The sequence below is a fragment of the Equus quagga genome, chromosome 17 (assembly GCF_021613505.1).
Source record: "Equus quagga isolate Etosha38 chromosome 17, UCLA_HA_Equagga_1.0, whole genome shotgun sequence".
Taxonomy (NCBI): Eukaryota; Metazoa; Chordata; class Mammalia; order Perissodactyla; family Equidae; genus Equus; species Equus quagga.
The window spans coordinates 46,351,142-46,422,653 of NC_060283.1; the positions used below are offsets into that span (position 1 = coordinate 46,351,142).

General features: G+C 43.8%; 2 protein-coding genes across 5 annotated transcripts in view; one reads left to right on the forward strand and one right to left on the reverse strand.

Moving 5' to 3' along the window:
* The first annotated feature begins 1,597 nt into the window (after window positions 1-1,597).
* On the forward strand, window positions 1,598-59,919 carry SERPINE2 (serpin family E member 2). 3 transcript variants are annotated; one of them, XM_046644361.1, is made up of 9 exons: window positions 1,598-1,806; window positions 36,067-36,347; window positions 39,299-39,526; window positions 44,859-45,056; window positions 51,873-52,071; window positions 53,729-53,829; window positions 55,727-55,813; window positions 58,215-58,298; window positions 59,275-59,919. In XM_046644361.1, the coding sequence occupies exons 2-9, from the start codon at window positions 36,089-36,091 to the stop codon at window positions 59,310-59,312; spliced, it is 1,194 nt and encodes a 397-aa protein (XP_046500317.1). In that variant the 5' UTR covers window positions 1,598-1,806; window positions 36,067-36,088; the 3' UTR covers window positions 59,313-59,919. The 3 variants fall into 3 exon arrangements, with proteins under 3 accessions (XP_046500317.1, XP_046500319.1, XP_046500316.1); XM_046644363.1 differs by lacking the exon at window positions 1,598-1,806 and adding an exon at window positions 1,850-2,182; XM_046644360.1 differs by lacking the exon at window positions 1,598-1,806 and adding an exon at window positions 32,186-32,275.
* Window positions 59,920-66,700: 6,781 nt separating this feature from the next.
* Window positions 66,701-71,512, reverse strand: part of MRPL44 (mitochondrial ribosomal protein L44) — an 8,008-nt gene continuing 3,196 nt past the window's right edge. Inside the window, exons 3-5 of one of the 2 annotated variants that reach the window (XR_006885707.1) lie at window positions 68,599-68,777; window positions 67,493-67,803; window positions 66,701-66,758 (exon numbers count right to left, since the gene is read on the reverse strand). Coding sequence is in view for 1 of the 2 variants with exons in the window: in XM_046642828.1 (XP_046498784.1) it covers window positions 67,632-67,803; window positions 68,599-68,777 (351 nt within the window). In the remaining variant the exon portion in view is untranslated. Of the gene's footprint in view, window positions 66,759-67,260; window positions 67,804-68,598; window positions 68,778-71,512 lie in introns of those variants that run through there. The other variant, XM_046642828.1, reaches the window with a different exon arrangement.

A 71,512-nucleotide genomic window follows, 5' to 3' on the forward strand; every position in this document is an offset into this window, starting at 1 on the left:
CTAGATCAAGCCACAACACTGTCCCCGGAGCAGTACTTACCAAGTCAATACGACACTTGGCACTAGTTCACCCACCCGTCAACACATATTTATTGAGCAAGAAGTGTGTGTAGTGTCTTGCCTTTGGGGACTAGGGACGGGGTGGATTGGAAACCACATTGAACTGGTTTCTCTTCTCTGCTTTCTGGGGACACAACAAAGAAGGGTGAAAGAAAACTAGCTAAGAAACAAGCAAAAAAAAAAAAAATTTCAGATCATGTTGAGGCCTATGAAGAAAGTAATAGGTTGGAGAAAGGAGAAAGTGACTTTAGCTCAATTGATCTGGGAAGGTTTCCTAGAGAAGGTGACATCTGAATTGTGACCCAAAGTATAAGGAGGCAGTCATGAAAGGGTCCTGGGGGAGAAAGGCATTTCAGGCAGAGGGAACAACAGGAAAAAGGATTTACATACTGCCCTGTAACTGAATACGAATATTAGGCATGACTGTAAAATAATGAAACAGGTTTTCTTTTTGCAAACTGTGTTTCCTTTTAATTTTAGAGCCAAACCTCCCATAGCTTGTTTCCCTATAAGAGAGGCTGTGAATACCCTTGGCCTGGCCCAGATCTTATACTTTTAAAAGCGGCCTCCTCACCTCAACACACACAGTATCTAGCATGGCCGCCTACATGCCAATTGTAGATCATCCACGTTGCTCTAATCAGCAGAAAGCACCCCTATTTCAAGGCTATGTCTTTGAGATTTACCACATTTCCTTATCACAGTTGGGGCCATGGGCCCGCAGGCGAGCGTTCTGCACTAAGGCCAACATAAATTTTGTCATTAAAGTTGGGTCCCCAGAAACCTAAGTGGACATAAAGGAGGACTGAACGGGAGATCCCTGTAATACAGTGGGGAGCCGGATGGTAATCTGTTGCCGGCCTCTGGGGTCTGCGCCTTTCTGTTGCGCACAGGGTCCCAGCAGCTGTGGTTACCCATTGGGCAGGGCTGTATTCCCAGGACTCTGCGGGTACCTCATGCTGTCACCGCAGTCAGGAATCCAGTTTTCTGGGTTCCCTCGTCTGCCATCTGCCTACTGCGACCAGCTCCCGCTCCTCTGTCCCCGAGGCCGGGAGAAGTCGGCTCTGGGGAGCCCTGCGAAGCGCCTCGAAGGGTGATCTGCCTGCCGCTCTCCGGCCGCGAGCTGGCATCGTTATCCCCATCACTCGGACCGGTGGGCACCGTCCCGAGGCGCCCCCCGTCTGTCTCAGAGGGCGACCAAGACGACTTGTCCTGCAGCCCTGAGACGCGCCGCGAGCCCTCGCGTCCCTCCCCCTCCCACACACCCCGGATCCCGGCGACCCACGTGCAGCCCGACCGCCGCTGGCGCCGCACCTCGGGGTCGCCGCTTCTCCCGGCGCTTTCTGGACGCAGCCCCACGACGGGGACCCCTTTGGGGCGGCCCCCGCGAGGCTGCAACGGGACTCGGGGCGTCCCGGAGCGCCGGCGCGGGGACGCTGCGGCCGGCTGGCACACAAAGGAGGCGGCGGGAAGGCGGGGCCGGGCGGGCCGGGGGCGGGGGCGGCAGGAAGGGGCGGGGGCGGGCGGGCGGTGATAAAGCCCCCGCCGCCGCGGCCGCCCAGCTCGCGCCGCGGGGTGACGGGCTGCTCGGCGTCTGCAGCCGCCACCGCCTGTTTGCTCCCGGACCCTCCTCGCCGCCGCCGCCGCCGCCCTCCCTCCGCCGACTCCCCGCCCCGCCGACACCCGGCTCCGGCTCGGGCCGCGCCGCCCTCCGCGGCCGCCACCTGGGATCGCGAGCGAGGGGCGGTGAGTACGGGCTGCGCGCCCCGCGGCCGAGACGGGCGCCCGGGGGCGGGGGGCGCGCCGGGCTCTGCCCCTGCGCCGGGGACGGTCCCGGGGCTCCGCGCCGCGACCTTGCGCCCGGCCTGCAGGCTGCGGGGCGGCGGGGCCCGGGCGCCGACGTCGAGGCGGAGGAACTTTCTCGCCGCCCTCGGCTGCCTCGGCCAAGGCTGCGTGCGCGCCCGGTGCCCGCGGGGACCCCGAGCAGGACGCGGGCAGGGCGAGGAGGGGCCGCGCCGGCCGTGGCGCCCAGGTGTGCCCGCAGCTGGGAGTCCTGGCGCCGGCGTGGCTTCTGCCGGTCCATCCTGGCTGGCGCCCGTGACCCTGAACCTGAGGTACCCAGGTACTCGCGGGCGTCCCCTACCCGGTACTTTGGGTGTGCGCCGCCAGGATAGGGAAAGACAAACGGACTCTTACTTGTTACCAGCGGCTGAGCAGGGTGGGGGTGACCAGTGGTTTGCGGGAGAGCCTTTAAATTGGCTTCTGGCACCCGATTTAACCCTTCTGGAGCAGGTCTTTGCGATTTTCATCATCTGTAGAAATGGGAATTGCGGTGCTGATTAGTGACTGAGGCAAGGTGAAATACTCAGAAATTCTGGGCGCAATTAGGTATTTAATTTGGCCAAAAACGGAGCGGGGAGGGAAGGCTTCTGTTACATAAGACAGCACTCCACCTTCAGGTATGATGGAAGATGCTATTGAAGGTTTTCTTGTTTTGATGAACGAAAAAGAATCTTCGTGTGTGTCTCTTGAGAAATCGAAGCTGCTGTGCCTTGCTTTGACTACTTTGCAGAGAACATTCTTGTATTTAGCATCCACATAAAAAGGTGTTTGAAGGTTTGACTTCCTCTTTCAATGCAGGAAGCGGTTTACCTCTCTGAACTGTTCAGGAATAATTTACGTGCTAATTTTGCACTTTGGAGATTTTATATCAAAAGTTGAACGCATAACTGGAAGAAATGTAAGCATTGCTAATTTCTCTATCTAAAGCGCGCTTCCAAAGTTGAAGATAATTTTAACGCTGTCTGCATATCTAAATCAGTAATTATGTGCAGTTTGCAATATTTCAGCAAAAATTTTCTTCAGCTATGCAAATGAAGGTGTTAGCCTAAATAATCTAAGGTTTCTTTCAACTCCCAAGTTTTGATTCTTTAGTAAAATCATGTTTGAAAATATTGCACAGTGCAGGGCAATTATTGAAGGTCATAAAGATGTCATCTATCTTTTATTCTAAAAAAAAATGAATCTATGCAGAAAATCTCTGCCTCCCGTGAACTTCACATATTAGTGCAATTTTAAAAGGACGAAAGTGACTCAATCTCCAAAGGACATTAATTTTCAGTTCCACATGTGGGTGACTAGATACTAGCCAGAGATTGTTTGAGGTGTTAGAGTTGGAAATGAGGTGGTGGCCCAGCCAGCTCCTGGCTACACCTCTGTGTGGCCATTCTTTGTCAGCCAGTCATTCTCCCACAGCATGAGGGTCTTTGGCTCATGGGCTTTCTCTCCTTCTCTAGTCCCAAAGTCCATGTGGGAGAAGCTCTCAATTCCCACTTCCTTGACCATATCAAATCTAGCGACCTGCACCCACTCTAGAGACTGAGTCCTGTTAAATACATCCAAGTCTTGCCCTCACCCAGGGATGCTCAATTTCTGAAATCAGAAATGTCAGCATCTCAGTGTCTCTGAACCACAGGTCCCTTCCTTGCAGGTTGCAAGCTGGTACTCCCATTGCAACCTCTTTTTTGACACAGAAGATCTCTTCCCTTCCCTCCTTCGAGTTTGGCAGGTGACTTCATGGTCCACTCTACCGAGAAAGTGGAGGCCACTGGATTGAAGTCTCTCCATGTCTTACCCTGTTTCCTTCCTACTTTTCTGAATTTACCCAGGTATCCAGGAAATCTTCTTAAGCATCTACTGTGTCTTGGTGCCTTGCTAGGCCCTGATGTGTGGTGCACATCCCGGGTCTTTGCTCTCTTGGAGCTCTTGTTCCTGTGGGAGGAAACAGACAAGAAGCAAATATAATTATGATATGAGGAAATGTGTGACAAAAAGTGAACAGGGGAGAATAACAGAAGAATCAAGTTGGGCGGGGAACTTAGAGACGGTTCGAGAGAAGGCCTCCCTGGGGCAGTGCCCGATGTCTCCAGTGGTGCCCAGGATCCTCCTAAGGAATTTTACTCCCTTCTCTCACTTTTATCTTCAGTCTCTCCCTGTGAACTCTTTTCTTTTTTAACAATATTTTTTAAATGCCTTAACCTCCCGTGTGCCTGCATCCCCATCTCGTCTCCAGTGACCACAGGTCTCCCCTGGCTTCTTAAACGGCTTAACGCTCCCACTCTCCCTTTCCTTCTGAGCTCTGTGAGCTGGCCAGTCTCTCCACAGTAGGAGACCCATGATTCCTGAACCGAGTGATCCCACGGATGCTCTCTGGACCCCTCTGTGGCATCAAATGCAGATCCTTTCTTCCTTTCTGATGCCTTTTCCTTCCCTAGCTGCCATCTTCTTCTGATTTCCTTCTGCCCCCCTGGAATCTCCAGCCCATCTCCTGGGCTTACGCAGGGCTCTGTTCTTACCCTCTTCTGCTCTTTGGGTGAACCATGTGCCACAGCTTCAACTATCACCAGTACAAAGTGAGTCCTGGATTGGCATTTGGTAATTGCTACTTACCTAAGGTCTAGTGGCTTACCCATGGCCTTTAGGCAGAAAACCTACGATACATCCCAAACTGATTTTAGTTCTCACCATCCACCCCATACCCATTTCATCCTTAGCCCACATTTGTCCCTTCTTTTTTTGGTGGTGGCTCCATCCTTCACCAGGTGTTAAGGCAGGGACCTCATAGTAATGCTAGACTCTGGGACATTCCCCACCTCCAGACACTTGCTAAGTCCTGTCGCTTCTCTGTGCTGTGAAATCCCATAAACCTCCGCTCTAGTCACGCTGGCCCTGCTCTGCTTTTGAGTCCAAAAGTGGCAAAATGGTGGCCAGTGTGCCATTTCCAACTGGCAGATGTGTTGTTTGGCCTGAACGAAGTATACAAAAATTGGGGCTGGCCCCGTGGCCGAGTGGTTGGGTTCGTGCGCTCCACTGCGGCGGCCCAGGGTTTCACAACATGCTTTTGAACTTGCCTAAGGTGGGTGGTTAACACCTAATTCTAGTCTTACCTCACCTGTGTTGAGATGTAGTCCCTGCTGTTTACAAACTATTTGTATAGACCTCATCACCCCGCCACTTTCTCACAGCTACCATGGGAGGAGATGGGACAGGGCGGATTTCCACATCCAAACAGCAGGGGGACGTCTATAAATATGGAAGTTCAGGCTGCCCCAGGAGCCCTGAGCCCCTGGAACATGGTGGGCCCCATTTCACACATGGTGCCCAGAGTCATACAGTGTGTTCCCAAGGTCACTCTGGCCTTTGGACAGAACAGATCCAGAACCCCTCAGCACTCGGCCAGGGAGCTTTCCACAATGCTCCACTCTCCTCCCCAGGAACTCCCTAGGCTGCTGGCCATTTGTAATGAGACTAGTCTAAGTTTTCTTCAGCCTCCTCCCACCTCCCTGCCTTGTGCCCTTCCCAAAACTTTATTTTCTTGCAAAATTGAGCTTCCTGCAGACTCCTCACACCATGGTGCTGCCTGTGCCTCCTTCCCTTTGCTCCTGCTGGACCTCTGCCTGGAATTCTTTCTCCATCTTCTGTATTCATTGTCTGGCTAACTTCCCCCATTTCAACACTCAGGTCTAGTGTCACCTCTTCGAAAAATTCTTACCTGACAATCACCCTTGACAATCCCTACCCCAATCGTCTGTGGCACGTGTGTGGTGTGCACACACACATGCACCTTCCCCGTGGATGCCTCTCTGATGGCAGTTAGAGTTACAGCAACATGCTTTCCCCGCTAGAGTCTAAGCACCATGAAGATGTGTCTGTGTTTTAGTTTCATTTGCACCAGCAGTGGTGCGTGACCCAGAAGCATTTAATGGATGTCTGAACTAAACCATATTCATATTTTTCACAAGTTTACTGCACACTATGAAAGAGTGCTTGTGTTTCGTGCTTAAAGGGGAGCTGTCCTCCTGGATCCCTACCCCTGGTTCCGGTACTTCTGCGTTTAATGTATATCTTCACATTTTAAAGGAATCTTTAATCAACCCTGTCTTTTGAGATAGAATATTCCTTAGAAAACAGCAGAAGTCTAATACAGAAGTGCTTCTGTGTGTGTGTTCACTCTGGTTACCCTCATCTGAACTCTTCTTGGCTTGGTTCTGTCTTCCTTGAGGTCCATTGGCTGGGCTGCACTCCACATTGCATGCTTTGTATAAGGTAGGCGAATGCTTTCTGGTTTATTTCCATCAATGATAGTGATGCATGGATTCTTGCTGGCCTCTTTTCTTTTTTTTTATTGCCGTGATGGTTTTTCGGCTAATGTCTTCAGCCAAGTTTGGTGGAAAGAACCGTGGGTTGGGAGAGAGTCTGGGCTGTGCCACCAAGCATTTGTATAGGTGACCATCTAGAACTTAATTTCCTTGTCTATACAATGAGTGTGTTGAAATAATGACCTCAAAGGTGTCTTATTAAAAAAAAAAAAAACAACTGCTTGGCTTATTTTCCTTTCTGATCCAGCTTTCTCATAAATATCAGATCTAAATGAAATTTTTAAAAATGTTTTGTCTTCATCTACGTGATATTCTTATCTCTCTCTTTCTCTCTCTTTCAAACCTGTGAAATCATTCAGCTTGGCTCTTTAGTACTCAGAAATAGCATTGAGGGCCAACAGGAAGATTTAGTTGATATTCCCACTTGGAGGCTTTTTTAAAAAAATGTTAAATAAATTGGGTCCCATATACTTGGATCTTCTTGGTAAAGCACTGTCTCCACCCATAAATGTGCCCATCTTCTCTTTCCAAAACCTCATGAGTGGATTGCATGTCTGATCTGAAAATCAATGTTGGGTTTTAAAAAAAAAACCCTCAGGTGTGGAATGGAGTCAAATGCAATAAACTATAGGTTATTGCTTATCTATGAGCTCACAATTTGTCTAAGAACACTGAAAGCTTAGTGCGATTTTATTTCTCCTTTGAGAAATGCCGCCTTTTACCCAACGGGCTGAGTCTATTTATACAGTCAATGATTCTCCCCTTATTCTGCTGTTAGATTTCTGGGTCTGGATGTAAGCCCAGTCCAGAGAAGTTGGCGTTCCTTCTGGGGCTCTTTTTGTGCATAGGGATGGCCACCGAGCCTAAGCAAGCCTCTATTTGTAATTCCATTCCTGTATTTTGACAAACGTTCCCTATTTAATCCTTGAATTCCTTCAAAGGTTGGAGTGGGCGCCCTAGTTCAAGATCAGATCAGGAACACCCCATGCTCTTGCTTCAGTTTGACCTCAGATTTTGCCCTTTGCTTCAGAAGATAATTCGAGAATTAGAATCCACTGTGCCTTTCTGTTTTTATCAGTTAATTCTTGGGAGAAAGATAATGTGGAGGAGATTTTAATGTAAAGGGAAAAAAAAATCCTATGAAAAGGCAGAAAGAATTTCTTGTAGTGGCTGCAAATCTTGGTAAATGTACGTTGGTGTTGTACCTCCCACTCCCCCACAGCGAGAACTCTGGTAACCTGGGGAATTTCTCTGAAGAGCGTACCAAAAATAGCATCAGCACTTTCTCCCCCCTACTTTCCCCCTCCATTTAATGCTAACTAATATAGCTATAGAAAAAATAACCACTTGTTTTTAGGCTAAGTTTTTAATGGACAAAATCTTGAAAGAGGGTGTGGGTTGGTAAGAATTTACCACCACATATGAAGCCCACTCAAAAATGAATAAGGTGACTGCAAATGAAAACAGATTTTTCTTTTTTTCTTTTGAGAAAATTCTGTATAAATAGCGGCAGTGCCTCCTTCCTCTACTAAATTTTTTCACCAATTCTTTAAATAAGGAATCCACTTAGGAAGAAATGATTTTTTTTTTTCCTTTTTCTCCCCAAAGCCCCCGGTACATAGTTGTGTATTCTTCGTTGTGGGTCCTTCTAGTTGTGGCATGTGGGACGCTGCCTCAGCGTGGTCTGATGAACAGTGCCATGTCCATGCCCAGGATTTGAACCAACGAAACACTGGGCCGCCTGCTGCAGAGCATGCGAACTTAACCACTCGGCCACGGGGCCAGCCCCAGGAAGAAATGATTTTTATTGAGGATTTGGTCACTGTTCGGACTATATGAGCTATTAACTACTGCATTATCTTTTGGTTACAAGTGCAGAAACCTGCAGCAGAATAACAGGCAAAAACATGGGATGCAAAGGGGATCTTGGCATATAGTGCTGACCCTGGGGCATGGCCCTAGAGGTAACTGGAACCAGAAACTCAGGGCCTTGGGGCTCTCTTCTCTCCCTCCATGTCTCTGGTCTCTCCTCCTCTCTGCAGGCCCTTTGTTCTCTCAGGGACCATGACTGCGGGAGGCTCCAGGCTTACCTCCTTACAGCTTCACCATCAAAGAGGAAAGAGGGGCTTCCTGCCAGTTCCAGGGGGAAAAACCCTAGGGAGGCACTCTGATTGGCTCAGTTTGGGTCATGTGCCTTTCCTTGGACCAATGGCTGTGGTGCATGGAATGAGATATTCTGATTGGCCAGAGTGTGAATCACATGTTCAAGCCTGTGGTCAGGAAGGGAGGGAGTCTTGAGAGGGATGTGCTGGGCAGGCAAGTTACCCCAACTGCCATTAGTATTTGCTTTCCGTTGACAGAGGCCCTGTGTTGTGTCCATGAGCCTCATGCTTTCCTGTAGGACAGATACTCAACTCATATCATTCCGCCCGGACAGTCGAGAAAGAAAAAGGTGGAGTAACGGAGGTGTCCAGTCACACATCCAACCTGTATGTCTCAGTGCCAGAGCCTGAACTCAGGTCTGTAAATGTGTGAACTGTGGGCTGATACCATGAATTTTTAAAGATCTATGTCTCGTCAATATTTATAACTTCTCAAAAAGAAATTCCTGTCCAAGGAGACAGCTTCTTTCAAAAGACCATCCTCTCACTTTGCTGCATAGTATCTTTCAGTAACAAAACCAAAACACACGAGGTGGAAAGAAGCTCATATTTTGGTGTTATGTTTGAAGTAGTGTTTTTATGCCTTTTGGTCCCCCAGTTCATTCCTTACACACTTATTTTCTTTCTGGGCCTCTGATCTAAAATTAGTGCTGACCTTTCGATTGGAAAGGTAGAGCACATTTACCCAGAGTCTAAGGGCACGCCTTAGGCTGAACTGGATAAACTCAACATCACCAAAGAACAAGTGTGACGTGATTTTTAAAAGATCCCTGATTGAAGCCCACAATGTGTGGGGACTAGCTCAGAACACTGTATGAGATTTCACTTTTCTTCTTATAGTTTTTATAGTTCTTTTTTTTTATAGTTACTTTTATTTCAAAATTTGTCGCATCTAAATAGTATATATTATACTCCTCCCCCTCCTCCTCCTCCTCCTCTTCCTTAGTGTAGTGTAGTAATTACGAGTATGGAGGATTTTGAGGCCAACGGGCTTTGGTCTGAATCTAGATTCTGTCCGTTACTAGCTGGAGGCCAGGAGGCCATAGCCAATTTATTGAAGTTCTCCAAGCCTCACTTTCTTCATCTGTGAGCTGGGCATGAAGGTAACCACATCTTAAGTGTGAGGGTGAAGTGGAGACTATAGTTTAGGTGCTGAGCACAGGGGCTAGAATGGAGCTGACTTTCAGGGCACGAGGTGGCAGTGGGGTTCCCTTTGTCACAGTGGTCCAGGCGGGCATTGACCTCCTCCAGGACTCATGTTTTCATTGGATCTTTGGATGAGGGACTCGCGCTGTGTGTTCACTTGCTTGGATTCCCAGACTCCTTTCCTGTAACACTTTCGGTGGGCAGGACTCCCAGTGATAGCTGGTCATCTGTCCTTCCACAGGCTCCCGGCTCTTTCAGGACTGGCCGTGGAGCAAAGGATGGCTGATGCGTGAAATCAACTCCCTCTTATTCCACCTGTGTGAGCAAATGTAAACAGCTTTGCTACCAGGAGGTCTTTCCAGGGCACATTGCAGGCTAGCCCTGTCAGGCTGGATGCCCTTTTCCCCCTCATCTGTTAGTTATGAAGAATGAATAAATGTCTATGCAGTAGGCAACATAATCTATTTGGTTTAATATTTTGGTCTTGGCAGGTGTAGCATCCAGAGTCTTCTCATTTTGTTCTTGTTTTTCAGACTGTGAAATAGTCATTCTGCTATAGCCACTGATGTCCAGATACCCAGAAATAACCATCTTAAACACATGCTAAATGTATTTAAAATGTGTGGTCATTTAATTGTGATTTGATTCCCTCACTATACAAAAGAGTTCTCTGAATGTTGGATTAACCTCAGCAAACGTTTCCAGATAGGAAATGTATTTTCTGCTACCATTACTATGATTTTTTAGGATTTTACTGGCAAACATTCCTTTGGGATTTTATACAGCACTCAGTGTATGCCCACTGCTCGGGTAATGGGATGGGGCAGACCAGGGAGAATTCTGTGTGATGACAATTAGAACGAGAGCATTCTTTCTAAAGGTCTGGATTTTCTCTTTGGAATTAATTTACTGATAGACTCCTATCATCTTATGCCAAACCTGTGTTCATTTCTTAGTGACATGTTAATGAAAATAGCCATTTGGAGGATTGGCCAGAGATACCCAAGTGTTCCTAGTAAGCCTGTTTTGTGCAGCAAGGTGGTAAATCATGAATATCAAAGTGCTAATCACACTAATGTGAATTCATCCAGCAGGCACTGAAAACATCACTGTTGCCATGCATGTATATCACTTATTAGCCTAAAATTTCTTTGAGTAGGATAAGTATATTTTTTTAACATGGACAATGGCAAAATTATGCTTTTGTCTTACTCTCAACCATGTCTTCTAGTTATGTGTGTGTCCTATCCACCCTGTTAGGAAGGTTCAGGGATTTTGTGGTCTCTCTTATCCCTCTGGGCTCCTTCCATAGCACCTGCCCAAAAAATGCTTGAAAGGGGAGAAAGAAATGAGAGATCATGGAGCATCAGTGTGTCAGGTACGGTTAGGCACATTTTATATACGCTCTTGTTGAATCTTAAGAGCCCTTGTAAGGCAGAGCTTAGTCCTACTTTACAGGGAAGAAAACTGAGGTTCAGGTGTGCAGAGCACCCTTCTGAGATTCCCATCAGGAATATTCTCTCCAGATCTGCGTGTCAACGGTAGAAATTTTTGATTCTGAAACATGTTTTCAGTGAATGACTGAGGCTAGACAGTGGTGGCTGAGCAAGAGTGAGGGCACCCACAGACGAGAGGTTGGAACATTGCTGCACAGAGGATGAATTTGGGGGTCAAGTGAATCTAGGTTGAAACCCCAGCTCTACACTTAGTTTTTTATGGGCACAAAATCCTTCTCTCTCTGCTCCATTTACAAAGCTAGAATGGAGATGGTGAGGATGTTCTCTTTCTTGCAGAGAACGATAGTGTTGTTCCCGTTTTATAGACAGGGAAATAGGAAGTACAGCGACTTAAGTCCCTTGGCAAGGTCAGGGCTGTGGCGGGTTGAGAACTCACCTCTCTGCTCCTGTCACTTGTCACCTCTCCAGATGCCAAGTCTGGGTACATTTTGGTGACAGAACTGCCATCACCTGTCACCCACCCTTGATTGGCCCCCACATGAGTACCCCACTGACTTGGGGGCTATTACCAGCCATTCCTTAGAGCCCCTTGGCTCATTCATGTCTCCTTTTCTCTATGTTGTTTATTCCCATGTTCTCAAAGAAGATTATTCCCAGAGGGTAGAGATTCCCCAAGTCTCACTCTTGAGGAATCTGCCCCACACAGGACTTCAAAAGAAAGTGGCAGCCCTATTGTATTTGGGTGGCATTCAGTTTAAGAGCTAGTATTTGAGCACTTACTCTGTAATAAGTGCTTTGAGGGACACAGAAGTATCCACAAAACAGGTTGACCTTTGAGGATCTTCTATATTTAGGTAGAAAAGGGACATCCATGATATTTTAACAATTCGGAGTAGTCTAGAATGGTGGCATATCGCACTGGGGGAGGCACCAAGGAGGTGTATAGTCTACAGAGGATTTAAACACAGCTGTGAAATTGCCTCAGAATTGGTTTGCTTTTTATCATCATCGTGCACCATGGTGATAAACTTCTTCCGTCAGAGCGGATCCATCGCGCTGACCCTCAGTACTGCCCTGGGTCAGTAGTCTGTGGATGAGGTATTCAGGAGGCCATGCTGGAGTGGTTGGTGTGGACTGAATCATTGGGAAGAATGCATAAAAGTCCTTTCCCCTCCCTTTTGGTTTGAAAGGGCTCCAGGAGAACAGTGTGTGACCCTAATGACGGGAGCAGTCACTGGCGCCAGCACAAGCTGCAATGGGTTCATGGGCCATGAACCCTTTGCGTACATTGCTCCCCTCCATCCTCTTGGCAGCCTTGAAAGGCTGGGAGCCCAAGATTGTTCCGTAGATGAGGAACCCAGAGTCTTCACAAGGTGCAGGGATGTGGGTAAGTGATGGACCATCTCCAGGACTCAGTTTCCTCCCATGGGCTTCCATGCCCAGCTTTCCAGGAGTCCAGTTGGCTCAGCAGAGCTAATGCTAAAGCCCTTGACACATGGAATTTTCTCAAATGACAGTCTCTCCCAATGGTAGCGTGTGCGACAGGGGAGTCTGCACAATGTGAGGTGTTGGCTCGTGGCTGATAAACACGAAAGTCCAGATAGCCCTCGTGGGTCATGCAGTCCTTTTTTTTGTTTTCTTTCATGTTACTCTCCACAAAACCCTTCTTACCCTACATTTTATTGAATCACTATTTATTGATTTGTACCGAGAATAATAAGAATTGGCCTTTGGCTAAATACAAGGAGATAAGTCCTTTACTGGAGAGAGGTCAGATCTCTTAAAAAAGAAGATGAAGGGTTTAGTGGACGACTTTGAGAGGGTGTGAAACATTACTCACATGTGACTTTTACTTTCATTAAACATTCATGACTACAAGACACTGGAGCTTACAAAACTGCATCGAGGCCTGCTCTCTCTGGGTCTGGGTTGGGCACGAAGACCAAAATGGTGCCTGAGCGATGCCCCAATAAGTCATTAAAAGGCACTAAAATGTAGAATTTTCTCTGTGAAAAAGAGAGTGTCCTACTTTAAAAACTGTTGAATTTCATGAATATGAAGTGAAGAATTTCCCCAAAATTGTCACTCAGAGAAAGAGGGAGTTGCTGTATACCAGGGTCCTTACAGAATCTTCCACTTTACAAAGGTACTGATAAGTTTATCAGGACCAAAAGCAGTAGATGAATGAGACTCTCGAGTGACTGGTTGAGAACAGATGGGGAAGGCACATTAGCCTGAAATCCTCTGTATCAATACTTATTATGAATGTTTATAGAGGTTTTATGATGAAAAAGAGTTAAAAAAGAAAAAAGCATAGGAATTGAATACAGATTTAGTAATTATGCCTGAGGTCATGACTTCACAAGTGCCATATGTTAAATGTCGTATCAGTTAAGGGGATGCTAGTTGCTATAATGAGTAAGTCCAAATGTGTACCATGGCTCCAACATGATGGAAGGTTATTTTCCACTTGCATAAAGCCCAAAATGGTGTGTCTGTCTCAAACCTGGAGATTCAGGGACCCACCCTCTTTCCATTTTATGGCTCTGCTTTAGTTAACAGGCGGTTTCCAAGGGCATGGTGCTTGTCAGCCTCAAGCTGGTGGAAGCAGAAAGATCATGGAGGATTGCGTTTGGCAGGTTTTGATGGGCCAGGCCTGAGAGTGGTGTCCATCACTTCTATTCCTATTTCATTGACTACATGTCAGTCTTATGGTCACTCTGCCCTACAGCAGAGGCTAGGAAATGTAGTCCAGCTCTGTGTTTGGGAAGAAGAGGAAATGGATTTGCTGAGGAGGTGGCTACTGCCTGTCAAATGAAATTTTATCAAGTCTATTAAGGGTCACTTTAAAAAGTAACACAGTCAGCAATATGCTGTGGGGATGGTGAATATATTTTTACCCATGAGGACAACGTCCTGATGCTCTTTGAAAGGCTTCTTATGGCCTAGGATAGATTTTTCAGTGACAGCGTTGCACATAGATTTGAGAAGTGCTGTATCATAGGCATCATGGAAGAAAAGGAGATGATGTGCTTGGGAAAATTGTTAGACAACTCAGAAAGTGATGACAGGCATGTAGAGGATGTCTGGGAAAACTCGGAATTCAATTGCTTCCTAGAAGGTGGGAATGGAGAGCAAAGTACTATTTCTAAATCATAATGTATGTGATTTCACGTATTTGTCGTAAAGTTTATTTAGTCCGGTTGACCAAAACTTGGGTGGCAGGGGAGCAGAGATTGGGATCTTCTCATTGGGAAAAGAGGAGGGCTGTATTTGAGAGATACCAGATATCCGAGCACATGTGGTCATTGGAACTTAAAGAAAGGATTTTGTCCCGGACAAGGGCTGCCTCTTAGAGTGTGGGAGAGGGTCGTCAGTTATGCTGAAAAGATCATTGTGCATCTGGGAGCAAAAGGAGAGGCGAAAGCTTGGGAAGGGGACCAGTGTCAATCCTGAGCTCTGACTGAGGGAATGAAAAGGGACCTGCAGGGAGTGGACAAGGGAGAGGCGGGCGACAGGAGCATCGCTGCCCTCTCTCTGGGGAAGCCTCTGGCAATGTCCGTCTCATGGCGGTGGGCATATTCACGTGGTCTCACCTCTTGCTGTGTGACATGGGCAGATGACATCAACCTCTCTGCGTCTCTTTTAACTCAACTGTATCCTGAAGGGCTCATGTGAGATTCAGTGAGATGGCATGTTCACAGGGCTGTGCACACAGTAGGAGCTTTATAAATGCCCCCTCACCCCCATCTCCTGTGCAGCTACTCACCAGCTCCATTGTTGGTGAACGTCGTCTCCGTAACTGGCCGTGAGAGACTGGGGAAATGTCCTCCCCCTGTGAAATGTGACTTCATGATAAAAAGAGGCTGGGTGTCCCCCATCTCTGAAGATCCCTCGGTGCAGTATCATGTAGCAGAGGTCAGACAAAGGTCAACTTTCATTAAGCCATTGATTCCAGAAGTCCTTGTTCTTCTGCCTTAGCTCTGGATATGGGGAACTATAAAGGCTGGTCCTATGAGGAAAAGTTCCGTGGTGCCTGAGTTGTCACATCATTTTGCCAGGACAGTGTCTCATGCAATCTTCATAGCAACCTTCTGAGGTCAGGGTGGGGGAGAGAGGTTGTCATTGATTTTATAGATGAGGAAACTGAGTCACAGAGCAAGTGCGTGATCTGTCTGATGCAGGCAGGCCTGGACTAGCCGACAGGCCTATTCCACAATTATGTTAAAGTGAACAGCTCCCCTCCCCTCATCAGGTCCCTTCAGAAGGCACCAGTGGGGACATCAGCAAAAGTTAAGTCAGGCTAAAGAAAGAACCTCAATATTTAGGTGGCTAAAGCCAAGTTTGGAACATTCTTCCTGTGAATTCGGATGGTTTCTAAGCTTTGCAGACCTTTGCTGGTTAGATGGTTGCTTGCTGGGGAAATAAAAACATATAAATATAGAGTGGTCAGCTTTTAAAATGTCCCTTTGGGGTTTTATTTGTTTACAAACTCTTTGTACTGAAAGAAGCGAGCAAAGGATTGGAGATAAAAGCCAACGAGCCCTTCTTGAAGTGGAAGTTTTTAACTGTCTTCTCTTTCCCATCCCTCCTTCCCTCTTCCTACTTTAGAAGTATTTCCAAATCCGTGCCTATAGATACATGTATTTTTATTTACTTGTTTAATTTCTTTTGGAAGATGTCTCTCTCATATAATTTCCCCCCAGAAATTAAAATGAGGGAATCTGGGACCCATGACCTCCTAAACTCACTCCCAGCTTCCTCTGCGTAGCTGTCTTACTCGTTGTCATGCATGCCAAGAACTTACGCCGAAGGATGTGGGTGGACTGGACCTGTTTGGGTGTCTTGCACCAAGCCTGAGTAGAGAGGGACTTACTGATGAGAACTGGAATGAGAAACTGAGATTGAAGAGATGAAAGTTTGCCCAGGCATCACGGGATCACTTCTGTGGACGGCAAAACTTAGTTCAAAGCATCCCCTGGTCATCTAGGGAAAAATGGAATATAATGGGTGTGTCCACGCTAGAATCCATTTTTTAAACCAGTCTTTAATGTATTTGGAGGGAGGGTAGGAAAGATGTTGCTTCCTTGTCTGTTTTCCCAAACCATTCATTCCTGAACTGCGTGAAGGAACCTACTTGGAGACGCGCGTGTGCGAGGAAGCTGATTGAATTACACTGTACTCTTCCTTTCCCTTCATCCTTCTCAGATTCTGTAACACAAGCTCAGCACTTTCCTATCTTCCCTCTGTTTGCCTTGGGGAAAAAAGATTGTTAGTGAATACTCAGTGTTGCCAAGAGGAGAAGAAAAACACTTGATGGGTCATCATGCATTTTATTTACATGATGTCAGAGAAGCTGACTGCTTAGGTGGGCTCTCCTGCGATGGCATCACTGTGGGGGCTCCACAGCATGAACCACAGAAGAAACACTAGATTTTGTCGAGACCCCCAGGGCTGTTGCAGGTCAGAGAGACTAACAGTTCCCAAACTCATAAGAGATGGAAGCATGAAAAGATGGTCCTCTGGCCAATTAGCATGTGCCCCATATTGATAAAATTGTCATGGGAAGCCCACTTGTTATGGGAAGGTTAGTTGATAGGTACGATAGGAAAGCACGTGACATAGTTGATGGTTCTAGTCATAGAACTCAACCTGGGTTAATCCCATATGGCCTGTAGAGAAGTTCTAGTCAGTTAGAGCACAGGAGGCTCAGTACTATCAACAGGGTTCCACACAGCAGGTGTCTTCATCCCCAAACATTGGGGGATCTCTGTGTCTTAGTTATAGATAGTATAAGACATTAGCCCTTGGTGACAGGTTTTTGATATAGATGATTTCTGTGTCCTTCCATTATTTCTAATTCTATTTCTTAATTTGTGGAACAAAGGCTAAGGGTTAAAGTTTGCATATCTAAGGAATAACGCTAAGTTGTGAGTAGCACTCTCGTTCCTTCAAAATATGCATTGAGTGTCCACTGTGTTATTTGACTTTAAATTCCTATGCTTTTGATTCTTTGCTAGTTTGATTTTCACTTGTCGCTTGCCACACTTGCTGGTCACTCTCATGTCTTGCTTTTAGGGTAAGTTACGGGTGCTCTTCTCATTTTCCCTTCTTATTAATTTGCTGTCTGGAGGGACACTCACGATCAAATTTAACGTTATTGCGTGTAAAGTAAAGGCAGATGGACACCTTCCTCATTTGCCAGGAAATCTTAAGACTCTTATCACGTCCTAGCTTGTTTCTTGGTCCTTTAAATGCTTCTGTCTTCTGTTAGTCTGTGGCTCTTAAGGTCAGGCTGTGCTTTCCCTTCATCTTTGTAATTTCTGCCGTGGTGCTTGAGTTGTGGCGTAGGGCCCCAGGAACTGTCTTGTGGACTAGGAAAGCAAAGAGTGTTTGTGCAGCCTGTAAAGCTCTGTTAGAAATGAAAGATGATCATGAATCTCGTAACTCTCCTTTTTGGGGACCCCCAGAGTCTGGGCATTCCTTCTTTGGCACTTGCCACCTTCACAACCCCTTTCTTCATCGCCAGAGACTCTGCCAGCTACCATTTGCTCAACCATCAAGAACATGGAGGCATCCTTTCTCCCTCCAGGGCAGCGCTGTGGACGCATAAGAGATCACAGCTCAGACTCCAGAGTGAGTGATGTTATGCGTGGTCCCTTCCTCCTGGCAGGCATCTTGCTGCTCTTTTGGAGATTTCCTCTGGGCCACAGAGGTTTGCATCAGTCAAGTCTAGGAGTGTTTCTTTTCTCAGGAAACAGCCCTATTAAAGCTATTGTTTTAAAAGTCACTTGGAGCATTAAAAACCTCAGGTCATCAATTCGTAGTGTGAAAATTTAGGAGTGATTGGGGCTTCAGGCGAGCAATATTGACTTAAATGTGCAGAACACTTTAAGACAGGACTTGATTGTACTTTTTAAAATAGGGAATGCAAATGGAAATTCCTCCTGGGTGCTTTAAATCATGCATTATATGTGCAGTATTTTCAATTAGCTGCAGAAAAAAATACGTTCCGTGTGGCTCTATTTTTACAGCTGGGAATTGCTCTGAGAACACAGTTGACTGTTTCAGACATGTGAGATTTATTTGAATGACTCATGGGGCATTTGTGGTTTAACAATAATTGAAAATATTGTTGCAATGTGGCAGGTAAAAGTAGGAAGTCATTTGGCATTCCTGAAGAGGTGCTCCAAGCTCAATAACAATGTTACATTAGTCAAAGGGGCTGGCCATGGACAGGGGGTTAGAGCAGTATTGAGAGGCCATCCTTCACGTTTCATTTCTGAGTTGTGCCACACCATGGAAAGAAAGAAAGGATACTCCACTGCCTGAGGATTCTGTGGGATGGTGCTCTCAGGAAGGACCTGAAGCACTAACCTGATATCTTGTTTCTCTCTCCTGTTTTCACGCACCAGACACAGGTGAAAGGTCAGCTCAGATATGAGGAGCCCCATCCTTTCCCTAACTCTTCTCTGACCTCCTCTTGCTTCCCCACCATCTCTGCTACCTGTTTTATGTCAGACATCAGCCAGAGGTCTAGTGCAGAAAGCTAAGCAGACTCTCTCGGGACGGACCAACCAAGCCCCTATGGTGGTTCATAAACATTGCTAGAGATTTAGATGCATGTTCCTACTGAAATGATGATATAAATGGTAGTTGGTAATATGATATTAAGATGCATTATTTCTCATGTAATTCAGACAAAGTATGGGTTAATTAGGCGTTTTGTGGGCAGAATTAAAATCCTAACCACCCATTTCTAATTTTTCTCTGGATCAATGATTCTCTACCCAAGGTGATCCTCCTTCTCTCCCAGGAACATTTGTCAGTGTCTCTGGTCATTTGGTTGTCACAACTGGGTGGCAGGTGCTACTAGCGTCTAATGGGTAGAGGCCGGGGATACTGTTAAACATCCTACAACCTACAGCAAAGAATTGTCCAGCCCAAAATGTCAATAGTGCCAACGTTGTGAAACCTTGCTCTAGAATTTCTTTTTTTAAAAAAAAAAAAAAGACTCAGTTAAATACTTTAGTTCACAACATGCTTGTAAGATGGTTGCTACTGTAATTGACATTAGTACACAAAGGGAATTAAGTTGATCACTGAAGATCTGGCTTCTTCTGCAATGCCTTGATGATGCAGAGAGCACCTTGGTACCTTGGTGTCCCATGTGCTGTGTTGGATGCTGGAGAAGAGTGATAAATAGGACAGACAAGGTCTCCTCCCTACCCAAAGGCACAAAGGGAAGGGGAGACAACTAAAGCCTGGAAAGAGCCTGGCAGGTTCTGCAAACTGCTGTGTGGAGAGTGTATCTCAAGAAGGAAGCCAGATCCAGACCCAGCAGGCCAACTCGTGGACTTTTCATCGTAAGAGCATAGGGAAGCCATTGGAGGTTTTGACTCAGGTCTTAGGGCCAAGGGTCGTGGTCAGCTTTCTCTGTCACTGGGGCAGTGCAGGCAGTGAGTCGGGGATAGGACACTAATGTCCTCTTTCAGGAATGTTGGTGGCTTGACTAGGGGCAAAGGAGGTGGAGAGAGTAGACCGTGCAGAAACAGCCTCAGAGAGAGAATGAGAGAGCTTGCCGATGGTTCCAGTTGTGCAGGAGAAACGATGAAGGATGACTCCCAGACTCTCAGCTTAGACCCTTGGATGGATGGGGTGCCACGCTGATTGAGATATAGGACCTGGAGGAACAGCTAGTTTAGGGATGAGGAGTACTTTTTCCTCCAATCCTAGAATTTCTGTGAAAATGGATAAAGAGACTTCTATAGAACTTTCTACACAATTTTTTTTTTTTAAAGAAACAGTTTTAGAGTCCTTGCTAAAATTTAAGATCTCTCCTAGATCACCTCTTCTCTCCAGTTACCATCATAATAGGCTTTCCAGTATGGCTCAGCATTATTTCTAAATGGCTTCTCTGAGCGATCATCAAACATTTTCTGTGTTAGGTATTTCCTCCACCTGAGCGAATAGAGAACAGTGGTGAGAGTCGGTTTACGATGCAGCCTTCTACCCTTGAGTCTCCTGACCACTCAGACAGGTCTTGTCTGGGTTTGCCACACTAACATTTTTTTTTACATTGTTTTAGTCTAATTCCACCCTATTTCAGTTCCAGCTGGTATAAAAACGCTTTTCTTTATTCATGAGCTTAGCAGTCTTGGAAAGAAGACAGGAAAGTCACCAGAGCTGATGCCCGTTTCCTAAATCACCCAGTGACCATCCGTCATTTCCTGACCCATCACCAGGACCGTGCGTGGAGGCTGCATGGGGACCAGCTGTTGCCCCCAGGAGCACAAGGCCACCTTCCCTGAGGGCTTGTGACCAGAGGTGAAACTCGGATTAAACTCACATACTAGACCGTTGAATCCCTCCTACAGCAGAGAAGTGAAGGAAATGGGCCACAATTGAAAAAAGACCACAAGTGAAGAGAAAAAGAGGGCTTTTAAAGTTCCTTTTGATTTTTAGAAATCGGAATTTGGGGGTATTTTGCAGCTGTGGGAACTGTTAAGATGGGCTGGTGTGTAGACCTTGAGAGGCTGAGGAGAGGGACCTGAGGACTCTTGACTCTTCATAATAACGGTAATAAACTGCAGAATGGTGGAGCCAACTTTGTTTGAGCCCCCAGTGTGTTCAAGAACTGTCCAAAGAACCTGAGATGTATTACCCTTTTTTTTTTTTTTTGCTGAGGAAGATTGGCCCTGAGCTAACACTGTGCCCATCTTCCTCCATTTTGTATGTGGGTCGCCACCACAGCATAACTTGATGAGCAGTATATCTGTCCACGCCCAGGATCCAAACTTGTGAACCCCGGGCCACCACCAGGCTGCTGAAGTGGACCGTGCAAACTTAACCACTACATCACTGGCCTGGCCCCTGTATTACCCTTTTTTATTCCTTACAACAGGCTGTAGGGTAGGGACTAATATTATACCCTTTTTACAGATGAGGAAACTGAGGCAGAGTGAAGTTTAGTACTTGTCAAATGTCATACAGTCACTTGGTAGTAGAGCCAGGATTTGAACCTGGGTGGTTTGTCTCAGGAGACGGCAGAGGCCAAGAAGTCTAAGAATTGATGCTGTCACAAATAAGAGAATTATGAAAAGGCACAATTGTGCAAAAACATATTTTTGATTTTTTTTTAGAATATTGACATTTTTAGTGTGCTTGCAGTATTGGGGAAAGAATTAAAGTAACTCACAAAAAGATCTGTCTTAAGGTGTATTTGTTGACTAAAATTTTAAAATAAAGTTTTTTTTTTTTACTTCTTTATTTTGAGATAGTTGTAGATTCATATGCAGTTATAAAAATAATACAGAGTGATCCCATATACCCTCCCCTTAGGTCCCCCAAAGGTAACATCTTCCATAACTATGGTACACAACGGTAAATACTACAACCAGGAAAGTGACATTGGTATACTCCATCCACCTTATTCACGTATCAGCAGTTTTACGTGTCCTCATTTGTGTGTGTGTACTCACTTCTGTGCAATTTTATCACATGTATATTTGTGTGACCCCGCAGTCAAGATAGAACACAGTTCCATCCCAAGGACCCCTGTGTCACCCTTTTACAGTCACTTCCACCCATCTCCCTTCCATCCTCCCTAACTCCTGGTAACCACTAATGTGTTCTCTATCGCTGTACTTTTGTCATTTTAAGAATATTTTATAAATGGAATCATACGCTATGTAACCTTTTGGAATTGACCTTTTTTCACTCAGCATAATTCCCTTGAGATCCATTCAAGATGCTGTGTGTGTCAATAGTTCATTTCTTTTTATTGCTGAATAGTGTTTTATGGTGTGGCTGTGCCACAGTTAGTTTAGCCATTCATTCATTGAAGGACACCGGGTCGTTTCCAGTTTGGAGCTGTTACAAATAAAGGTGCTATGAACACTGGTGTACAGGTTTTTGTGTGAACATGCGTTTTCATTTCTCTGAAATAGATGTCCAGGATTGCTGGATCATATGGTTAAATGCATACTTAGTGTTGTAAGAAACTGCCAAACTGTTTTCCAGAGTGGCTATAACATTTTACGTTCCCACCAGCAATGTATGAGTTACTCAGTTTCTTTGCATCTTCTCCAGCATTTGGCATTATCACTAGTTTTTATTTTAGCCGTTCTGATAGGTGTGTAGTGATAGCCCATTGTGGTTTTAATTTGCATTTCCCTAATGGCAGAAGATGTTGAACATCTTTTCATTTGCCATCTGTGTATGCTCTTCAGTGACACGTCAGACCATGTCTTTTGGCCGTTTTCTGATTGGATTGTTTGGGGTTTTTTTCACTGTTGCATTATGAGAGTTCTTTATATATTCTTGATACTAGTCCTTTGTCAGATGTGTGATTTGCAAATATTTTTATCCTAGTCTGTAGCTTGTCTTTTCATCATCTTTGCAGAGTCTTTTGCAGAGCAACTATTTTTAATTTTGATGAGGTCTGGTTTATCAGTTTTTCTTTTTCAGGTCTTGCTTTTAGTATTAAGTCTAAGAAAAAATGGCATTTCGCTTCCTGCCTCTTCTAATGTGCTGTGTCTGGTCGTTGAGAAAGAAAGATGTGCGAGAGGATAGACACTGGAGGGTGAATGTTCCTTCCAGATTCTGTTTAGTTTGGACTCTGGTGTCTGTCATCGTGAGCCATCCGTCAAGATCATGGCCCCAGGATAGACCTTGTCTTCTGAAGACCGTAAGATGATGACAGTGTGAAGAGAAAAATATTTCCAGAATCTCAGTTTCTGGAACCATCTATGGTACCTCCTAACACAAGGCCTTTTTGCACTTGCGATCCTCTGTCTGGAAGGCTCTTCCCTGCCCCCTTTGTCTGGTCATCTCCAGCTCACCCTCTGATGTCCACCTTTGCGGCCCTTCCTCGGAGTGCCTCCTCAGCTCTGTTGACATTTGGAGTGGACAGTGTGCCTTGTTGTGCAGAGCTGTCCTGAGCCCTGTAGGATGCTGAGCAGCATCTCTGGCCTCTGTCCACCTGATGCCAGTAGCACCGTCCCCCCATACCCAGTCGTGACAACCAAAAATGTCTGTGGATGTTGCCAGATGTTTCCTGAGGGACAACACTGTCCAGGTTGAGGACCACGGCTCTAGACTCTCAGCTCCGGGGGAGTGGGTGCCAGGTCCATTTCTGTCCGTATTCTCACCTCAGCACCAGGCTCGGCAGAATGGTGCTCCATTAATGTTTGTGAATTACGTAAATGGACAGCTGTACCTACTATCAGACAGTTCTTTACATGGTGACCTTGGGAATACACCCTGATTTGAAAAGAACCATGTGGGTTTAGTTGTGAATTTGAGCCCTGGAAATCAATAGTCCCTGTCTACACAGTTGAATACGGGCCTCCTTGCCCTCCTCCGTGGCTGACTGACATAAGGATGCAAGAGTCTCAAGCTCCTGCCCGATTAAAGGCCACATCGTCTCTTCACACGGCCAAAGCAGCAGGGGCCCTCATGGCCTGGAAAAGCATCTCCATCATTGGTGGGGCTGGAGGTCTCCCGCTAATTCTGAAGCTCCCGAGGAAAGAAGGCATCTCAGCAGGCAGAACGGGGCCTCCTGCAGGTGGCATTTTTAGGGTAATTTGGTGCAGGGTGATATTGGAGACCCAATTCAGCATTCACCTGCTGAGTAGCCTTCCCTCTCCTGCTGGGCCCTGCTCCCTTTTCATGAGGAAAGCAAGGAGAGAAGGGATTTGGGCTCAGTTTTGCATAGCTAAGCACGCAACTGCGTATAATTAGTTCAGAAAGTTCCTAGGGAGTAAGTACAGTGGTCTTAAGAATAATTTAGGGTATGAGTGAGCGTTTTAGGTTTTTCTCTCTGTACCTGGTAGTTCTGTTCCCTGAACCTGAATGATAGGGCTAACTTTGGTTCAGCAAAAAAGAAAAAAAAAAAAAAAGACGAGACTGCCATTGGGGGTGGGGAGAGACCAGGCTGGGGGTGGGAAGGACAGGCCGATGGGAGGGATGGGAGGCAATGACTGGTTGTGTCAGCCCGATTCCCTGCTGCTACTTTATGGGAAGGATGTCAGGGGTGCACAAAGGGTCCCCGGCATTAGGAAGCTGGGGCCCATCTTCCTCCTGCATTGACTAGGCCTGGTGCGAGTGACTTCCCTGAACGGGGCGTCCCCCCTCCAGCCGCACAACTTCTTTTCAACAGGCTGTAGATGAGCCTGATTTGTTAAGGTGGGCTGGCAGCCCAACGCTTTCATTACCTGTCACACAATCCTTCCCCTCGGGGATTCACAGAAGTCAATCTGCTGGATTCCTTCGTCTCCCACAGAGAGAAGCCTTGCATCAAAAATTCCAGGGAGAACCATGATGACAATTGGTGCCAGTGCCATTGTTGCTTTGACAAGAAACAGTCTGACCTCAGACTGAAGCTTTGATTCTAAATTAAGGAAAGTCGGTGGTATCATCGTGTGACACCTTGGGGGAGAGCAGGAATGTGTGCTTTCTTATGCTCCAGCAGAATTTCTCATGCTTGGCATGAACATTTGGGGCCAGATAATTCCTTGTGGTGGGGAACTGTCTTGTGCACCAGAGGACATTTAGCAGCATCCCTGACCTCAACACACTGGGTGCCAGCAGCACCCTGTCCCAGGTATGGGAATCAAAGATGTCTCCAGACATTGCCAAATGTCCCCTGGGGGGCAATGTCGCCCCCCTCCCTTCCAGTCGAGAACCGCTGCACTTGAGTAACAAGCATTCTATTCAATTCTTGTGCCTTGCAAAGCTGCGGTCACTTGTTTACTCTGAGAATTTGATGATTTAAGCACAGGACAGAGAGGTGGAAGTAGAAAGAAGGCAGTGTTTCTTCACCTTTCCTCAGTTGACCCTTTAAACTCTGTTGCAAGAGGCAGCATGACATCCTGGCTCAGAGGGTCAGTTTTCAGACATCTCTTTACCATGTGCCGTCTGTATGATCTGAGAAAGTTGTTTCGTTTTCAGAGCTTCAGTTTTCATCATCTGTAAAATGTATATACTAATGCCTTCTTCTCCAGTTGAGGATTCAGCTAGATGTTGAAATTATAAATCTCCAGGGACAGCGCCTGGCATATAGTAGACATTCAATAAATGGTGGCTCTTATTCTTGAGTACTTAAGAATGAATTCCACAAGTTTTAAGCAAATTGGAATTTTTTTAAAAGTTAGCAGTAACTGTTGCTGCCACTCCACAGAATAGTAATGGAAACAATTTCCATTGAACTACAGTTTATCTTATAAACGTTATTGAGTTCTTACCATATACCAGATAGTATGCTAAATGCAGAGAATAAAAAAACTAATAAACTGTAATCCGTGCCATTAAATATCTAATATGCAGATTTAGCCACATAAATGGGTCAAATAATGTTCACCAAAATAGAGCCACCACTTACTGGAAAAAACTCAACCTATGGGTTATAATGGGGTGTAACATTCATTTTAGTGTATGTAAAGGGATCCCACTGTATTATTTCTCAGTTCTCTCCTTTCCTAATAACTACCATTTTTTATTCAAGTTTTTATAATCCCGAGATTTACCCACTGTTCTCGTGCTTTGTACCCTTCTCCCTCTTACTACACGTTTTCATCTGCTCTACATTCCTGCTGCTATGTTTTTATAAATTGAAAAGGGATGTTTGTTTTAAGTGATATGGTCATTGCAGAAATTTTGAAAAATACAGAACAGTATAAAGAATAATAAAGTATACTCATATTCCTGTCATCAGAAATAATTATATAAATAATATCTTAATATCTCTTTCTGGTCTTTTTTCTGTGCCCGTGTATAATTTTTACAGTCAATTGTACCATAGTTTTCTTTTTTTCAGTTAAGATATATCCAAAGTATATTCCCGTATCTTTAAGTTTTCTTCAAAGATAGTTTCCTAGCCGTGGATGATACTGTGTTGGATGGAGTCATGAACTGACCCTTGTTGTTGGATCTTGTAGGTCGTGCTCTCCCAGACAAGGTCCCTGAGCCAAGGATAAAGTGCAAATGAGTCATTGAAGAAGTGGTCAAACAGTAAGGGAGTGGGAGGAGTGAGAATGAGAAAGAGAAGCGGCCAATCAAGGGGGTGATGTCAGGTGAAGTACCTCCCTCAGCCTGATCCCAAGGGGAGCTCTGGAGCATCAGCTACACCTTCAGGTGGTCTGTGCCACCTCCAGGCAAAGGAGCTGGGCTTCTGTACTCCCAGACCAGTGGGTCAGCGGCTGTGGGCCTCTGGGGTGGAGGAATGATGTACGTAAACTCCCTGGCACGGAGAGCCCACTAAGAAAACGGGCTCCAATTCCCAATAGCAATCCTTTGGCCATAACAAGTGCAAACTGCTAGCAACAGAACACACAGAAGCTAGAGGATTAGTTCACGAAGCTGGTAAAACGGCATCCACAGTGTTCCCTCCATTGGAAATTTAGGTTTCAGTGATAATTGCTATTGCAATATTTATTGCAAAGAATATTGCAATGGTTTTGCTACTAGAAATAATACCACAGTGAACATTTTTAGACCCAGATCTGTTTATTATCATCGGATCGATTAATAGGAGTATTATTGTTCCAGTAGGTATGTACATTTTCAAGATTGTACAAACAAAAAATTGCCTTTCAGAAAGATGTTTATCAATTTACACTTCCAACACTTACTGTTTATTTTTTACTAGCAACAATCTAGAGAGCATCGATTTCTCACCTATGAGTTGAGGACCCATAGACAACATCAAAATTATTCCAAGGGGTCAGAAGAGTCATGTTCATGGTCCAGCTTGAGTATAGACTGAGTGAATAAATAATATCTCAAAATCTGGTTTTTTTGAAATGTATCCAGATGCTCTTATAGATAAAAAGAATTTGCATTTTATTAAAGTATTTATGAATTCATGGAAGTTTTATCCTGTATTTTCACAGGTACTAAAAATATAATTAACCATAAAGTATCTAATACTTTTCATGTCTACAAAGGTGCTACCTTGTTTTAAACATTGAGAACCAGTGGTCAATATCACTATAATGTGTTAGGTCATCCCTTGGCTATTGATTAGGGAATCACCCATTTGAACTGTTGCATCTTAAAGATTGTCAATAAGAAAATCTATAGAGTTGATACCATAAGTAAAACAGATTTAATGACCTAAGTCAACAGACTGAAAAACATATCTCAGAGCCATTAACAGTTTTTGGAACATATTCACCCACCTCTACCATGATCCATTCCTCTGCTCTGTTACAGAGACATCGAAACACACCAGGATTGTCTTGTTCTGTGTCTTAAATAGTCTAAGGAAGCTATAAAGATAGAGAGAGGGCTTTATCAAGGTGGAAGTGTTGCGTTTGACCCCTTTTCTTAGCTTATCTCTTGAGACTTTCTGAATAGCTGTTGAAATGAAAATCAGGTCTTGAGCATTGAGGAAGACGAGGGGAAGGAAGCCAACATTTACTGAGCATCTAGTCTGAGTCAGGTACTATGCTGGTTACTGTCTTTCTGTTTGTGCGTATGGAATTCTCATGACCACCCTTGAAATTTGATTTCTAGGAAGGTAGAGGAGAAAGCTGAGGTTGATAAAGATTGTGCCTTGCCTTGGATCTGTTAGAAAGTAGATGGTAGAATTGGGATTTAAACCATAGATTAATTTTCCCTGACACTTATAGGAGAATAAAATACATGTCCCATAATCTTGTTTCTTTTTTTGAGGAAGGTTAGCCCTGAGCTAATATCCATGCCCATCTTCCTCTATTTTATATGTGGGACGCCTACCACAGCATGGCTTGATAAGCAGTGGGTAGGTCCATGCCCGGGATCTGAACTGGTGAACCCCAGGCCGCCAAAGCAGAGTGCACAGACTTAACCACAACGCCACCGGGCTGGCCTATATAATCTTGTATTTTAAAAGATAGACAACTAACAAAGCCCCAGTCGCCTTCTTCCTCATAACCTTCCCCCTTCCCACAAGAGATTTCAGAATGAACAATATGTGGATGAAAGGCACTTGGATGTCTGTTAGAGTGTATGTAACAAAATATGTGTCTCTTCACGGGGCCAGCCCAGTGGCGCAGCCGTGAACTGCGCACGTTCCACTTCAGTGGCCCGGGGTCCGCCAGTTTGGATCTCGGGTGCGAACATGGCACTGCTTGGCAAGCCATGCTGTGGTACGCGTCCTACATATAAAGTAGAGGAAGGTGGGCACGGATGTTAGCTCAGGGCCAGTCTTCCTCAGCAAAAAGAGGAGGATTGGTAGCAGATGTTAGCTCAGGGCTAATCTTCCTCAAAAAAAAAAAAAAAGTGTCTCTTCATAGAAGGAACCTGTAGGATGTGGTTGCCATACATTTCAGTGGTGGAAGATTTCTTTCTGAAGTATTTTTAGGTTCCTTTTTGGCTAAATTAATTAGTGCCATAGATTGAGCGTACACTTTGAAGTCTGATAAAAATTTTTTAAGACTTCAGAGAGATCTCTAAGCTTGATAAAAATTTTTTAAGACTTCGCAGAGATCTCTAAGCTTCTCCTCAGTAACCGGAAAGGGCTCATTTTGAAACCACCAGGCTGCTGTCACTCTGATCAGGTGGCATTTCCTGTTTCTTCTTTCGGTTTTAAAGATGCTGACTCATTCTGGTAACACTCTGTACACTTCTGAAAGGTATCAAGATGCAGCTAGTTTTGCTTGTTCATCTGATTTTCTATCTTAGGAGAATGTGGTAGATGTTTGGAAAATAAAGATGGGTTTGGGCGGACATATTTCAGTAATGTTTGTAGAGGTTTGAGAGACAAGAGTCCTCCTCTCACCCTTGTAGGACCATATTTGAGGCTTAACGTCATTTATTTGTGCATGAACAACTACTGTCACTAGACCTTGGCCTGTTGGCAAAGTATTGGTGAGAAACAGTTGGCCTGAGTGCTAGGGTGCACAGTCCTATTTAAGGCCACTTAGAAGTTTCAGTTTGGCAGCTCGGGACCTTTCCTTCACATTTATTTCTTTGAAAAGCTATGTCAAGAAGACTGTTGGGGGATGTCATGAGGTTAATATAATCTGATGTGCTGTTTTCCTCTACCTGCTGTAGCTCCTCTGAAGAAATGATTAGTCCAAAGACAGAATACATAATAAGGGGCCTTAGGTTCTAAGAACCAGGATCCTAGAAACACAGAGACCAGAAGGATATCAACACTTTCCCAGTGCTTGAGAAAATGTCATTGAGGGGAGGGGGCTGGTTGTCATACCTTCCCCCTTGAGATAAACTAGGGGACTCTCCTTGACAAGATCTGTGCTAGTTGTTGGCTCCAGGTGCTGCATTGTTAGAATCCCACCCTCAGGGTGGGCTTGATCCAGGAGACTCACTGCCTTCCCATGAGGATGATCCATTTTAATTTTCCTAGCCCAACTTTTAATGCCCAGCTCACTATCCATCTTTCCATCATCCAGTGTGCCTCCCCTGGACTGTATGGCTATAGGAGGCAAACTAATTCATGTGTAAGCAGTCTAAATCTTTCATAATTTCAGTTTCAATCTTTGGGTATAGTCCAGAGAATGATGTAAATGGATTTAGGACTTTCCACATCACTGTTGCCCAGTATTCCCATGGTGGATTTAGAGTTTGTTAGGTGAGGATACTCAGATTGCGATCTCTACATACTGTCTCCCACTAAAAGGAACCAGAGGTCCCTGGAGAAGTGGCCAGTTCCACCTGGGACAGGAAGTGTGCAAAATGAGCCAGAACGTCTTGTCAAACCAGAAAACAGGGAAGCTCTTGGGTCCCCAGGGTCATGTGAAAGGTTTAGGAGCCAGGCTGAAGAGGCTCATATTGATTGTCAATCAAAATAATGAAATTTAGGGGCCGGCTCCGTGGCCGAGTGGTTAAGTTCGCGTGCTCTGCTGCGGTGGCCCAGGGTTCGGATCCTGGGCGCGGACATGGCAGTGCTCGTCAGGCCACGTTGAGGCGGCATCCCACATCCAACAACTAGAAGGACCTGCAACTAAGATATACAACTAACGTACCGGGGACTTTTGGGAAATAAAGCAGAAAAAAAAAAGGTGAAATTTCAATGGACCCAGACCCTTCAAATATGTTGAAAAACATGAGTTCGTAATTATACTAAGCAAACAAACTAAACATCCCCTCTGGTCAACTCTAAGAATTTGAGGTCACCCACTCATTATTTTAAGAATGATCTAGGGAATGACATATTTATCCTGTGTTTGCTGTGCAACCTGAACCTCAAGATAACCAAACAGCTGGTTGTGGAAATATCCTTTTTCAGAGGTACTCCATCGAATAAATGAAGAAGGAAAGTTAGAATTACAAAAGCACCATTTGGCAACCCCTAATGAAACAATGCACTTGGGCAATGATCATGAGTAGCTGCTAACATCACAACAAAGAGAGTTGGCCGCTGTCTCCTGCTTCCAGCACCCGGTGCAACACCTCTATGAAATATTCTTGCAAAATAAGAAATTGGAATCTGATCCACCTCTAGAGCAGAGGTGACAGACTTCCTGTAAAGGGCCAGATAGTGAATGTTTCTGGCTTTGCTGGCCATATGGTCTCTCTTGCAACTGGGCAGCTCTGCTCAGCTCACTCTAGAAGCTCGAATGCAGCCACAGACAAAACAGAATGTGGCCCAATCCGGCCCAGGAGTTTGTACAGCCCCGCGCTAGGTCTGACGACAGGAAGTCAGAAGACAGGAACTTGTTAAATAGCATCACATGAAGGCAATTAGCAAACTCTAGACTGTGGGAAACTCCACAGGACAAATAACCTGATTTCTTCAACAAAAAAGTTCCAAGGAAAAAGTTAAAAATAAAGCAACCAGGGGAAGATTTTAAAAAAGCCCAGAGACATATCAACCAGTTGCAATGTGTGCAGCTGATTGAGGTCCTGATTCAAAGACCCTATAAAAAAAAATTTGAAGGCAATCAGGAAAATTTGAACACTGACTAGATATTTAACATGTAAAAGAGTTATTAATTTTTTTCTTCTCCCCAAAGACCCCCAGTACGTAGTTGTATATTCTAGTTATAGGTCCTTCTGGTTGTGCTATGTGGGACACCACCTCAGCATGGCTTGATGAGTGGTGCTAGGTCCGCACCCAGGATCCAAACTGGTGAAACCCTGGGTTACCAAAGCGGAGCGCATGAACTTAACCAAGCAGCCACGGGGTCGGCCCCTGGAGTTATTACTTTTTGAGTGGGATCATGATGATGTGTGTGTGTGTGTGTGTATATATATATATAAATTCCTTAGGTTGAGAGTATGTGTTGAAAATATTTTGAGTTACATGTATGATGTCTAGAATTTGCTTCAAAATAATCTTTGGTTTTAGAAGAAATAAAATAAACCATGAGTTGATAATTTTATCCGGATGTTGCGAACTGGAGATTTGTTTTATTTTTGCATATATTTGAAATCTTACATGACATAAAGATGTTAAAAAAATATGTATTTTATAAAATATATCGCTCTAAACGTTTTTTAGAGAATGAAAGAGATGGAGTACTTTCCATTTGTTGGACACTCCTGGGTCCTCCTAAAACAGATGGGAATCATCTGGCTAAGAGCAGGAGCCAGAAGAGTCTTTCCAGAGTTTTTTCCCCAAACTGTTTACATATATCTTATTTGTTATACTAAATAGAGCCAACAGATATCATATTATTTATCATTTGAGCTGACAGATACTGTATTATTTATCATTTGCTCATGTGTTATATGTAAAATTCATTTTATTTTGTAAAAAAGAATTTATTGGGTTGAAAATGAGCTTGATCTTTTGTGGCTGGCTATACAAGTCCCCCCTTTTTTAATGGAGTAGCATTCGTTCAGGCGGGGGGTCTGACCATGAGTGCTTGCACAGCTTGGAGAGGTAATGTGAGTGATGGCAGCCGGCTGGGCCTGAGGCCCCAGGGAGCAGAGGGAGCTGTGGCAGATGGGAAAGCACAGGCCCACTGTGCAGGATGTTTGCCGTGGGAATAAGGGCCCCGTGTTACCAGAACTCCCATTCGTTTTCATTTTTACTGAGAATAACTCTCCATCTAGATTGTATGTGACATCTTCTAACTTTGGGTTGCTTAATATATTTTTAGAACGCCTTGTATTCCAAACCAAACACTTGAGCCAGCTGGATTATCCCATGGGTCAACCTCTGATTTACTGCCTGCCAGTGATAAGGCCCCAAATAAATAAGACGCCGTGGGCACTAGGATTCTCAAGTCCCGCAGCCCTGCTTTCTGTGAGCTTCCAGTCTAGTTGGGAGGCAGAAACATACTTGAAAAATAAAATGAGAGGTGCAGCTGGGAGATGCTATGGAAATTCAGAGAAGAGCGTGAGTAGCCCCATCTGGGGCCATCAGGGAAGGCTTCCCACAAGCCGCGGAAGGAGTCAGGGGACACGCTGGTGCCCAGTAGGTGGAGGGTGCGGGGAGGAGGCAAAGGTGTGGGCAAGACCAAGGCTACAACAGAAAGTATGACCCTTTAAGAGGAGAGGTGGTAGATTTCACACTTTAGTGGCTCTGCATAACCCATCCAGCGAGGATTTTTCAGGTCAAGATGGTGTTCTGAAGAATCAGGTGAAACTTGACAGCAAACAGTTGGAAGTATGGCACTGAAATCCAGCTGAGCATTTGAGCTATGGATTTGAGCATCAGCTGTGTAGAGGTGATGGTTGATGTCATGGGGTCTGTAGGGAGTGTGTTTCTCTAATGTCTACCATTGGCAAGTGGTACCTCTATACATGTAGGGACGCGCTCTGAGTCTGGCGTTTGCAAGACTGCCAACCCATTATTTACTATACTAAATCTCACTTAAAGCTCAAAGAAGTACCCAGGTACCTCAAAAACATACCCTACACAGGAAAGGAAAGGTTTGGAGTAAGAAAAACTACAAGTAAGTGGGGAAAGAGAAATCCACAGTTGGAAGGATAAGCCTGTGATGATGGCTTTATTTATAGCTTTACGATCTCCCTCCAAAGATAGCCTAAACTCCAGACTTTTTTCACTGTTATGAAAAGATTATTTAAGAAACGGAAGCATTTAAACAGACTTATGATCTTCTGTATTGATGCTGTGCAGTACATTTGGGCAACAGCTTTATTCTTTCTCTCTTAGTTGAAAGTTGAAAGTGTAATTTCTCTTAAACATAAAAATAAACACGAGGTTACTAGGGTCTTCCCGTAATGAGAATCTGCTTGTCCTAGAGAGTTAGCATTTCAAAGCCTGATAATGCCAATAGTTATTTCATGTAAAAGGTTATCTATTTGGACGTGAATATGTCAATATTAGGCATTTATAAGCCTAAAGTAATTTATGGGTCAGCACCCTCTGTCTTGGCTACTGAACTTTGGCGAGAAGCAAGAGCCTAGTGTCAGACGTGTACATAAGCCTGGTGGGTTTAGACGGGTGAGCATTTAGCCTAGGAAAGCGAGACCAAGAAGAAGTTAGGCCCAGAGCATCAATCAGAAGTCGCTCTGATTCCAAGTTCTGCACAGCTCTGACACCGTCCCAATGCACTGTTATGAAACCACTCATAGACATCTCTCAAAAACTTCACAAACCCAGGAAACCAAGAAAAACACCCATGGCAGCCTTCCCTCACTTCATAATGAAACTGTTCTTTTAGCAAAAATGCATAACCAAGCAAAATTCTGCTGAATAAGATAGCTATTTATTTAGGAGACTGTCTTTGCTGACTCTAAGACGTTGGAGCTGTTAAATTTCTCTCTGTTACGATCCTTTCTACCTGTTTTACGACCTTCTACATAAATCTGTAGCATTTGGGTGAATCAACTTTAAGCTATCAGAGGCAAAAGCAGTTTGACGTCCTTTATGCTTTCTGAGTGTGCAGGTTCAAATATTTATTCAGATATTTGCTACTCCAGATGGATTTCTCTGGGAGGCTTGGGGAGTGGAGATTATGGGATGCTGAAGGTAAGTGCTGGAATAGACTATAGAGCAAGAGTCAACAGTTCAGATTGATGAAGTTGGCACCAGTCACAGGATTTGACCATTTGTAACAGAGATCGTACGAATTGTTTTTATACTTATGATGGCTCTGTGATCTGTTAAATTTTAAAGAGGAAATTTACTTCCTGAAAGAAATAAAGAAGAGAGGAAAGAGGGAGGGAGGGCACAATGTCAACATTTTAGATGAAATGAGTAAAGCTTCCATAGTCAGGATTTGGAAGTTCTCCAGTGTCCGGCAAGCTCAAAGAAACGCAAGGGATTGTCATGGTATTGGAGCCAGTCCTAGGTGCCAAAGTCAAAATAGGCCACACTGGCCATAGGAAAGCCCCAAGTAGGAGCGTATGTAGGTCACTTACACGTTTTGAATTTAGACAGGCTGCGTTTACACAATTATTTTACAATTAAACTCTGGAGAAACTCTGAATGTTCTGAATTTTTAAAATATGCTTGTTTCACAATCTATAAGAAGATTGCCCATCACCTTGAATGATGGCCTGAGTGGTTCGCCTTGTGGCCCAGGGTGTGTGTGTTGGGGGGACAGTGGGGGCAGTCTGCTTTCCATGACACTCCTCTTCACACCCGAGTGAATTTCGCTCTCCACGGAACGTGTTTGGAACAAACACTGAGGCTCAGGACTAAATACAACTATTTTCTTAATCATGCTCAATAAACATTCTTTTGATGCAATAAAAAATAATTAACAAAAATAGAAAGTGTAAGCCATCAGGTTTAATCCCACATGTATTTATTGAACATCTACTATGACCTGGCGTGGGAAGTAGGACAAGTGACTAGAAAGGAAGATGAGGAAATACCAAATGCCAGCTCTGCCTGATGCTGTCCTGGAACCCTTGCTTCTCCCTGGAGCACATGCATTTACCCCTCGCTGTAGGTCACCTGTCACTTACAAGGCTCCCCTCTTTCTTGCACTCTGCAGACACTCCCAACCTCCCACATGTAAATGCACACAACAGGAGGACAAATTGGCTCCTCAGGAACCAAATCAGCCACCTCACCAATTCTGCTTTTGTTTTACCAGCTGCCGCTTTTAAGTTCTGTTTAATGAAAGAATTTGCTTTTCTGTGAACACATGCAAATGTCCTACCTCTTACTTGTCACAGCCAAAGAAAGCTCAGTAAGTGGTAATCAAGGAAGAACGCAGCTCTCAAACGAATCACTGTAATTGAGGATATCAGGGTAAACAATGCCAGCCTCACAATTGATCAATTTCCCCATTGTTCTGCCCTATTGTAGGTCGAAGGGCATCACTCAGTTTTATTTTAATAACAGTTCTCTAATTAAGAAAGTAATATGCTTATGGTAAAAAAAATCGAGTACATGTAATTATAAGATAATCATAGCAACCCAAGGGATTTGCTCCCTTGTTTCAGACCCTCGTTGGTTTCGTGTAACCCTTAGAATGAATTCCAAGAGCCACCCTAGGCTCTATGGGCCCTTCAGGATCTGGCCCTTCCTTCCTCTTCACCTCCTGCCCCGCCTGTCTCCTCCACATTCCTTACCTCACAGCCACGCCGACCTCTAACATCCACCTTGGCTGGCATGCCCTTCCCGTCAGTGCATGGGGGGCTCCTTCTCATCATTCGGGCCTCATCATATGTGTCTGCTCTGCAGAAATGGCTTCCACAACGACCCAATCTCATGTGACCCCACCCCCAGCTCTTCATTCATTCACGTCACTATGTTAATTGTGGTCCTTAGTCCTCTGAAATGACTTTATGCTTACCGGTTTATTTTCTGTCTCCCCTCTAGAATGTCAGCTCCAGGAGGGCAGGGGTCTTGTCTGTCTTATTTACAGGTGTATGCCCAGCACTTAGACAAGAGTCTGGTACACAGTAGGCCCTCAGTGAATATTGGTTTAATGGAATGAAAGGTGCTTATGAGAAATAAATAATGATTAGAATAGTGTCTGGAATGTAGTTGTGACCTACCAAGTGGAGGTTCCCTCTCCCTCCCTCCCATCCCCCTAACAAAATACAGTGAAAACTGATTTAATCTACACTGTTCTATCTTAAATATGTTAACGGCATTCAGTTATACTGAGTATAATAAATCATACTTAGTTGAGTACAAAGTAGACCCCAAAAAAGTGTTCATTTAAGTAGAATTAAAAAAATTTTTTTAATCTAATTTTTCAGGTTGTCCTTGCCGGAAGGAACCATGAGTTGGCATTTTCCCTTCTTCCTCGTGGCCACAGTGACTCTGCCCTCCGTCTGCTCCCAGTTCAATCCTCTGTCTCTGGAGGAGCTAGGCTCTGACACAGGAATCCAGGTTTTCAACCAGATTGTCAAATCGCGGCCTCATGACAACATCGTCATTTCCCCCCATGGCATTGCGTCCGTGCTGGGGATGCTTCAGCTGGGAGCCGACGGCAGGACTAAGAAGCAGCTCACCACGGTGATGAGATACGGCGTGAACGGTGCGTGCGCTCGCAGCTCTGGCTGGGCCCTGGCCTCGGGAGGGTTCCTTGCTGGCTCTTCGCTTACAGCCCCGAGAAGCACGCAGAGCAGCCAGGAGGGGTTTCACTGGCACGATTTGAGCTTTAGGGCCAGTCTCCTCTAAAGAACAGACGCTGCAATGCTGGGAGTTAGAGAACTGGACTCTGGTCTCTCGGGCAGCTGTGGGGCTTTGGGTCGCTCACTTGATCTTCCAATGCTGCAGTTTTCTTATCTCTAAAAGGAAACTTCCCTTCTGCCCCACCTCCCTGGTGTCCAGGGCTCAAAATGCATTGTGGTTGTGGATGGCCTTTTAAAACCTATAAGCCGGGTTGGAGCGGTGGCTGTGGTGGGCAGCACTGGGGAGCCTTGCGGTGATGCAGCTGTTGTGTGTGTGGACTGAGGTGATGGACACATGAATCTACCTGGGGATAAAATTGCATAGAGTTACACACACACTCACACACGCATGTAAATCAAGGGCAGTCTGAATGAGCCCGGTGGACTATATCAGTGGCAATTTCTGGGTTGTGGTGCAGTACGACAGTCATACAAGATAGTGTCACTGGGAAACTGGGAGAAGGGACCACATGGGACCACCCTCTACATTGTTTTACAACTTTCTGTGAATCTATCATCATTTTATTTTATTTTATTATTTTTGTGTGTGTGAGTAACATTGGCTATGAGCTAACATCTGTTGCCAATCTTCCTCTTTTTGCTTGAGGAAGATTGTCGCTGAGCTAACATCTGTGGCCATCTTCCTCTATTTTATGTGGGATGCTGCCACAGCATGGCTTGATGAGCAGTGTGTAGGTCTGCACCTGGGATCGAATCAATCATTATTTTAAGATAAAAAGATAAAAAAAAAAATTTTAAGTAAAGCCCACTGGAAAGGATTTAGTTTTCTTGAAAGAAAGGCCTATTTTTAATGACCTGTTTCAACCCAAGAGCTTACATCTCCTACCACTGTTGCTGAGCTTTAGTTCAGGTTTTCTCAGCCAGTCACCTTCCACCTGCCTCTTCCACAACACAGTGAGTGTATCAGGGAGCAGAACTGGCCTTAGAGCCCTTCTTTGGGGCCAGCATGCACCATGACCTTGAGCAAGTCACTCTTCACATCTAGCTCTTTGTTACTGTATTGGAAAACGAGAGAATTTTCCTCCTCATGTTCTTCCACTGCTAGCCATAAAGTTCTAGGAATCTTGACTGCATTGATGCCTCCAGCTGGAAGAAGACGAGAGAGATGGGGACTCATGCACTGCATGCCTCGCTCATTGCGCTTGTTGACTGTGTTCTGAGCATAGCTTCCAGAGCTGTCAGCACCAAATACCTAACCAGCCTGCTCTGTTTACATGGCATTAAACTTTTGCATGAGTTTGCAATTTGTTCACCTGTTGGAAGCATGAAAGGACTAAATACTTGGAACACACTGTTCTGCCCCTTGCTTGGAAGTTCAGAAAACTCTTGGTGATTTATATCTTCATAGTGAATCACTGCTGGAATGTATGGCCTTTCCCAGAGCCACCCAGGCCCTGTCGGCCTATATGATTCCAAAACAGCAACTGGAGTTTTGTTGTTGGTTTTAATGCTGAGCCACATCCCTTTTAAGCAGTATTTCTGAAGTTTTGACGATATTGGCCTGTTGGCAGCATCCCCCACCCCCACCCTATCTGCCTCCAAAATCGATAGCAGAATGTGCTGTAGAATGTGAGTGACTTCAGTGTGTGTGACACCCTCATCCAGGGGAGCCTGAGTGCTTTTTCACGCCTTCGTTTAGGCTCAGCTTCTGAAAACTCACGATAGCGATGCTCTCCTTGAGGATGGAGGCAGGATAGTTTGGGGCAGTGGAGGAAGGTCTGCCCTCCTCTTCTCCTGGTAGGAGACCAAGGCGTGTGGAGGAGGCAGTGTGGCTGAAAGGGACGGGTCCTGGGACTTGGCCTCTGAAGTCCACTGTTCCCTTACTTATAGAGTGTCCCTGCCCACTCCTCCAGGACCTGCCCCACAGACAGGGTGAGGGGTGGAGTCATGAGGGGCCTAACAAAGGGCCTAGGGGTCGCCTCTTTGTGGATCATGAGAGGCTTTTCCCCACCCTTATTTAAGGGGTCTGAAGAAGAGACACTCTCAGAGTGACAAGTCACCTGGCTCTCCAGGAGACCATCAAGGTGACCCTGCAGGATGTTTTAGGACAGTGACATTTTGAAAAGACCCCAAGCGAGTAAGACAGATCTGTAATTCAAGCTCTCTATAGAAACGCATTCCACCCTTATAACTTATTTTCCTCTTTTCCATGCTCTAAAATAAATGGGGCATGTATGAACGGCTCGTGTAAAATAAAGCTTACGTTGCCATAAAATTAATCCCCTGACTCTCTAAGCTTGATATCAAGTAAAAATCACATTGTTCTTGGATGGTGGCACATAGCAATTTTTTATAGTCTTTCTAATGCTTCTTTTATTCATTTTTTTTCCCCAAAATAGAAAAAAGAAATTGCACTGTTAAATCTTTGGCGGGAAAAGAAATAGTGCTTAAGATTAATAAGAAAGAAAGAGAGAATGAATTAGGAAGATTCCTTCGATTTATCCCCCCTTGGCTACATAATTGAGGAGGTTGCTGCTCTTTCTGTTGAGCCAGTGCCAACAAAGTCTTCCAGGAGAGCGAGGTCTGCGGGGGAAGGTGTCGAGGATGCCTTGAGTGTATGCTTGTTTTGATGCTCGAAGCACAATTAATTGATTTTTAAGAGCTGTTAATAGTTATGCTTTATTCTCCTCTCTTTCGTAACACGAGGCCCCTGAGAAAGCAAAAGACTTAGTCTCCTGTTATCTTGTGTACACTGCTCTTATTTGCTATCCTATGAAAGATATTTTTTTTTTAAAAAAACACTTTTCTAAATTCTTGCGGAAATATTGCTGCATTTTTCTCTCATCTCCTTTAGGAGTTGGTAAAGTGTTAAAGAAGATCAACAAAGCCATCGTCTCTAAGAAGAATAAAGATATTGTGACAGTGGCTAATGCAGTGTTTGTGAAGAATGGCTTCAAAATGGAAGTGCCTTTTGTCACGAGGAACAAAGATGTGTTTCAGTGTGAAGTCCGGAACGTGAACTTTGAGGATCCACCCTCCGCCTGTGATTCCATCAACGTGTGGGTTAAAAACGAAACCAGGGGTGAGTGGCCCCAGTTCCCAGGGAACTATGTTGGAGGACTCTGTCCTTTTGAATGAAAGTGTGCGTAGACTCCAGGATTCCACCCGTGTCTGCAAGTCCAGTGGCGCTTCCATTGTGAAAGGCCTGGACCCAGCTGACTGGCCTGTCTTTTCTTTCTTCCCAGGCCCCATGACTCAGTCTACCTTCCTTCCCTTCTTCTGCCACCGCTACTCTTGTGCCCCTTGGGGATTTTGCTCCCTGCCGCAGGGTCAGCAGAGCAGAATACAGCCCCTCCGACTCTCTTCTTTCCTCATGGCGTCTTGTCCCCAGAGTCCCTGCCCACAGGCCGTTGTCTGTGTTGAAAGTTTTATTGCTCTTTCCTTCCTGCTTTTGTACCTGCTGTCCCCTTTCCTGGAATGTCCTTCTCAGCCTTTAAGATTCGAGATTGAGCTCTCTCCTCGCCTTCCTTGCCTCTTACTCCTGTCATCTCCGCAAAGTGGGTGCCTCCTCTTGGGTTGTGATGGGCATATGATTATGCCTTTTTATGCCCTTCATTATAACACTTTCCACACTCGAAATGATTACTTGTTTACGTGTGTCTCTTCTGCTAAACTGAGGAAATGTCTAACGTCGGTGTTTTAAACCTGCTGATTTGTAAACTGGAGGTCCAAGTGAAAACGCTCAGGAGGAAAGGCAGCTGTAGAACAATGGGGGAAGGTTTAAGGGAGAGAGAGAAATTTGGGCGCCATTTTTCCCAGAAGGGAGGGTTAAGGTCATGAGAATGGAAGGAAAAGAGCCTCAATGGGGAGAAGAAGCGCGAAGACAAATTTTGGGGGAACGCTGGCTTTTCAAGTCATGTTCTCAAAGCAGGGTTTCTGAAGTGCCTGCATCAGAACTGCCTGGGGTGTGTTTAGAATGCAGATCGCTGGACCCCAACCTGCTGAGTCAGAATCTCAGAGAGAGGCCTAGCATTCTGCATCAAAACAAGTTCTCCCCCAGGCCGCCTCCACCACCTGACAGCAGATGCACACGCACGAATGTTTGAGACCCATTCCAGGGACGAGTGCAGAGGTGGACAAGCAATGCTCTGGAGGGTGGGGGAGAGCCAGGATGATTGTGGCAGATGCACGGCACTCCTTCTCAACAGGATCCTGGACGCTGCAATCTGGGCTCCCTGCTGAAACCTTAAAACCATCCAGAGACCACAAGTGGGAGGGCCGAAGTGGTTTTTCTTAGCCTCTAGGCCTGAGAACAGAGATGGAAAGCTGATGGCACTCCGAGGCTAGGTGGCCGTATGACTAACATGTCACTGAGCCCTCTTCTTTACCTATTTACTAGGAGTATTAAATCCCATTCGTATACCGCTTGACAGTTTGCAAAGCACTTGAACACACATTGACTCAGTCAATTGCTTCCTGCTTCTGGGGAAGGGAGATCGATGAGACTTGACCAGTGCTTTTCAACCCTACAGACCCAACTCCCTCTTTTTAAACAAATTATTTTGAATACTTTCTTTACTATCCTGAAATGAAATGCATAGTTCATATAACCTATGCGCACATACACAAATTTTTTAAAATTAATATAATGCCAAACTGTAACACAAGGAAAAACAGAAGGAATGTATATATGTAGTTCCGCAGGTAAACCCTTGGGCACAGCTACATCTGAATACGTACCCACGCAGTCATATTCCTAGAATAATTGTGTGAAGGGACAGCTACAAAAGTAGACCAAGACAGGTTTGTTGTACTGGTGACATAAAAACCATGAGGTGCGTTACCATCGTTGATGCAGTCTTTTCTGAGATGGTGAAAACTCTTGGTAAATTTCGGAACAAAACAAATACAGGCTCCACCCGGTTTGCAAGGTGGTCACATTCCTGGCAGATTCAGGGTAGATTCAAAGTATGCAGAATAAAAGATACTTTGTATTTACTTGCGGAAAAACAGTGAGGTTCTGGGCTCCATGACCATAAGCTGGTTTCTTCAATATCCAGTGGGGCATTTGAAAGTGACGCAGGAAGCAGGGCAGTTCCTCACTGTGTGGGAGTGTTTAGAACATTGCAGGGCATGGAGCTTCGCTGGCCACTGCCCACATCACCAGAAACGCTTCCCCAGATTTCCACACTGCCCCCCTGGGGGGGAACTGCCCCATTGAGAGGGACCTGCCTACCTAGTGGAGCTCGGAAGGACCCTGCAGATCGAACAGGCCACGTGCAAAGACTGCCTAGTCCGTCTGTGTTGATGACGACGGCTCCTGTCCTCAGAGTGGGAGAACCAACATGAAGGCCCTTTCCAGGGTGTTGGGAGGTCAGGATGGCCCAGCTGGGCTCCCTGCCACTGTCTGCAGTCTCAGCCTCTTCTCCCCATGTTCTGTGCTCCAGCCACTCTGGCTTTCTCGAAGTCCCTCCTACTCACCATCCTCTCGCCTCTCACAGATGCCCACACGTGCGTCCTGTTACCCGGCATGCTCTCCTTCCCCTTTCCCCTTGTTAATGCCTGTTCATTTGCACACTGTCAAATGAATGGCATCATCCTTAAAAGCATAAGTTCTAGTTTGAATCTCAGTTCTGCCACTTCCTGGCTGTGTAACCCTGGGCAAGTTACTTAAGCTCCCTGTGCTTCAGAGTCCTTATCGGTAACATGGAGATATAATAGTGCCACCTACTGGAATAGTTACAACTACAGTAACTTGTTATGGGGATGTAAATCTTACATATAACGCTTTTAGCAAAGTGCCTGTCACTTAGCAAATGTTCAAGAAGTGTGAGCTATTTTTATAGCTGTTAGCTCAAGTCATCCTCCCTCAAAGGACCCATCTACCCATGACCTCGCTGACCAGATCAGATCCCCTTCTTATTTGCACTCACCTCTTTGAGTACTTCCACTTCAAGGTGTGTTTGTTACAGCTACAGCTTTACACTTTTCCTGGTCAGTTATGTCAGCCTTCAACTCTCTCTAATCCATAGCTTTTTGAGGGCAGGGTTCAGTGTTTTGTTTATTTGTTCTCTTATCTAAAAGAGTACCTGGCACGTGGTAGGTAGGCATCCACCAATGGGTGGGTGGATGGACGGGTGAGTGGATGGATGGATGGATGGGTGGATGGATGGATGGTTGGGTGGCTGGATGGGTGGGTGGATGGGTGGGTGGCTGGATGGGTGGGTGGGTGAGTGGGTGGACGATGGATGCATATTTATGGCAGTCATTGATGGCAGTTCCCCCATGTGCCTCCTTGCCTCTAAACTATTCACTTCTTACCTTTCTCTCTCCTTTCTTTTTACTTCTTCATGCTCCCTTATTATATCTTAGTCCTACCAGTGGCAACCAGAGGCTTTATTTACTGCAGAAAAACAGGGCTGAAGAGATTTCTTCAGACACTTGGTGAGGACTGATTGTATGCTGAACATAGAGCTAGGCATGACAGAAAAATGAATGACAGGGTCTTTGCTCCTGTGCAGTTCATGGTTCCGTTGGGGGAGACAGACACCTTAAATTTGGCTAGAATAAAATACCACGGTGTAGTGGTTGTGCTGAGCATTGGGCTTTTTGGAAACTTCTGGGAGGTCGGGAGGAGGGTCAGAGGAGGCAGAGGGACCATTGAGCTATGTCTCAAAGGCAAGTAAGGGTTGGATTGGGTAGTGTTCCCAGCAAAGGCAAGAAACCTTCACTATTGAGGAATCAACGCTAAGGAGCTTGCTATCGCTGGCGCACAGAGTTCTAACTTCCTCTTGGCAGAGGCCCGCCTTGTACTGAATGATGGCTATTTATAGCTTGTGTATTTTCCTTCCAGATCTTGCTGTAAGATGGCATTGGTGCCCCCTTGTGGAACTAACGAGCATTGATGAAACTGCCTCACTCAGCACCATGTGGGTCAGGGGAACCCCCGATGTGCCGTTTTTTTTTTTTTTTACCATGACTTATTTAAACGTTTGTTTATTGTACATCAGAATCTTCTAGAGCATCATTTAAAAGGACGTAAAGCTCTCTCTGCTGAAATAGACATTCTTGCTTCTTCAGAAACCATTGGTTTTACTTTCACCATTTAATGTCTTACAACTTGCATTTATATTATGCACTACTTTTTTTATATGCCTGGGCTAAAAGCTACATTGAACTCATTTTTAATAGCTTTGTGTATTGGTGATCGCTCTTTACACACCCACACAGCTGAACCTGCAAACACTGAGCAAAAGAAAACTAAATGAAAAACCAAAGCTTCAGGCACAGACGGCACTTCAGAAGGGTCTTTGTGACTTCACAAGAGCATCCTGAAACTCTAGCAGTTGTGCTTGCTCCTTTCCTCCCGACACAAACAGGATGGACCACCCCCGACATCTTGTGAAGAGCGTTTTCCTTCACAATTAGGAGTTCTTCTAGGACTGTCTCCATTTCTTTCTGTCTCTGTAATATTTGCACCGAGCTCAATGGTTGACCCATAAATATAGATACCGGTTTTAGTTTCAACTCTCCTTTAGCCATGAGGTCTTCTGATAACCAGGGATTCCAAACTAATGCTCAACATTCCTAAAATCTTAGGAGAAATTAAGCATTTACCTTTGGTATCTTTGCACAGGCTGAAGCGTTCATTTAGTTTTCACTGGGATTCAATCAACCCAGTGGTTAAAAACAAAACAGCAACTGCTTTTTCTTGTGCTGACCAAAACCCCTCACTGGCAGTCATACATGTCCGTGATTAGCAAAAATAGGGAAATTAATTATTAATTAATTACAGCTTACTTGGATGAGTAGAATTTTCTAAAACATGGGGTTTATAGGGAATTAGTTATAAAAGAATTTCTTGGTGAAAAGTTTGTTAACCCCTAAATAGAAGATCTCTAAAGTCTTTTCTGGTTCTCTGATTTTTAACTTGTTTTCAGCTTTAATTTTTAGTGAGGAAAAAAATTATAAGGTACAAAAGGGTGTTGTAAAAGTTTGTTTTTAAAATCTTTTAAAAATTCCTCTGATTTTTTTTTTTTAGAAATCAATTTTTTTTCCTTTAATTTTTGGTGAGGAAGATTGGCCCTGAGCTAACGTCCGTTGCTAATCTTCCACTTTTGTTTTTTCTCCCCAGAGCACCAGTACATCGTTGTGTATTCTAGTTGTAAGTCCTTCTAGTTCTTCTGTGTGGGATACTGCCTCAGTGTGGCTTGATGAGCACTGCATAGGTTTGTACCCAGCATCCAAACCAGCAAACCCTAGGCCACTGAAACAGAGCACACGAACTTAACCACTCAACCATGGGGCGGCCCCAGCCTCTGATTTTTCATTCTGTGTGATCCAACAGCTGCCTCTTGCCCTCAAACAGACCGCCAGTCCTGAGTTTCTTCCTTGTTTGTTCTTTGACTTCACAGGTATGATCGACAACCTGCTGTCCCCAGATCTTATCGACGGTGTGCTCACCAGACTGGTCCTGGTCAATGCGGTGTATTTTAAGGGTTTGTGGAAATCTCGGTTTCAGCCTGAGAACACGAAGAAGCGAACATTCGTGGCCGCTGACGGGAAGTCCTATCAAGTGCCGATGCTCGCCCAGCTCTCCGTGTTCCGCTGCGGTAAGTTCCCGCCTGGCGAGGCTCCGTTCTAGAATGTGCCAGCCGCAGAAAGGCCCCTGAGTGCTTTCACTCGTTCAAGCGCGAATCTGACTTTCAATTTTTTAATAAGGGGAGGGCAGGGGCTGGAGGGGCAGGGTTTTTTAAAAGCTCACGGGTAAGTCTTTGTATTACTGAGAAAGGTTATGTATTAATATATAACACATACAGACTTTCAGGTTGAAAATTTAAAGATGAAAGGACAGTTCAAAATAAGAAATGTCAGTGGGTGTTAAATATATAGAAGCATTATCAACTCATCATTAGCAATCTTATATTACCAAATTAAAAATAAAAGGAAAAATTAGATTGCTTTTCCATTTACCAGATTAGCAAAAATCACAGAGATCGACAAAACCCAGTCGTGGCTCTGGTGTCGGAGGGAGGGAGCGCCCTGAACACTGGTGGTGGGGAGAGCCCTGGTCTGGGGGACTTCCGGGGAACCCTTCCCCATCAGTCCCACACCGGGAATTTATATCATGAAGATAATCAAACACCAGCAAATAAACAGAAGCCAGATGTGTACATACAGTGGAACACACATGATAATTAGGTTTAGATTTACATGAGTAGAAAGATTGTACAATATATGGTTGATTTCAGAAAACAAGTTACAGAACAGCAGATGCTGATTCATCTCATTTACGTAAAATACTTTCCATATATTCATATGTCTGTGGAGACATGCCTTGGAGGATGTTCAGTAAAATGGTAACAGTAATAGTATTTCCAATGATTATTTTTCTTTATTTGAATTTGAAATTTTTTGAAATAAGCATGGATCAGTTTTATAATTGGGAAAAATAATGACCCATCCCTGCTACCGTTGACACAGCATAGATAACTAAGTCTGGCGACTGGTTTTTCAACCTGGTTTCATTTGAAGCACCTGTGCTCTGATGGAAGTTAATCTTCTTCCTGTGCAAGCTGGCCTTTCTGTCTCCAGTCTCTACCTGACGTGTCTGTCCCAAGTTAGTACCTTTGCGAAATATATGTTCCGTTTCTTTTAAGAAAAATGTAAGCACTGTTCACCATTTGGCCAGCTGCCTGATTCTTCAAATTAAGGGACGGCTCAGGTGAGGTACACAATGAACAGTCACTTTCCTTCTTGCTTGTCATTTATCAAGCTCAAGCTTCTGGGTGAAATTTTGTCATTCACTCAATAAAATTCTTTTAAAAGATAATAGGTATTTAAAAATCCTGTGGAACGGTATCGTGCTAAGGAACTGAAAATAATAAAAGGCTCTTTTTGCCCATAAGTCCTTCTCAGGTTGTATTGCCCAGGAAGACTTCATCACAATGCCAGCATGGTCCCCAGCTCATATCCAAAGCAAAGCTATTTTATTTTCAGTCAATCTTTGTACCCTTTCTGCATTCTAATAAAAGAAAAAATGAAGGGGCCTCAATTACTGTATATTTCTGTTGCTGAAAAATAGACAAGTCAGTAGTTAAGGATTAAAATGCAAGGATTTCGTAGATATTTCCCTGAAAGATTAAAATGTTTGTTTTTATAGGAATGTAACATGCTTGAGCATATAGGATGTTCTCGGAGACGGAGTTACATCTCCGGGTAGCTCTTCAATTAAGAACTGATGTGTCTTAGAATATATACGTGTGTGTTTTATAAAAAGTCATGCACAAATCCATTCTTATCATCAAAGATTCAAAGTCTACAGAACTACGCTGTGCTGGCTATCTTCCTCCACCTTCCCTGCTTCATGCCCTCCCTTCTCTACCCTCTTCCACCCTGTTCTGAGCCCCCAGGAGGCGGCATCAGTGGGCTCCCTTGCCCTCTGGCATCATCTTGGGTTGGCTAGTGGGATGAACCAGCAGGTGATGGGGTAAGGGTGGAGATGGGTTGGGACATTGACTTCCCTGCCCTCTCCCTGAAGTCACCAGGGCCACTGCATCCTCCACCAAAGGTCTCAGCTCCTACCAGCACGGTGTGCCCACGAGCTCTTCTCTCTGGGTCACCATTGCCTCCCCTCACCCCTCCCAGCCTAAGGATGATCATCGTGTTTGTAGCCCAGGGTACTGTCCTTAATGGTATCTCTGTGCTCTACCCATGCTTTATAAGTTCCTTCTTAAACTCCACTTAAATGACCGAATTTGGTGTCCCGTCCATTTCCTGTTGAATTCGGCTGTTCTGAATTCAGAGCAGAATGTGGAAGTCTCCTTCTCTGCACCATTCTCATTCCCTCTCAAGCAAATGGTCAACAGTTTGGTGTCGTCCTTCTTGCCCTCCTTTCTTGCCTGTCAGCTGGTCTTCCTGATAATGGGAATTGGCACCCAGCTCCTTTCACTGGCCATGTGGCAGAGGACGAGGGTGTCGTATGGTCCCTGGTTTCCCACTTTGGGCAGCAGGACAGCTTGTCTTGTTGGGGCTGTGAGGAAGCACAGCCGTCTGTGGTGGGTCCAAGCAGGCATTCGTTTTCATGACTGCAGACCGCTTAGCTGGTCACCCATTTTCCACCTGTCTCGTCACGGTCTGGCCAACACGACCACCAGGGCTTATGGATAGGCAGTCCTAGCTGAGGTGGGCCAGGCTGCCGGCAAGCACCACCTGCTCTGCCCAAACTCACTCGCAACAGCCTCCAGTGCCACCTGTCGAAGGTTTCCTGGGCCTCACCAAGCCTCACTGTTCTTGGTCACTCTGCCGAAACATCGCCTTTCCACTTGTCTCTCTTCCTTACTTTTCCTCCAAGATGTCATCAGAAGATTCACTTAGTAATATTAAGGAGAGAGGGTGAAAAATTAAAGAGGAAAACCGTTCTGACTTAACATCCCATAAAACAGAAGCACCTTGAGGATAGAAACTTTTCTATTAGAAAAAAAGGCTTAAGATTTTTTTTTAGTAAAAGTATGTTTCATGCTCATTGCAAAACCCTCGTATACAACAGTATATAAGGAAGAAAGTAAATGGTCCCCTATAATCTCATTTCCCAGCATGAATACCCCTATTACGTCCTAGGTATATGTGCTATGGATAGACACATCCATATATGTTCTATGGATAGATGAAATATGTCTGTGAAACGTTTTTGCATAAGTAGGATTACACTGTAATTTTGGTTCTATAATCTGCTTTATTCATTAGACAGTATATCATGGAAAACATTTTATATCAATTCATGTGGATCTGCTTGATCCTTTTATCAGCTGCATAATATTCCCTGTTATAAATGTATCATAATATCCTATGGGTGGCCATTTACTTTTTTCCCATAATAAACACTTCAGTGAGCATTCTCATACATAAATTTTTAGATACCATGTCAGAACTTATAAAGCTAATTTCCTTGAAGAGAAATTGCTGAGTCCAAATTGTTACAAATTTTGTTTTTATGGTTATGAATAGACTTGAGAACCTTTTTTATTCTGAAAAGGCCCATAAGGAATTCCAGATGCAGAGAGATATATATGAATATACAGTATATTTTCAGCTTCCACTCTCCTCTGAGCTTCCAACGCATACCTACCTACCCATCCATATTACTTCGCTACTTGGTTGTTAGTAAGTTCTAGTTCCATAGATAACTGTGTTATTGCCCTCGCCAGTCTTGTTCCCTCCCACCACCCTTGTGTTCCTTAGCTCAGCAAATGGCACCATTACTCTCGCAGCTGATTAAGCCTGCCCCACGCTCTCCATTCTTTAACGTCTGGGAAGTAGACTGAATATTCTTTAACAAGATTGATTTCTGGAGTACATAAAAATGTGAATGAAGCGGGTTCGCTCATTCTAAAAAGAAGGAAAGAGATGAAAAGGGGAAAAGAAGTCTTTTCTCTTAGATGAATGGTGATCAGCAAAACCTTTAATGAGAAATGATAGGCAAAGAATCAAGTATTAAAAATATGGAGAAGATTTAGAACTTTCTTTAAGCAGCAGGGTGGGCACGATCCGTTCTTTCTGAAAGTCCATCATTCCTACTTCATGTCCTACACAGGAGGCAATGACTAGGCTCAGGGAAATGTCAAGAGCTCTTCTCAGCCTGTAGAATCAGAAAGAATATTTTGAATGTTTCATCACAGCAAAACTTAAAGATAAAAGTCTAATTACTTTCTACTTCAAGTCGCTTTATGGATTGCCTAAGCTCTTAAACTGTTCAGCCTATCCTTCAGTAGAAACTGAAATATATATTTGGAAAAAAAAAAGAGGTCTACTGCATGTAGTAGTCTGTATTGTAGGCTGAAGTGCAGAGGGTTTGGGGGAAAGTTGACAGTGGCTGGGTGCAAAATGGCTAGCAGTTATCCATATTACTGAGCAGTCAATGCATCCAGTCAAGGAGGATGAACTGGTGGAAGCAGAGGCTGTCCCCCGACCTCAAACAGCCCAGCTCATAGTTTTTCATGATTTATAACCCCATCCTTCTTATCGGAACAGTAAACACTTCTAGTTCACAGTTAACGAATGTCTCCAGGTCCTTCTTTCATGCCTTGGAGTCATCATTTATTAACCACTTCCCAAATTCCACAGTTTCTAAAGATTATCTCTGCCAGAGAAGGACCTGATGTTTCCTTTGAGGATTAAAGGGCTCATTAGGAAGTGATATTTTTTCTGACTTTCCCATTGAGTTTTCAGTATCTACTGAGGTCATTTTATTACGCAGGGTAAAGGTAAAGTCGAAGAGTCCTATCCTTGATTCTGAGGCAGCCCCAAGATGGAACCAGGCCAGAGGGCGTGTGCACATGTGTCCTGCTCTGGGCCGGCTGCCTGGGTTCCTGAGCAGCTTGCCGGCCAGTGGGACAACATGGAGCAGTATACAACGAGCTCTCCACCCATCGCCCACAGTTTCTTCCTTAAGGGGAAACTGTCATGTCGTCCTGTAGTGTCATATATTCTGATAGCTTCATTATTTTTATCATATTTTATACTAAGTGTTCATTATGTAACAAACTTCACTGTCTCTCTCTCTCTGTCTTCAGTCCCTCCCTCCCAACCCCCATCTTTGGGGAACAGGCTTATTGAAGTTCCCTCTGTCATGCAGTGGTTGGCAAAAGTTGTCACCAAAGAGAAGAGAAATGAAAATCATGAGAGAAACTCACTCTCTCTTTTCTCTCTCTCTCTTTTTTTTTTTTTGAGGAAGATTAGCCCTGAGCTAACTACTGCCAATACTCCTCTTTTTGCTCAGGAAGACTGGCCCTGAGCTAACATCCGTGGCCATCTTCCTCTACTTTATATGTGGGACGCCTACCACAGCATGGCATGCCAAGCGGTGCCATGTCTGCACCCAGGATCCAAACCAGTGAACCCCAGGCCACAGAGAAGCGGAACGTGCGCAATTAACCGCTGCGCCCTTGGCCAGTCCCTCTCTCTTTCATAAATATGTTGTCTTTCTAGTTCATTCAGAGGAGGACAAGGAAGGAGCCAACATTCTTGGGCCCCACCATGGGCCAGGCCCTGCTAAATACCTTACGTATTTTTCTCATTTAATCATCACAACAGCCCTGTGTGCTGCACACTTTTAATAATATCCCTGAAATCTCCATTCTCCATACTAGCAGGCACCCAGAGGTTAAGTAACCTCACCAAGGTCCCCAAGTTCTTAAAAAGTTTAAAGTGTTTAATAAAACATTTCAGTAATCCACCATAAATCTGGAAATGCTGGTCTTCTAGTCACCTAGTTAATTTTTATAACTTTCATGCCTCGTGGAAAGGGTTCACAGGATCCTAAGGCAAGCTTGGTGAAGACTCTCCCCGGGGAGTTGATAGCCTCTCTGGGCCCCGTATCCACGCACCAGGCTCCTGGCTGGTGCCCTTCAGGACTGTGCTTTCACCCACTCTAATCAAGAGTGCTCAGCTGCTAAATGTTTTGACTATTTTACCTGGGATCAAAGGGCTCTCTGATCACATTAGTTTGGGAAACCTGGGGATAACTAGAATTAAACAGTTCTTTACTTCCGAATGTCTCAGAGCCTTTATAGCGCTGCTGTCTATGAATCTGCAAGAAGCATCAAGTGTCCGGTGCTTTCTAAACTTGCTGTGATATGGAATCTCTTTTGTTGACAGAGCATCTTGCAGGTTGTGTGTTCTCTAGACAACCAACATTTTGAGAAATGCTGGTCTAAAGCCTTCTTGGGTGTTCATTAGTATGCACAGGTACCATAAAGTGTCTAAAAACCCTAGTGAGAGTTACTGAAATGGGTGAAGACTGAGTAGGGAGTCAGGCTAGTGAAGTAGGAAGATCATCTTTGGTGTTAGCATACTGAGCCATAGTCCAAGCACTCCACTTCTTAGCCATGTGTCCCTTGGCAAGTTAGTTAATTTCTGTAATTGTAGCTCCCCAACTGTAAAATGGAGCTGCTGACCTACCTCGTAGGGCGCTGTAGATTCTAAGTGTGTTGAGTGGTTGACATGAGCCTAGCGCATGGACGCTGTTTATCCCCTCTTTTCAGTAGCACACATAGGCTCAGCCAAAAGAATTACACTAAGGCAGCTCAAATTCATTCCTTTATTCATATGCTAAGGGTCAACTTCTTGCAAAGCGCTGTATTCTAAGCCTTATGATCTACTTAAATTCTACTCAAAAGAATTAATGTAATTTTAGTGACACCCAAAGGCATTCTGTTGACATGTCTAGACTGAAAAAAGGGAATTCTTTGCCAAGAAGGAAGAAAATAATTATCCTTTTCGTTGTCCTTCTAAGGAAGCATTACTTGGAAAAGGGAAGTTTTCTAACTGAATTGCTCTCTTCCCTCTCAAGCTACCTGGTGATCAGAAACCACTCATGCCACTTCTGGAAGTCATCAAGGATACACTGAACCTGCCTCTGATTTCTTTAGGGTCTACAAGCACCCCCAGTGATTTATGGTACAACTTCATCGAACTGCCCTACCACGGGGAGAGCATCAGCATGCTGATCGCACTGCCCACGGAGAGCTCCACGCCCCTCTCTGCCATCATCCCTCACATCAGCACCAAGACCATAGACAGCTGGATGAGCACCATGGTGCCCAAGAGGGTGCAGGTCATCCTGCCCAAGTAAGTAGCCCCTTTCCCTGAAAGAGAACACAAGGGGGGATGCTCAGTCCCTGGGAGCAGCTGTGTCAGATACCAGACCACATGAGGCTACAACATGGCGCATTGTGAAGCCCATTTTATTTTGCAGAAATTGCATGGTGGGAATACCAGGCTGTGCTTTTGTAAAAGCTTTTTTTCCCCAATCCCTGTGCCTCTTATATGGCAGGATAATGATAAGGGGGAAGGAGAGAAGGCAGCCTGGCCTCTGAACCTCCACAGGACCACAAGCTCCCGTGCCACTGCAAGGGCTTTTAACACACCTCCCTCTGTTCAAAAGACTGAAAAACACATGCGTATCATCCTATAATATGGGGAAAGTACAATAAAGTTTAGTAGCACTCCTCGCATTTTGATAAGGAGTTTTATTTTTGTTACTTCTTAAGTTTTAGCTGGGAGTTGCTGAAGACTGAGGTCCGGAAGCTGGGTGGTAAGGAAATATGTTGAAACCACCCAGCAGAATTCTTGCATTAGAATCTAGGGCAGTCTTTCTGCCCATAGATACTTTTATCCCCTAAAAGTATAATCCAGATGGAATTTGAGCTGTTATGACCTGAAACTAAGGGAAAACTAATCCCAAATTCTGTCCGAATCCTCAGTTTCTCACAGGTCAGAGAATGCCTTGCCCAGATCTGTGAAGGAGGCAAGGAATTTCCCCTTTCTATGAACTTTTCAACCTTTCTGCCAGTATCCAGGGCTGTTCTCTACCCTCAGTGGAGGTGGAGATACCTCCTATTCTAATAGCTGTTAATTCTCCAGTCACTGAGTTAAGTAATTAGAGGTGTACATTCATAAGAAGTATTAGTAATCGTCCCAAGATTATTTTTTGTTGTAAAATAAGCCTTCACATAGGCAATGCTTGATATAAATGAATAAGATCGTGACATTGTAGGTAAATTACAATTATAATGGTAAATTACTCTTATAGCCCATCTGTGATGAGAATACGCTCCCTTGCCTTTGTTGCTCTCCCACAGGATGTGATAAAATCTAGTAAAACATCCTCTGATGACAGGGTTAATGACTGACTTTTACATATGTACAGCTGTAAGGCCAGATAGCCTACAGATATCAAGAAACCCATATAACACCCGCATACAACACCATGCCACCTACTCCTAATGTTTGCCTCTGTTTTAATAGATGCTTTCAGAATCCCAACATGAACTGGCAGGAATGTATCTCCTCTCTTTTGACCATTCCCAATCCCAGTAAGGATAGTGGTTCTTTCAGCAGCCAAGGTGATGGCTCTTTGGTTGGACATGGGGAAGAACTGGAGATATTCCAGAATCCCAGACACTTGTCAACACCCTGCAGCTCCCTGTTAGTATAAGAGGAAGTGCTTCCATAGATCTTCCTAGGTACTGGAATGGGGAGCCTGTTGCCCGTGAGGTGGAAAATGTTCCTACTTGCTCTTACTACGTGCTTCTCACTTTGCCAGCTAAGTATCTGAGAAATGAGTTGTTCTCCACTTACCTGGTCCTTGAATCTTGGGATTACAATTTAGCTTGGTGTTCCGAGCATACTTAAAAAAGAATCTTTGTGAACATGTTCCCACTGGCACTGATTATATCATTTACAGTTTAATGATTTTCCTCCCTATTTTCTGCTCTCATGCTAGGTTCACAGCTGTAGCACAGACAGATTTGAAGGAGCCGCTGAAAGTTCTTGGCATCACCGAGATGTTTGAGCCATCAAAGGCAAATTTTGCAAAAATAACAAGTACGTTCAATTTAAAATTTGTTCTTAAACTTAAAGATTATGTTACAAACTGAGTTTCCAATTTGTTCTGAAAGAAAAGGTCAAAATTAGGAATGCATTGCCCTAAAACTCTCCACGATTTAATTTGCTGTATCACCAAATGCTGCTATTGATCCTTAACCATTTAAATCGGCATGTCATTCATCTCTACATTTCACAGGTACATTTCACGGGAAGCCCAAATGACTCCACACAAAGAAGCATTTCATGTATTTTCTCTATTACCCCAAAATTTGGCTCTTAATTAGATATTAGTCTCTTTTTCCAAATGCAGACTTTTCCCCTGTGTTTGAAAAAATCAAGATTTTTAAGCTCTCAGATACTTGCTTACTTCCATCAAACAGCAGGCATGCGCTATATCCAGAATGTGTTTTGCCATTTCATGCTCATTAATTTGAAATAATGTAAATTCAAAGGAGTCTGATTAGAACATTTTTTTGCCAAGGCATCTGGGACACAGCTAGTAGTACAGCCGCTCATTTGCCAACGTATGTGCCTTTTCCTAGGGTTATTTTGAATGATCAGTCCCTCGTTGTTTTCATTGAGACCACAGCAACCTCCTGCAAAGAAAATCATGACTTAAACTTTATTTGTACTCCATTTTGTAATATTCACCTTTAGTGATAAGAAATTAATTCCTTACCAACCTCAGTTGCCTGTGGGTGAACACCTGAGTGTCGTCCTGGTCATAAACACGACGCCCCTCGTGAAATTGCTGCTCCATGGATGTTCTGGTACTCTCATCCTCTGCTAATCAAACTCTCATCCCCTGTCCAGCAGCATTCGCATCGCCTGGAGCTTGTTTGAAATGTGTGGTCTTGGGTTTGACCCAGACCTACTGAATCAGAATCCATTTTAACACGATTCCTCAGCCCCATGAAGTTCAAGAAGCACTGTTTTAACCTGCACTTTCCGCTTCCGGTTATCCTCTGTAGCCTAAAGACTAAATAGGTAGTGTTCCCAGGGAGTTCACAGGTGTTCAGAGGGAGGACCAGGCACGGGAAGTTCTCCTGAGATGTTCTGTTTAACCCTGCAGGTGACTTGGGCCCTGCAAAGGTGACTCATTCACCATCGGTAATAGGAGAGCTGAGCATCAGTTCGATATAAAACCAGACGACACAAAAAGCACTTTTCCCCTTTGTCTCCAGAGCTTTGTCCCGTCAAGGCTAACATCAAGTTCCATTTGCATTCTCCCTGCAAGCTGCGTGCAGGGGGTATTGCTTGAGTGGTGAGGATTTGCCGAGAAGTGAATTCCCTAGAAGGCCCCAGAGGCACAGCTGCGTTTCTGAGTCCCGCCCTCCACAACTGTCTGAACTCGAGACTCTTCTCTCACTAATAGCCCAGAACAGATGAGTGGCCTCTGTTGTGACAAGCCAGCACTTACTCTGCCACTAACTAGCCATGTGATTTGAGGGCAGATTTCTTAACACTCGGGGCCTCAGTTTCCCCATCTGTAAATGCCATCTGAAATCCTTTCGCGACCTGACATTTTGTAACTGAGAAATAGTATTGTTGGCTTGCTGCTTCTGGAAAACTAGGCTTCCTTTTTAAAGCTCTGGTCTTTTTATATTCTTTTAAATAAAATTCTTAGTGATCAGAGTTGAAATGATAGAGGCACTAACATATGGGGTCTGGGACTCCCTCCTCTGAAGTGACATCACAGTTCACTTAGCAGAGGGTGAAATTCACTGCAGGTGACAGTCATCCTACAGCCTTCAATCATGGGACCATAAGAGGTCGCTTCTCCTAACACCTTTTAAGAATTGGAATTTGCCGTGGCTTTGAGGTTACTTGTGCAACCAAACATGTAGCTGGCCTATCAAACAAATGCTGTTTCTGTTTTGTTTTCTGGAAACAGGGTCAGAAAACCTTCATGTTTCTCACATCTTGCAAAAAGCAAAAATTGAAGTCAGTGAAGATGGAACCAAAGCTTCAGCAGCAACAAGTAAGCCCTGGGTCACACGGCAGGGCGGGCTCTGGTGTAGGGGAGCAAGCATGTTCTGGTTCATTCACCAACTGAGCAAATACATAGTGAGCCCTATTTCCAGCCAGGCCCTGTGAGTCTACCCTTGGGAGACAGTGGTGAATTTAGACAGACTGAGGACCTGTGTCCTCAAAGCTCAGAGTCCGTTTCATTAAGGAATGCACTTCAGTGAGAAATTCCTCTAGGACAGAAGTCAGCAAACTTTTTCTGTAAAGAGCCAGATAGTATATATTTTCTACTTTGTAGGCCATGAGGTCTCCATCGCAGCTTCTCAATTCTCCTGCTGTAGCGTGAAAGCAGCATAGGCAGTACAAGCAAATGGGTGTGTTCCAATGAAACTTTACTTGTAGAAATAGGATCTGGCCCCTCAGTCTTGGCCTGAGGATGGCAGTTTGCTGACCCCTGTTCTTGGGAGGATAAAGCACATTCTGGCTTCTTATTGGCAGAAAAGACCAGTCTTTAGATTGAAACATACAATAAGAGCACAAGATAGGAAAATAGCCAGTCAGGTCTATCTAGAATAAAGTGAAGGATTAGCAACTATAAAATGACTGCAGGATTGCCATGCCACCTTCCTTAATAATTGGTACGTCTGCTTTCTCCTCAGTGGCTTATACGATGAAGGGGAAAATAGAACAATCTTAGACTGATTTTTTTTTTTACCCCTTAATTATCCATATGAGATTGGATGAATAGATATGGTTAAACTCTGTGAACTCATAAGGTGAATATTTTAGCTACCCTTGTAACTGGGTCAAATATTTCTGGTCATTAAAAGGTACCATTTATACTCTCAACAGACACTTTATTGCTTCCCTAAAATAAACATTTAATTTTTATTCCTTTAAAATGGCATTTAAAACAAAGATCTAGAATAAGAGGGCTTGGAATTTTTTTTAATGCTTTTTATCTTTTCTAGGTAATTATTCTAAATTTTGCCAAAGTTATTGACCAATTTTGCTAACTAGTATAGCTGTCGGGAGTGGCTAGATCATTTGCAGGGCCCTCTGTAAAATGAAGATATGGAGCCCCTATTCAAAACTTATTAAGAGTTTCAAGACAGCAACAGCAGAGCGCTAAACCAACTGTAGGGCCCTTGGGACTGTGGGGCCCTGAGTGACTGCCCAGGACACATGCCCAGGAAGCCAGCCCTGCTGGGTTAGTCTGCTGGGGCTGCCATTACAAGGTACCACAGGCTGGGTGGCTTAAGCAACAGGAATTTATTTCTCACAGTTCTGGAGGCTGGAAGTCCAAGATCAAGGGTTTGGCAGGTTTGGTTTCTCCTGAGGCCTCTCTCCTTGGCTGGCAGATGGCCGTCTTCTCACTGTGTCCTCACATGGCCTTCTCTCTGTGAGCGCACATCCCTGGTGTCTCCTCTCTTCTTCAAAGGACACCAGTCCTATTGCATTAGGACCCTGCCTGCATGACCTCATTTAAACTGAAATCGCTCCTTAAAGCTTTATCTCCAAATATACTCATACCGGGGGTTAGGGCTTCTACGTATCTGGAGGGTGTACAGTTCAGTCCATAACAACTGCCAACTACTGATTTCTTTTTAACAACCTTGGATTGGTTGAGTGGTTTACCCCAGCATGGCTGCAGGTGTTTCCTTTGTAACATCAAGCCTAAGTCGTTATTGCTCTCTCGGGGTTTGAGCAAGCAGCCTGGGCCATTGCAGCAAGCATGGGGCACTTATGCCTGACACCTGCCCTCCTGCATGGCCTTCTCATGGGCTTGTTAAGTCAAAGCCACTTTTGGGAAGCAGGGCAGAGTAAGTATGTCTAAGACCAAGAGCCTAAAGAAGTTTGCTTTCTAAGTCCAATGTCTATACCAGATGAGTTGAACAGCAACATAAGGTAGTTGGTCCCAAATGAGTGGTCTACACTGCCAGTGCAAAGAAAATCTAGATGATGCGCCAAAGGAGAAGCCACAGACAAAATGGCTGAGAAGTGAGCTGGGCCTTGATGTCCAGAGGGATTTGGATGGGCTAAAAGGACCAAGGACCCTTCCTCAGCTAGGTGGATGGTATGAATAAAAAACAGCTAGTAAGAATAATGACGATGTATTGGGTGTTTATTAAGTGGCAAATATAGTTCTGAGATTGTAAGAGCTTTTATGTCACTTAATCCTCGTAAAAACCCTACGAGAAGCGCACTGATTACAGAAGGTGGTGCTTGTACAGACTAAATGAGACAGTAAATGTAAAGGGCCTGGCCTGTGGTAGATGTTCAGTGAATGGTGACCACTGGGCCTGGCATAACATGGCCAGCCTACGGGACAGGAACTAAGTGTGTCCAGCATCAAAGATCCAACCAGTCAGCTGCCTTGCTGGCCTCAACGCATTCTCCTTTTCTCCCCATAGCTGCCATTTTAATCGCACGGTCGTCGCCTCCCTGGTTTATAGTAGACAGACCTTTTCTCTTTTTCATCCGACATAATCCGACGGGTAAGTGATTCTCTTCTTTGACTGTTCAGTAGCTGTTAGAGTTCAGAAAGGTATATGGCAATCGTAGTTAGACCCAACAATGCTGTTCTTAATTCGTTTCCCTTGTGTCAACAATTGCAAACTCTTTGAATAATATGAGCACCCACCTTGAAGAGAGGAAATTCAAGGCTGTGTTTACAAAGTATGTTGGGGAATCTTTTAAACTCCAACAGGATTTTAGGTTTGTTTTGTTGTTTTTTTAACTTACGGAGAGCTCTGCAACCCTTTGGGGGCACTGTTGACATCTTTTTTTTTTAATAAATGCTGTAGTTAAATTTTGCAGGAGGTAACCTGTCTTCAACCTTTGTAAGCCCGCTCTATTGCTATGCCCTGAGAACTGTTCATTCAGTGGCTCTTGCTCTATGAGTCATGGGTTCAAACTTGGATCTGTCCCTTAGCTTCATCTTTAAGGCTAACAATAGTTTCTATCAGTTAGTACAATCATGAGGATAAATAAGATTGTCTTTGTGGAGGGGTTGCTTCATGTTGTTAGAAAGTAGAAACTAATAAATTTTAGCTTTTACTCTTTTTTGAATCAATGATATAAGATAACTCCTTATCCTTTGGTCTCACTGCATCTTTAATATCATAATAAGTGTGCTCCCCAGCAGAACAGTCCAATATGGGAGCCTCTAGCCACACGTGGCTATTTAACTTTAACTTTTTAATTAATTAAAATGAAGTATAATTAACAATTCAATTTCTCAGTCATACTAGCCACATTTCAAAGGCTCAGTAGCCACATGTGACTAGTGGCTGCCATGTTGGACAGTGAAGATGTGGACCATTTCTGTCATTGCAGAAAGTTCTATTGGATAGCACTGCCGGGAGCATTACGTTAAACAGAGCCTAGAGACCTTCCCCTAAGTATACGTTCCATCTTATTTTAAGGACTGTTTTTTAGAGACTTATGCATTGTTTCCTTTTAATCTTGTAGGTGCTGTCTTATTCATGGGGCAGATAAACAAACCCTGAAGAGAATGCAAAAGAAACCATGCAAAGCAAAGGCTACTTTGCTATGAAGATCCTTTCCTACATCTTTCATAGTTCTGTTAAATATTTTTGTACATTACTTTCTTTTTCAAAACTAGTTCTTAGGAACAGAGACTCAATGATGCAAGCATTTCTGTAACGGGATGTATTCAAGGAACAAAAGGGCAGGATGGCTGGAACACTGTACTGAGAAATGAATGGAAAGGCTTCGAAGTGTCTAAAAGATTCTTTAAACTACTGAGTGGTCACCTAGGTTAACAACCCTCTTGAGTATTTACTGTCCAGTTCAGGATTTTTGTTCTGTTTTGTTTGTATGTGTGGCTTTTCAGAAGAAATTTAATCAATGTGATTTAAAAAAAAGACATTTTATGGTAGCTTTTACTTTTTTATGAGAAAAGTATTATTGGCCTTTTAAATTTTTTTTTTGTCCCAAAAAAGACTACTATCCAAAGTCTCGATAGTAAGCATTATTTTGGGGGTAGAAATAGCAAAATCTCTAGCCTCTTTGTGTGTTTTTGTTGTTGTTGTTGTTGTTTTATATAATGCATGTATTCACTAAAATAAAGTTTGAAAAACTAATGTCTTGCTAGACAAGGTTTGCTGTTGTGCAGTGTCCCTGTCACTACTGGTCTGTACTCTTTGGATTTGCATTTTTGTATTTTGTACAAAGTAAAAATAAAGTGTTATGCGTAGTAAAAAAAAAAAAAAAACCCACAAAACCTCTTCTCTGCTATTTGAAAATACAACAAAAGAAATGGAGCCTTTTTAAAGTCCTTCAGCCTCTTGCCATAAACCGTTGCACTGGGGTAAACAGCAGAACATCCAGAGCCCGGCCTTTCCCTGCTCTTTTCCTCTGAACCTGCAAACGTCAGTCCGTTTCCACACTTGTCCAGGGGCAGAGCCCCTCAGAGGAGGAACTCTCCAGTAATCTTGCCTCTAATCAATGTCACCTCTAATCTCAGCTGCACTCCCACAAACGAGGGCCGAGTATTCTCAGCAAAGGTGGGGATTTGTAGCAAGTGCAGAAAGTCGTCGGGCTGGGTCCTAATAGACTTTGGAAATCTGAGTGAACAGTGGATGTTTCATTTTTGTGATAGGCTGGAGTGTTTATTTTTTGAAATAAGATTTTTTATCTTTTGGTTTTGGATAACTCATCACAATTCTAATGTTACCATTTTTGATCTGCCTGGGGTTTTTCCCCAGTAATTTCCTAAAGATTTGGTTAGTTTCACCTAAATCAGAATGGTTTAAAACATTTTTTATCAAAACTTAAAAAAAATTTGTTCTAATCCATGAGCTCTACTTCTCTCCCCCTTTTTTTTTTCTCTCCGAAGCCCCCCCAGTACATACTTGTAGGTCCTTCTAGTTCTTCTCTGTGGGACGCTGCCTCAGCATGGCTTGATGAGCAGTGCTAGGTCCACACCCAGGATCCGAACTGGTGAACCCGTCTGCCTAAGTGGAGCGCACGAACTTAACCACTCAGACACGGGGCTGGCCCCTCTACTGTCACTCTTGAATGAAACATTAAAACCTCACATTGAACACTCCACCAATTTGCCATTTATGATCCCTATTTGTCAAGTGGGCTGAGCCTTGCTGTTTTTGACTATTTAACAATGGATACTTTGGTTAACCAAGAAAGAAAGGAGAAGGGGAGACTCATGCCCTTATTTAAGAGTAAATGCCAAAAAATTATTTTGAAGGATTACCTCAGGCCACTTGGACTCTAGCAAACATCCTGGTATAGTTATTAATGCCTTTTAGAGCCAGTTTTACTGGTTTTCCAGTTTTCTGATCCCAGTTATATTATTTTGAATAGTTTAAAATAGGAGTAGTGTTACCAGTAATCTGAGAATATGCACTCCATTCATTCATTCATTCATTCAAGTCCCTACTGGGTACCAAATACTAGGGGTCACAGTGATAAATATGTCCTTTCCCTGAGTAAGTTAATTTTGGAGGAGAGAATCCTAGCACAGCAAAGTGTCTAACTATTGCAAGTGTGTTCACAAGATATGGAAGTAGAACCAAGTAGGCTTTAGTTCGAGAGGAGATTCAAATGGCTGCAGGCCTGAGACTAGATCCCTGGGCTCTTGACTCCAGCACATCTCAGTCCAGAAAGGACCAGAAGAGTTTGCCTTTCTAATATTGCCTAATAGAATAACCCTATGGTATGATTCAGATAGGCTACTCCCCTATAATATAAATTGGTCACATTTTATTGGGCACATTAAACTTTGAAGTATCTGGTCCCATTTCTTAAAGCCTCTTCAATATATTAGATAGTAAAATTTCAAATACATGATAAAAAGAATTTGGAAATGTCGAAAAATCATATCAAGGTTCCCAGACTATGGACCCTCTATTTTCACTTGACCCTTCCAGTTTACTATCTTTAGCCCATCCTCAGCAGTCAATACCTAGATTCTCACCCTAGCTGACTTTTAGGACCTGTTTGTAGTCTCTGGACTGGGGGAAATAGTTCCTCTCAAATTATTTTTTTTTTGAGGAAGATTAGCCCTGAGCTAACTACTGCCAATCCTCTTTTTGCTGAGGAAGACTGGCCCTTAGCTAACATCCATGCCCATCTTCCTCTACTTTATATGTGGGACACCTACCACAGCATGACTTTTGCCATGTCCACACCTGGGATCTGAACCAGTGAACCCTGGGCTGCCGAAAAGTGGAATGTGCGAACTTAACCACTGTGCCACTGGGCTGGCCCCTCAAATTATTATTTTTATACAATTCAACTTTTATCATTTGATACACGTCAGTAGGCCTTAACTTCAAAAAGATAAAATTTATGGAAACGCCTTTACTTGAGGTAGACTGGAATAAATTTAAGATATGGAGATCACCACCAAAATTACAGACCTGTGGTAAAAGATCATGTTTGCTGTGATAGTGTGATTTATAATAAATACATATTTGGTCTTCATCCCAGTTTCAGGCACAGAACTCCCAAAACCCTTGGAATTTCCTAAGTGAAGAGAACGGTAAATGTGTCTTTCGTTATGTTAATAAGGTGAGTTTTGGAACCACCCCCCCCCCACCAAGGATGGGGGCTGGTCCACAGAACCAACCCTGTGGTTAGAGGGTTGGAACTTTCAGTCCCATCCTCCTGACCTCTGGGGAGGGGAGAGGGGCTGAAAGTTGAATCAATGGCCAATGATTTAATCAAGCCTGCATATGTAATAAAGCTTCCCCCCTCCCCCCAACCCGTAAAAACTCCAAAAGGACAGGGTTTCGAGAGCTGGGTTGGTGAATAAGGGCAGATGTGGGGAGTGTGGTGTGCTGCGAAAGGACACAGAAGCTTCATGTCCTTTCCTCAGACCTTGCCCTGTGCATCTCTTCCATCTGGCTGTTCCCAAGTTATATCCTTTTATAATAAACCAGTGATCTAGTAAGATGTTTCTGAGTTCTGTGAGCTGCTCTAGCAAATTAACTGAACTCAAGGATGGGAGTTGTGGGCATCTCTGGTTCACAGCCAGTTGGTCAGCAGCATAAACCACCAACTGGATTTGGGATTGGCAGTCTTGTGGGCCCGAGCCCTCCTCAGCTTCAGAATTGGGTTGAATTGTAGGACACCCATCTGGTATCCAAGAATTGGTGGTGTGAGGAAAAAAACCCACTTGTTGGAACAGGGTGTCAGAATCTTTATCTGCTATGTAGACATGTTTGAACCAACAATTTATCATATAGATTAGATGTCACACTGAGTTTAGACAGGAGACAGGCTGCAAGTTTTGTAAACAAAATGGTAGACCAATGGAAACACTGAGGCCAAGAACAAGTAGTCACTCTTTTGACACTTAATGAGATGAGGACTTTGAATTCTGTCTGAGACACAATGCAAAAAAAGAGTAGGCACTGACCCAAATAAGGTGAAAACTCTTTGTCTTATTGGCCTTTGAGTCTTTTGATGACAGGTGACCTGAAAAAAATGCCAATCATAAGAGAACTTTACAAAGACACAAGGAAGTGGCTGTTGTACCATAAGTCTTTGTTTTTCTGATAATGAAAAGCTGAATGCCACATGAGCCCCATATTAAGGGGTCTAAGAACCCGCAAGAGGCAGGGGAGGGATTTGCTGTGAGCCAGGAGAGGAGCAAGCGCCACTTGAGGACTGATCAGTGGTGACTGCCGGGAGAGGCGAGCCAGAGAAGCTGGTGGATGGATGACTTCTATGTCCTTGGTCTCCTGTGAATGCTGAACGACACTGTGTCCTACCGAGAGTCCACTTCGGGTGGCCAGAGTGGAAGACACCACTGGCTCTAACACGCCATTTCTCTTGAGATTCCCCAAACTGCCCTTGACCCCTCTCCCAAATCTTGAAGAAAAAGGGATGCTGATATTGTGATTTATAGGAGAAATGTGCTAAATGAAAAATCAGTTTTACATGATAGTCAAGTACATTAGTCTCTGCAGATTAAATGATTGAATATGAGGTAGCAAGGTGGCAGTGAGTTTTAAATTTCTTAGTGCTATGCCTCCTTCATCTGAAGTTTACAATCCCAGCTACCAAAGGTAAAGAGAAGGTGGCAGGCCTTTGTGCCTGTCCTTTCCAGACAATGATCCCAGGACCCAGAACTGAGTGCCAGTGACAGGCTGTCAGGAGCCCCATGGGCATCACTGTCGTCAGTTAATCTGAGGATGGTCAGCTGGTTTTTGACTGTATTTGTCTTATTAACTGTATCGTCTCCTGGCCCTTACGGACATGTTGTCTTGCCGTGGAGACGCTGTATCAGTAACTTCTGTAGAGGGAGTGTCATTGGACAGTCAGGCAAACCCTTCCTCCTCTGCCTAGAAACATCCTTCTCTAGCTGTCAATGACCTCCTTATTCATCTCTCCTGCAAAACTCATTAGAACTCATTAATTCATTTTGCAAATTAATGTACAACAGATGTGGTAAAAAGGTATTTTGCGAATAATCAAATAATGGAGTTCTTCCTCAGTTGAAGGGGGAAGTAGTTAATGTTTTTAATTTTCTCAATTCTTTCTCAGAAATATTTCTTAAAACTCTTACTCTTCTGTCGTTAGTGAGCACTAACAAACACTATCGATGACCATGAACAATGAGTATTAGTGGAAAGCAGACGCCACCGCCGCCGAAACGGCCTGCTTTTTTCAGGAGCACGTGTGCTTGTGGTTATGACTTTTAACTGAATGAGTTTTCTCCTGGAATAATTGTTCTTAGTTTGCAAGCTGGGATTTCATCAGCATTCTTGGTGTTCTACAAAGAGAACCACAGCTGCCTAGTGCTGATAGCCAACCAACGTTGTGAGCCATGTGGCTCCAGGTCCTGGGGCACAACGATGGCGGGCTTTACAAAGTGAGGTTTAGGGTGCAGACATGGGCGGCATGCTGCCAGCTGGGCATCCCTCAGCTGGGGAATGTCGTGAGCTGAGCCCCCACTGTGAGACTATCCACATCTGGTTTTACGACGTGTCAAGGTGGACACTAAGATTCCCTTGCCTCTGCAGTGCATTTTCTCCCGTCACAGAGAGAAACAGGAGGAAAAGATAGCAAGAAGGAGCCAAAGAAATGTCTTTTAAAAGTTTTATCTATGTCAGCCCCGCAATTTTCCCTCTTTCCAGTAAATACAAAAGAGCTCGAACATCCATTCCTTGGCATCAGGAGAGAGGGTAAGCTATATTCTGCAGACATATTCAAAGACTATCAGAGCTGTAAGGGTCCCAGAAAAGTCATGTTTCACTGAGAGCATATGCCCCGTATATACTCTTTCCTGTATAGGGAGAAAGCACAGTGCTCCCCGTAATGGCACTCTGCCTGCCACTTAACAGTGAAGCGGGATTAGAGCACCACCCTGTGGTCAACACTTGACCATGCTGAACACACAGCCCCTCGGAGCTGCTAGTTATAGTTCACTTTTTCATGACCACATAAAACATTTTGAAAATATTCCCTATTTTATATGCATAAAATAAAAACACAGTATGAACTAAAAAGAATAAGGCTTATGTAATTAAGTCTTCAGACATTAATCTTACATTTTTGGCTGGGGATTTTTTTTTTGGTGCAATTAGACTTTGGGCTCAGGAAACTAGAGTGGGACAAGGTGGGAAAAGGGGTCAGAATTTCAAAGTAAACGACGTTACTTTCTGTGGTGCCAAGTTCAAGCATTGGTGCTTTTATATCCCATCAAATTCCTATGGTCATAACAACTGTCTTCTCAACATACGGAACTGCGAAAGTATGTTAATAATTCGTTTCCTGCATTCCAGCCCATCATATTTTAATGGATGATTTTAAAAAGTACAACTTAATTTCGGTTCAAACACGACTTCACCTAGAAACGTGTTGAAATCATATTCTTTTTAAGGGATTTGGATCCCTTTACTTGCAAAGTAGTTTTTATGAACTAGAGCTAGATTTGCTCCATATGTAAATCTAAAAGCATTCAAGGTTTACAAGCTTGAAAACCTAAGGGTGAGCACAGCCGCCCTCCAAACTTGTAGGTTAAGGTCCTGTAAACTGCCCTGAACAGGAGAAATTTGGGATCACAATATCAGCACTACTTACGGGGAAAGATAGGATTACTGAGTTTGCAACTGAATTCTCTAAAGAGCTTTTGAAAAAACGCTCAGCTAAAATAAAATACTTTGGCTAGAATCCGACACTTTGCTGGATGAGTAAGTAGGTGAACACCACTTACTATCTTTTGCTGCCCAGAAACTTTCCATAATCTCTTTTCTCCTATGCGGTCAATGAGATGCTTATCAAATCTTGTTGACTTGTGGATGATACACTAAGTGTGGTATTTTACCACTGGGTTTGGTCCTCCATCCCTGTGTTCAATTACTAGGAGTTGGAGGTTAACTCTCAGAAGAAAGGTGAAATAATTTACATTTAACTATCAATTCAGTCACCTGGGTAGTTCTCAAACCTTCCCCTCCAGTGTCTGCGTTAGCTGTGACAGCTGTAAGATCCCTCACCTATGAAGTTAAGACCCACTTTCCTAACCTATCTCAGGAGAGGAGTTTCAAAGGTCCTTCATCTTCCTTTATAAAAAGATTTCATGGCAAAAGTGCTGTCAGTTTAAACATTTTACCTCTTTTCTATTCTCAACTCCCAAGTCCCACTTTTCTTGTCAACCCCTGGGAGTCTGACTACTGGTGGACTGAAACTAAAAATTATGACTGTTGCCAAAAAGTTAAAAAGAAATCAGGGGGCTAGCCAGGTGGCACAGTGGTTAAGTTCACACGCTCTGCTTCAGTGGCCCGGGCTTAGCAGGTTCAGATCTCAGATGCAGACCTACACCACTCATTGAGCCATGCTGTGGCAGCATCCCACATACAAAACAGATGAAGACTGCCACAGATGTTATTAGCTCAGGCACAAACTTCCTCAAGCAAAAAGAGGAAGACTGGCAACAGACGTTGGCTCAGGGCCAATCTTCTTCACTAAAAAAGAAAGAAAGAAAGAAATCAAAGCGAATTTGCAGTGGGAGGATTAGTGAATTGAACTCTAAGGATTAAGGAACCAGAAGGACACTCTCTTAAGATTTGTCCTCTACTGAATTAAATCTGTTACAGCAAAACACTCAGAGCAGTGCTTGGTACATAGTATCTATGCTTATGATTACAGAATATTAAGTTGATAAATACATAGTTTTTCTATTAGCATCAACAATTTAGGCTGCTTTTTTAATGTTTTCTTCTAAAAGCATAAAACTTACCTTTACTGTCATTTATTTGTTTTACGGAAACTGAATAACTATGAAACGAGTTAGTATACAGAATTTTAAACCTAGACAGAATGTAGAGATCATGTAAATACCTAATTGTTACAATCTGCATCTTACATTTCTAAAGGTTAAGAGTTATAACGTTACTATTTTAGATAAAATTATATTAAAAAGGCAAAAATTCACTAATCTGGATATATCCAATTAAACTATAACGAAATATTTAGAGAAAGAGTAACTTTTTTATTGGTATTACAGCAAAGTTCATGAAACATACAAATTATGGTACCTGAAAGCCAGAAGGGAACAAAATACACCTAACTGTACAAGTTATACACAATAATAAAATCAGAGACTTTAGGAAAAGTTCACTGGAAAAACATCAAAAAAGACTTTTGATAAAACAAAAATAGTTAAAAAGAAAAAAAAAGTGATCCGATGGATACTTACTTAATTTTAGGAACTCGGAACTCAGTATGAGGAATAAGACATATTTCTTTACAATTTGAAAAATGTCCAGCTTTGAACATCTCTGACACTTGTCTCATTGTCCTGCTCACAAATTTCAGGCTGCCACGTCTTTGGCTGGTTAGCTGGCAGCGGCGGCCTTTCCAGCTCTCACACCCTCTTTGGGCTTGGAATAGTCCCAGGGCCGTCTATTCTCAGCGAACCCATAGAGTTTCCGAAGCGCCACGCGAGCAGCTTCTTCTTCTGCAACCAGCACTGTCTCCCCAGGGCCTTCTGCAATCAACTTTTTATCACTGGAAAAAACAAGAGCAGTCTGCAATCACACGGTGCATCAAAAACACAGTCCACAAACCCTTTTTATCTTCTAAATCTTATTTTGGCAATAATATTCACACCAGAAGTAACAGAAATACTGTACCATTTTTTCCTTCCTACCAGCAGTAGATGAACCACTGATAAAGGATGTGTTTAAGGTTTGCCAATCTGATAAACAAAAGCATATCTCATGGTTGTAGTTTGCACTTCAATTAAAATTAAAGTTGAAACTTTTTACAACACTATCCATTTTCTCCTTTGAGATGTCTTCCACTGCTCATAGACCTATAAAGTCCTACAGCATATAAAGATTAGAAAAATATTTACCTAAATTTTAATCTAGTTATCTGAGATACTCACTGTTTACATTTACCACTTCAATCCACCTGAAATCAATATACATTTTGATGGACAACTAAACCCTTTCTTTTCCAGCTCTACGGTCAGTTGAACCAATACAAGTGTGGATTAGGGTTAAAATCTGTAACACTTACAGATCAAAACTTTTATTTTTCTACAGAAATATTTAGATTAACATATACTTCATGAAATTCTACAGTGAATAGCTGGTTAACAAAAGCTGCTATTAGCAAACCATAGACTACTTACCTTCCCCTAAGAATGATGAGTAGGGAAGGACAGAGTAAATACATAATCGTGGGAATGAGATTTTTAAAAATCTTAATGCAATCAGAGGTTGTATAGGATTGTGAAAAGTCAGTTTTTAAGGCTTCTAATCAATGTTGTGAAGTTAAGATTAAAATTTTACTAACCAATATAAGCCAACAAAATACAAAGGCAAAGCTGTGGTGCTCCCAGACTGCCTCGTTAGCCGAGATTCAGGAGCTGGAATATTCCTTTTCTTCAGTTCTTCTACCAGCAGCCCCATGGGATTTATTATCTTCCAAATCTCAAAGAGTTCTTTTCCAGTCATTTGAGTAATTAAGAAGTCCTGCATATGAAAATACAATTTATACATTTAAATTAGTATAAAGAAAGTAAGGACCAGAATTCAAAGTACACTTTTAACCAAAATTAAAAACTTAATGGGAAATGAAAGACATAATGTATTATTCTTTTTCATTCCCATATAGTTTTTTCATAAAACTTTTATTAAAAAAAAAATCATAGTTGAAGGTGAAATCCAATCTCATAATTTAGAAATATATTCTTATGACTAAGAAAAATATCTTTAAAATGAGGTGACAGTGAATAAACCGTAATAACTTCTGGCAGAAACTCTTGTAAAAAGACACTAAGGACCTCTAGATAATGCTACTTCATTGACTGAATTCATGATTTAAAAAGATCTTTTAAATAATTTCATATTAACTGCCTTTTAAAACTGTTCATGACTTGATAAGACTTTCAACTTATAAGACTGAGAAAACTGAGAAATAAATTATGAACATCCAAAGCAGAAAAGAATTCATTTTGCCAGTAAAAAAAATTACGTTGTACAGAGAATATGGGAAGAAACACTAATTTTTACAACAGCATATTGCAATTACTCACGTTAAAAAATACAGTATACAATAACAGGATGGGCAAATGGGAGCAGGAGGGGAGAAATTAAAAAAGCAAAGATCCCTTAGTTCACGAAACAGGGTCAATTTCATTACAAGACTTCCCCAAGTACCGGAAGTCTACTTCAGCTTCGTTAATAACAAGCTTTTATAAGTCCATTCTCAGGTGGGGATTTTGAATTTTTTAATGTATAGAGATAGAGATGCCTTATGAGACAAAGATGGTTATTCACCTATGTATGGATCACTGGATTGTTATTTGCCATACAGAATAACCAATTATAGAGTAAGGAACAACAATTCTAATGCCTAAGATATTAGTAGGAATACAGAAAGAAATCTCAGTTTTCTGGGGTGATTACTTATGCCTCGTTCTATTTTTAACTATTGGTTCCTGTTCTTATGAGTTTATTATCAGAACTTTCAGTAGGGTGTGAGTTGAATACTCCAATCTCATCTCCCCAGAAAAGGGAGGCAGTAGGAAGAAATGTTTCTAAAATACACATTTGATCATGGAGATTTCCCAGTTGAAACTCCTCCAGCTGCCACTACATTAGGCTTTACAAGACAATCAAATGCATACTCCTTAGCACGGCTACGAAGAGTGCTGCTCAAATTTCCGGCTGCAGGAACATCACCTGGAGAGCTGGGTACAGCAGCTTCCTGAGCCCTATTCCCAGAGACTCCGATTCTGTAGTCTGAAGTGGTGCCTGAATCTGCATTTCTATCAAGTTCTCAGTGATGCTAATACTACTGACCCAAACCACTTTCTAAGGAGCTCCACTTTAAAAGAGCATCCCTACACTGGCTCTTAAAGGTCCACACTCATCTCCCACTTCCCCAGATACAATATGACGTGGCCACACAAAATGACCTGCAGTTCCCCGAAGCACAAGCTTGTCCTCAAGGCTTCTTTCCGGAATGTCTTTTTTAGGGGCAAGTGTCATTTCTGTAGAACATTCCTTAACACTATTAGAGTTGGTTGACACCTCTGCTGACTTCCCTCTGCACCTTTATAATGTCTATGAGAGCACCTCACACACTCCACTCCATCCGCCCATTAGCTGTGAGTAGGACCCTGAAGGCAAAGATCACACCCTATTTAGCTATGGATCCAGTGCTGAGCAGTGCCTGGCACCCAGTAGACAACAAATGTCAAGTGGACAAATGAATGAAATAAGACAGTTCAAACCTGTCAGTTCCAGTATGGGAGATGCAGTAATAGGACATGAAAGCTCCTGACTTAGATATTTGAATGATCTATCTCATATATAATTGGAACTGTCAACAGAGGCACCAAAATATGGTAAACAATTATTTCCAAAAGAGTCTCACGACTACCTTGTGAAAGTTTCAAATAGGTGACCAAAAATTGTTTAGACGCTGCTTCTAAGACTCCACGGAAGTTACAAGGATAAAGAGAATGGAAATCAAGGGAGGACTCTGCTTTAGAAAAAGCTACTTAACTGGGGGGTCGGGGAGAAGGCTTTCCTTTTCACCTCAGGCCCAGAGGGCTTTAAAGCGTCCAGTGGCCTCTGAATCTGGGGCAAGGGATGTACAGTCAACGGGAAGCCAACACGCATTCCTTGCTTAAAGGCAACAGGCCGGCAGAAGCTGCCTGTAGTAGTGGGGTACAAGTCTGCAACTGATGTCAAGGATATAAAAACCCTTGAGAGCTGATGTGGAACTCCAAGAAGGGATGTCACTTTTAAAGGAATCCTATCCAGGAAACTGGAAGCTGAGAATGGAAGGAGTAGCCAAGATCCATGTCAAGGGACATGGCTCGCAGGTTCCAGCAGGGGACAGAGTGCCCACCAGAATCTGTTTTAAACATCAACCAGGCTCAGAAAGCACTAAACCTGCATACAGCCATCAGGTCAAGTCAAAGCTTCTGCTCTCCCTTCTCCTCATTCCCTGAGCTCCCTCTCCAGAGGGGTCAGGTGACATACCTGCTTCCCAAGGGCAGACACACAGCCCACCGAATACAGGCCCTACCCGGGTTAGGAGGAAGACAGCCTTACCTATGAAGGAAGCCTGAGTGCTCATTAATACAGGTATCCTTCTCTGTCAAACTATCGACCTCAGTATCAAAACTAAATGAACAAATTCCCACAGCAAGGGATGCTGGTTTAAAGGACCCAACAGTCAAATGTTTGGATGA

Bases quoted from the DNA above. Each gene is read 5' to 3' on its own strand.
- SERPINE2 (XM_046644360.1), top strand. From the start codon at position 32,256: ATGGAAATTCAGAGAAGAGC. The intron at 32,276-36,066 runs GTGAGTAGCCCC...CTAATTTTTCAG, and splicing joins ATGGAAATTCAGAGAAGAGC to GTTGTCCTTGCCGGAAGGAA. The intron at 58,299-59,274 runs GTAAGTGATTCT...TTAATCTTGTAG, and splicing joins CATCCGACATAATCCGACGG to GTGCTGTCTTATTCATGGGG.